The 72,089-nt window shown below is 38.6% G+C and overlaps 1 protein-coding gene across 1 annotated transcript; it reads left to right on the top strand.

The window, feature by feature from the left end:
* Positions 1-12,640: 12,640 nt before the first annotated feature.
* On the top strand, positions 12,641-71,387 carry CFAP97D2 (CFAP97 domain containing 2). Its single transcript, XM_053705453.1, has 5 exons — positions 12,641-12,776; positions 58,553-58,633; positions 58,730-58,848; positions 59,805-59,997; positions 70,959-71,387. Exons 1-5 carry the CDS (start codon positions 12,684-12,686, stop codon positions 71,385-71,387), a joined length of 915 nt encoding a protein of 304 aa, XP_053561428.1. The 5' UTR covers positions 12,641-12,683.
* Positions 71,388-72,089: the final 702 nt, after the last annotated feature.

The raw sequence follows: 72,089 nt of genomic DNA, 5'->3' as shown, positions 1-72,089 counted from the left end.
TTTTATGGGAACAACAAATATTGTAAATGTTGTATCAGTGTGTCTGCAAAGTGGTGTTCTGTAAAGCTGAAACTAGAAATGTACCTGTTAGTGCTTTTTAATTGTTTACAATACTTCTACCTGAGACGATTTGATGCATATTATGTAATATTAATGTACTAATGAAAAATACCTCACCTTCTGTCTGTTTGACTGTTGGACAAATGTGCATACTCTGTACTTTTGTTTATTAGTTTGAAAAATCAATAAAACATTTAATTTAAAAAAAAAAAAAAAGATGGCAGATCAGGGGAAACTCTGACAGCGTGAGCGTTCCAGAGGCTAAGTGCCAAATAAGAGAAGTCCTGCAGTCTAACATGTGAAGAGGTTATAATTGAAGATGCAAGGAGCAGGTCATTGTTGAATCTTAGTGGGCAGGCTAAAGTATATTTGTTGATTAGTGAGGATAGGTAATGGGGAGTAGGGTTGGTAAGGGCTTTGTAGGTCAGGGTGAGAATTTTGAATTTAATTCTGTTGTGAATGGGGAGCCAGTGAAGGGACTCGCAGAGAGGTGCAGCAAATACAGACCAACGGGAAAGGTGGATTAGCCTGACCAAGGCATTTAGGGTGGATTGAAGGGGGAGAGGTGGGAGATAGGAAGAATAGTGAGTAGGTTATTGCAGTAGACAAGTTGAGAGTGCCAGGGCTGTAACTGACGTTGTGGGATTTTTCACAGTTGGGATGGAGCAAGAGTGTCTAGGGCATATCATTTTGTTATAGTGGGCTGTAGCGAGATCAGAGCAGGTTATAGTGGAAGTGTGAGGGAGGATGTAACAAATACCCCATGATTGAGATGCCAAGGAGTTAATTCTCTTTAGCCTGTGAGCTAAAAAAAAAATTGTTTTTTCAAGAAGAGCTGTGTTTATGTTGTTTGTTTTTTGTGATAAAACCAGACCCCATTATAAATTGTTTCAGAGTTCCACTTGAATAACTGTTATTGCATAGTCATTAAGGCAGCAAGCCCATAAAAGTGTTGGTTCCAGAGACAATAAGCAGTGCCCTCTCCCCAGATCCTGATGAGGTCAATAAAAGGACATTGGTATAATGTAGATATGTGTTTAAAACATGTTATGACATTAGATGAAGGTAAATATGACAACCATGTCATATTTGGTATCAAATTGATTCCCACAGTGTAAATAAGAGATTGTCTTTCTGTCCATATGAAAATGGATGTATCTAGCAGAAATTATGATGTGTTCTATAATTTCAGGCAAACACTTAGAGTTTATTGACGGTCGTAAAAGATAAGGGGCTTCTCAGCCCCTGCAAAGAGGATGAGGTCAGGCAACCTGATCTATTGAAAAAAAGGTATAAGGGTCTTGTGTTTTAACACTGAAATTGTCATTCTTACAAGGGAAGCTGTCACTAAACGGAGTAAGGACCCATTGCTTCATGCCATCTCCCTGGCACAGATCTTGAGACGAGTAAAGTATTAAATCTGTTTTTTCTCCTTTTTTATTTTAAAAACTGTTTGCTGTGTGTAATTTTACTTGTAACAACTTTTTTTATTAATAATGCATTGTGCATAATTATTTTTGGCATAATCAATAATTCATTTATTAAGTTTTGGCCTTTGTCTAATAATTGAACCACGTTACTGAAAGAGACTGGAGTATTAGAACTGTATATTTTAGGTTATTTTCTGCTAAATTGTATTCTGAGAGTTAATGTGTAAGTCTGGGTTTTCCCTTTAATAAATCATAAGTTGTGGCAGCATAGTTAGTTTAGTGTGGGTGGCATTAAAGGGGAGTTTTGGGCATTTCTTTTATGTCTAGTACAAACTAAAGAGTGTTGTTAACCCTTGCACCCACTGAACTAAATCACAAGCTTGCCTGGCGTGGCTAGATTGTGACATATTAGTGACAGTAGAAGGGGTCTGATAACCTTTTCTGTGCCAAACAAGTCACTGGAGCAGGATTGGATAACCCTGGTAGTCACAAATTGGTGGGCAGCGGTGTAGATACATTTTTTTAGATTTTAGTGCTTGTGGATTTGCTAGTGTGAAAATCCCGGTACAAAAAATAAATTGTGACTCACAATTTCCAAAGGCTAAAACTCAGTGCATTATATAGTCACACATTGCAAACAGTCCCCTTCCCTATTCTGTTTTTCTTTTCTATTTTCTTTTTACTATGGAGACATAGCAGCAAACCAAGGAAATGCTGACACTGTTATACCAGCAGCGAGATATCCCATCTCGTGGAAAGAACAAAGAGGGACTAATACAACTTCTTACCGAATATGATAACAGCCAGGCCACACCAGCTGAAGCCTCAGGAGAGGTGTCTGCAGCTGTGGGCAGCGATTCATCAGGATCTGGGGATTCATTGGACTGTTATTTGCAAACTTTTCTGAAACATATGGGCTCAGCAGATGCAAGTTTGTGCATGAAGCTGATTTCAAAATTTTATGAGAGACAGGCTGCTGCAGCTGAGAGACAGGCTGCTGTGGAAGCAGCTGAGAGACAGGCTGCTGTGGAAGCAGCTGAGAGAAAGGCTGCTAGAGAAGCTGAAAGACAGGCTGCTGAATGACAGGCTGAGAGAGAGTATCAGCTACAGCTTGTACGGTTGGAGAGAGGGATTGTCTCACCTGTTGTTAGTAAACCTAAAGTCCCACCTGTTCCCAGAGTGCGTGCAGAGAATTTTCCCACTCTGGAGAAAGATGGAGATGTGGATGTATTCCTGCATAGCTTTGAGAAAGTTTGCAGGCAGTTCCAGCTGCCAAGGGAGCAGTGGGCTAAGTATCTTACCCCTGTTCTGAAAGGTCCTGCACTGGAGGCTTTTGCTGAACTACCCCCAGAGTTTGATCAGGACTATGATGCTATCAAAGCTGCACTGCAGAGGAGGTATAATCTTACTCCTGAGGTGTACATTGGAAGCGGGTGAGCTTGCCGATTTTTACACAGCCAACAGGTCACCAGGGAATGGGAGAAAACCCTTTGTTAAGGGGCATCCACCTGGAAAGGAGCTGCTCCACGACCCCCCTTCACAAAAACCTGTTGTGCCTTTGTTTAATGTTACTGCTCCCTCTGGGAAAGGAGGGGCAAGTGCTGCACCTGGGCAGGGGGATACCCGCAGGTGTTTTGCTTGCAAAAAAGTGGACCACATCAGCTCCACTTGCCCAGAGAAGATTAACTTGGTGCAATCAGCTGGAGGGGCTAATCCATCAGAAGTACCAGCATCTGTTTTGTTCGTTACATGTCCAGAGGAAAGCAACCAGGAGAACTTGCAACCTGTGCTTGTCGGAACTAAGGAACCATGCGTGAGAGCAGCAATGGAAACCTAGCCTCCAATTGAAGGAGGACAGGGGACAAAGACTCCTTCAATTGGATGCTAGGTGGACCTATGAATTGGGTACCTTATCACCACAGGGACTAAACACTCATTTGGACTGGTGTTGCTACTTATAAAACCTGGGTCCTTTACATTAGTGAAGTATACAAAACATCCCTATAGATTTAGACTCTATAATTCTTTGGGGATAGTCTATACTGACCCCCAGTATTGTTCCATCTCCCTTTCCTTTACTTTTCACTCTACATTATTAGTCCTTTTGCTATCCCTAATATTGTATATATGTCTTAAACTTATCCCTGTTCTAGTAAATGCCCCCAGATATTATCATTCCCACTGTATTCTTTTAACTTTTTAGACACATTTGCTAATTATAAGTCACTTAGCAACATACACCATAATCCCATATAATAAGTTCACTGACACGTATAACAGATCACTGCTCACAATTAATTAAGACACATAGGCCTAGATTTGGAGTTCGGCGGTAGCCGTCAAAACCAGCGTTAGAGGCTCCTAACGCTGGTTTTGGCCGCCCGCTGGTATTTGGAGTCAGTGATTAAAGGGTCTAACGCTCACTTTTCAGCCGCGACTTTTCCATACCGCAGATCCCCCTACGCCATTTGCGTAGCCTATCTTTTCAATGGGATCTTTCTAACTCCTGTATTTAGAGTCGTTTCTGAAGTGAGCGTTAGAGCTCTAACGACAAGATTCCAGCCGCCTGAAAATAGCAGGAGTTAAGAGCTTTCTGGCTAACGCCGGTTCATAAAACTCTTAACTACTGTACCCTAAAGTACACTAACACCCATAAACTACCTATGTACCCCTAAACCGAGGTCCCCCCACACCGCCGCCACTCGATTAAAATTTTTAACCCCTAATCTGCCGACCGCCACCTACGTTATATTTATGTACCCCTAATCTGCTGCCCCTAACCCCGCCGACCCCTGTATTATATTTATTAACCCCTAACTTGTCCCCCACAACGTCGCCGCCAGCTACTTACAATAATTAACCCCTAATCTTCCGACCGCAAATCGCCGCCACCTACGTTATCCCTATGTACCCCTAATCTGCTGCCCCTAACATCGCCGACCCCTATATTATATTTATTAACCCCTAATCTGCCCCCCTCAACGTCGCGGACACCTGCCTACACTTATTAACCCCTAATCTGCCGAGCGGACCTGAGCGCTACTATAATAAAGTTATTAACCCCTAATCCGCCTCACTAACCCTATCATAAATAGTATTAACCCCTAATCTGCCCTCCCTAACATCGCCGACACCTAACTTCAATTATTAACCCCTAATCTGCCGACCGGAGCTCACCGCTATTCTAATAAATGTATTAACCCCTAAAGCTAAGTCTAACCCTAACACTAACACCCCCCTAAGTTAAATATAATTTTTATCTAACGAAATAAATTAACTCTTATTAAATAAATTATTCCTATTTAAAGCTAAATACTTACCTGTAAAATAAATCCTAATATAGCTACAATATAAATTATAATTATATTATAGCTATTTTAGGATTAATATTTATTTTACAGGCAACTTTGTAATTATTTTAACCAGGTACAATAGCTATTAAATAGTTAAGAACTATTTAATAGTTACCTAGTTAAAATAATAACAAATTTACCTGTAAAATAAATCCTAACCTAAGTTATAATTAAACCTAACACTACCCTATCAATAAAATAATTAAATAAACTACCTACAATTACCTACAATTAACCTAACACTACACTATCAATAAATTAATTAAACACAATTGCTACAAATAAATACAATTAAATAAACTAGCTAATGTACAAAAAATAAAAAAGAACTAAGTTACAGAAAATAAAAAAATATTTACAAACATAAGAAAAATATTACAACAATTTTAAACTAATTACACCTACTCTAAGCCCCCTAATAAAATAACAAAGCCCCCCAAAATAAAAAATTCCCTACCCTATTCTAAATTAAAACAGTTACAAGCTCTTTTACCTTACCAGCCCTGAACAGGGCCCTTTGCGGGGCATGCCCCAAGAATTTCAGCTCTTTTGCCTGTAAAAAAAAACATACAATACCCCCCCCCCAACATTACAACCCACCACCCACATACCCCTAATCTAACCCAAACCCCCCTTAAATAAACCTAACACTAATCCCCTGAAGATCTTCCTACCTTGTCTTCACCATCCAGGTATCACCGATCCGTCCTGGCTCCAAGATCTTCATCCAACCCAAGCGGGGGTTGGCGATCCATAATCCGGTGCTCCAAAGTCTTCCTCCTATCCGGCAAGAAGAGGACATCCGGACCGGCAAACATCTTCTCCAAGCGGCATCTTCGATCTTCTTCCATCCGGTGCGGAGCGGGTCCATCTTGAAGCAGGCGACGCGGATCCATCCTCTTCTTCCGATGTCTCCCGACTAATGACGGTTCCTTTAAGGGACGTCATCCAAGATGGCGTCCCTCGAATTCCGATTGGCTGATAGGATTCTATCAGCCAATCGGAATTAAGGTAGGAATTTTCTGATTGGCTGATGGAATCAGCCAATCAGAATCAAGTTCAATCCGATTGGCTGATCCAATCAGCCAATCAGATTGAGCTCGCATTCTATTGGCTGTTCCGATCAGCCAATAGAATGCGAGCTCAATCTGATTGGCTGATTGGATCAGCCAATCGGATTGAACTTGATTCTGATTGGCTGATTCCATCAGCCAATCAGAAAATTCCTACCTTAATTCCGATTGGCTGATAGAATCCTATCAGCCAATCGGAATTCGAGGGACGCCATCTTGGATGACGTCCCTTAAAGGAACCGTCATTAGTCGGGAGACATCGGAAGAAGAGGATGGATCCGCGTCGCCTGCTTCAAGATGGACCCGCTCCGCACCGGATGGAAGAAGATCGAAGATGCCGCTTGGAGAAGATGTTTGCCGGTCCGGATGTCCTCTTCTTGCCGGATAGGAGGAAGACTTTGGAGCACCGGATTATGGATCGCCAACACCCGCTTGGGTTGGATGAAGATCTTGGAGCCAGGACGGATCGGTGATACCTGGATGGTGAAGACAAGGTAGGAAGATCTTCAGGGGATTAGTGTTAGGTTTATTTAAGGGGGGTTTGGGTTAGATTAGGGGTATGTGGGTGGTGGGTTGTAATGTTGGGGGGGGGTATTGTATGTTTTTTTTTACAGGCAAAAGAGCTGAAATTCTTGGGGCATGCCCCGCAAAGGGCCCTGTTCAGGGCTGGTAAGGTAAAAGAGCTTGTAACTTTTTTAATTTAGAATAGGGTAGGGAATTTTTTATTTTGGGGGGCTTTGTTATTTTATTAGGGGGCTTAGAGTAGGTGTAATTAGTTTAAAATTGTTGTAATATTTTTCTTATGTTTGTAAATATTTTTTTATTTTCTGTAACTTAGTTCTTTTTTATTTTTTGTACTTTAGCTAGTTTATTTAATTGTATTTATTTGTAGCAATTGTGTTTAATTAATTTATTGATAGTGTAGTGTTAGGTTAATTGTAGGTAATTGTAGGTAGTTTATTTAATTATTTTATTGATAGGGTAGTGTTAGGTTTAATTATAACTTAGGTTAGGATTTATTTTACAGGTAAATTTGTTATTATTTTAACTAGGTAACTATTAAATAGTTCTTAACTATTTAATAGCTATTGTACCTGGTTAAAATAATTACAAAGTTGCCTGTAAAATAAATATTAATCCTAAAATAGCTATAATATAATTATAATTTATATTGTAGCTATATTAGGATTTATTTTACAGGTAAGTATTTAGCTTTAAATAGGAATAATTTATTTAATAAGAGTTAATTTATTTAGTTAGATAAAAATTATATTTAACTTAGGGGGGTGTTAGTGTTAGGGTTAGACTTAGCTTTAGGGGTTAATACATTTATTAGAATAGCGGTGAGCTCCGGTCGGCAGATTAGGGGTTAATAATTGAAGTTAGGTGTCGGCGATGTTAGGGAGGGCAGATTAGGGGTTAATACTATTTATGATAGGGTTAGTGAGGCGGATTAGGGGTTAATAACTTTATTATAGTAGCGCTCAGGTCCGCTCGGCAGATTAGGGGTTAATAAGTGTAGGTAGGTGTCGGCGACGTTGTGGGGGGCAGATTAGGGGTTAATAAATATAACATAGGGGTCGGCGATGTTAGGGCAGCAGATTAGGGGTACATAGGGATAACGTAGGTGGCGGCGTTTTACGGAGCGGCAGATTAGGGGTTAAAAGTGTAATGCAGGGGTCAGCGATAGCGGGGGCGGCAGATTAGGGGTTAATTAGTGTAAGGTTAGGGGTGTTTAGACTCGGGGTTCATGTTAGGGTGTTAGGTGCAGACGTAGGAAGTGTTTCCCCATAGGAAACAATGGGGCTGCGTTAGGAGCTGAACGCTGCTTTTTTGCAGGTGTTAGGTTTTTTTTCAGCTCAAACAGTCCCATTGTTTCCTATGGGAGAATCGTGCACGAGCACGTTTTTGAGGCCGGCCGCGTCCGTAAGCAACTCTGGTATCGAGAGTTGCATTTGCGGTAAAAATGCTCTACGCTCCTTTTTTGGAGCCTAACGCAGCATTTGTTTTAACTCTCGATACCAGAGTTAAATTTATGGTGCGGCCAGAAAAAAGCCCGCGGAGCGTTAACAGCCCTTTTACCGCCGAACTCCAAATCTAGGCCTAAAAGTATTTTTATGCATTATGCCTTATGCACTGTTTCATATTTTCATATGTTCACAATGTTTGCTTCTTTGCCACACAGGGGCGGTTCCAGCGCTACCGACGCCAGCGTGATAACGTAATGATGCTTAGGCATCATTTCCGGTTTGTATCCGGTGCGACAGCGGGGGGGGGGGCGGTGGCGTTGAGATGGCTCATTGGCTATTTAGCCACTGTGTGGTAAGTATAGATGTACACACTGTTTGCTTTTTTCAGGAGTCTGAGGACGGGGTTCATACCCTGAAAACGTTCACTCTTAATAAATTACTTGGTTGTATCACGGCGAGTGCCTCTTCTGGATTACTTCTCTCTCTCTCTCTCTCTCTCTCTCTCTCTCTCTCTCTCTCTATATATATATATATATATATATATATATATATATATATATGTACAATATAGCCCTTTCCAGTCATATACCATATACCTTTTAACACTTATAAAAAAATAATATTTATATGAATACATTGTATTAGATAAGGTAAATATGAGTGTAGCACTTTATTTTATTATATGTTTGATGCACATTTTCTTACCCGTTTCTCTCAACGCTAGTTCTTCAATTACATAAACCCGAAGTGCGATAAAAAAAATTGTACTTGAGTGAACGTGTTTTCTTTCAACTTGTAATACAAGAAAAAATTAAGACACCAATGCAAAATTATAAGCTTCTCTGGTTTTACTATTTATAGGGATGTGTTTGAGTAAAATTAACATTTTCGTTTCATTATGTAAACTACTGACAACATACTCTACAATTGGAAAAACCACATTACACTAAAATGGAAAAACTAGATTTTTTTCCTTAATGTAGGATTCTTCTGGAATGACACCACTTAAAGCATCATGGTTTTGTTGGTCGCGATCTCACCTGAGGTTACTTTCATATTTCCAGTACAGTTTAATCTCTCCTTTGTTCCATTACACATTAATAGGCACTTGCCTCACCTTCATTCTTGATATTATTAAGATTTCTCTCTTTGATGTGAAGGTTGTAAATGATAATGTTATTGACCGGTAAGGATCATATATTTCTTATGGAATCCTCGATCCCTTTATGTAATTTTTTTCTCTCATTTTGCTAAATCATATGGCTAATGTTTATATGTATGTCAAGGTAGTGGGGCGACACCTTTTTCAAGAATGTAATAAAAATATTCCTATAAAATTTTTTTACTGGCAACATTTCTCCCATATTTCAAATAAAAATAGTCATTTAGAGAATGTATTATATTATGTATACCAGTGCTGTGGTCATCACTATCCTCTTGCATTGAAACCAGCTGAATTTCCAAAACAGTGCTAGTAGTACCTCAAAAGTAATTGGAATAAATAACTAACTATTTGCCATGGCAAAAGAGTTGAAAAGAAATGTTTTGAGTGAGGAAAAGAAAGGTTTAATTCTGGCAGAGGGATACAGTGAGCGTCAAGTAGTTTCCAACCTTAAAATTTCAAAGACGACGGTTCATAAGAACAAGGTCAAGAAGTATTGGGGACAGAAAAGCTAAAGAACAGCAGAGGGTGAAAACGTCTCTCTACTGCCTGGGATGACCGTCAACTCACCCACTGTGAAATTTGGTGGAGGATCAGTGATGATCTGGGGGTGCTTCAGAAAGGCTGGAATTGGGCAGATTTAGCTTTGTGAATGATACATAAATCAAGCCCATATACAAGCTTATCCTGGAAGAAAACTTGCTTCCTTCTGCTCTGACAATGTTCCCCAACTCTGTTGAGTGTTTTTTTCCAACAGGGCAATGTTTCATGCCACACAGCCAGTTCAATCAAGGTGTGGATGGAGAACTACCAGATCAAGACCCTATTATGATCAACCCAATCTCCAGAGCTGAACCCCATTGAAAACCTCTGGAATGTGATAAAAAGGAAGGTGGATGGTCACAAGCCATCAAACAAGACTGAGCTGCTTGAATTTTTGCATCAGGAGTGGCATAAAGTCACCAAACAGCAATGTGAAAGACTGGAGTAGAGCAAGCCAAAAATGCATACAAGCAGTGATTTAAAATCAGGGATATTCCACCAAATATTGATTTCTGTACGCTTGCTAAGTAAAACATTAGTATTGTGTTGCTTCTAAAATGAATATGAACTTATGTTTTTTGCATTATTGTCAGTAGTTTATAGAATAAAACAAAAACCTAATGATAATGTTGCTCTCTCTCTCTCTCTCTCTCTCTCTCTCTATATATATATATATATATATATCTCTATCTCTCTCTCTCTCTCTCTCTCTCTCTATATATATATATATATATATATACACACACACACATATACAGTATATATATATATATATATATATATATATATATATATATATATATATATATATATATATATATATATATATATACATATATAGTATACAGTATCTCACATTTTTGTAAATATTTTATTATATCTTTTCATGTAACAACACTGAAGAAATGACACTTTGCTACAATGTAAAGTAGTCAGTGTACAGCCTGTATAACAGTGTAAATTTGCTGTCCCCTCAAAATAACTCAACACACAGCCATTAATGTCTAAACCGTTGGCAACAAAAGTGAGTACACCCCTAAGTGGAAATGTCCAAATTGGGCCCAAAGTGTCAATATTTTGTGTGGCCACCATTATTTTCCAGCACTGCCTTAACCCTCTTGGGCATGGAGTTCACCAGAGTTTCACAGGTTCACACTGGAATCCTCTTTCACTCCTCCATGATCACATCAGGGAGCTGGTGGATGTTAGAGATCTTGCGCTCCCTCACCTTCCGTTTGAGGATGCCCCACAGATGCTCAATAGGGTTTAGGTCTGGAGACATGCTTGGCCAGTCCATCACCTTTACCCTCAGCTTCTTTAGCAAGACAGTGGTCGTCTTGGAGGTGTGTTTGGGGTCGTTATCATGTTGGAATACAGCCCTGCAGCCCAGTCTCTGAAGGGAGGGGATCATGCTCTGCTTCAGTATGTCACAGTACATGTTAGCATTCATGGTTCCATCAATGAACTGTAGCTCCCCAGTGCCGATAGCACTCATGCAGGCCCAGACCATGACTCTCCCACCACCATGCTTGACTGTAGGCAAGAGACCAAGATAAACTTATTTGGTTCAGATGGTGTCAAGCGTGTGTGGCAACAACCAGGTGAGGACTACCTGGTTGTCGCCACACACGCTTGACACCATCTGAACCAAATAAGTTTATCTTGGTCTCATCGGACCACAGGACATGGTTCCAGTAAATCATGTCCTTATTCTGCTTGTCTTCAGCAAACTGTTTGCAGGCTTTCTTGTGCATCATCTTTAGAAGAGGCTTCCTTCTGGGACGACAGCCATGCAAACCAATTTGATGCAGCGAGTGGCGTATGGTCTGAGCACTGATAGGTTAACCCCCACCCCTTCAACCTCTGCAGCAATGCTGGCAGCACTCATACATCTATTTCCCAAAGACAACCTCTGGATATGACTCTGAGCATGTGCACTCAACTTCTTTGGTCGACTATGGCGAGGACTGTTCTGAGTGGAACCTGTCCTGTGAAACCACTGTATGGTCTTGTCCACCGTGCTGCAGCTCAGCTTCAGGGTCTTGGCAATCTTTTTAGAACCTAGGTCATCTTTATATAGAGCAACAATTCTTTTTTTCAGATCCTCAGAGAGTTCTTTGCCATGAGGTGCAATGTTGAACTTCCAGTGACCAGTATGAGAGAGTGTGAGAGGGAAAACACCAAATTTAACACATCTGCTCCCCATTCACACCTGAGACCTTGTAACACTAACAAGTCACATGACACCGGGGAGGGAAAATGGCTAATTGGGCCCAATTTGGAAATTTCCATTTAGGGGTGTACTCACTTTTGTTTCCAACGGTTTAGATATTAATGGCTGTGTGTTATTTTGAGTAGACAGCAAATTTACACGGTTATACAGGATGAACACTCACTACTTGTAGCAAAGTGTAATTTCTTCAGTCTTGTCACATGAAAAGATATAATAAAATATTTACAAAAATGTGAGGGGTGTACTCACTTTTGTGAGATACTGTATATATATATATATATATATATATATATATATATATATATATATATATATATATATATATAATGTAATATTTAAACTACAGCAGGCACTCACTGGGCTTCAGGCAATCAAATCTTTATTCTATATAATCCATAGTAAAGCAGTGACATTTTGGGGCAGTTAACCCCTATATGTGGTAGTGCTGCAGGATACCAATGGGACTGGAAGGTGATAATAACTTAATCCATCACTTTAATGTTAAGCCTCTTATTTCCTCTTCTCACAAGACAATTAAAGTACCACTTGAAATGTTTGTATTAATGACACCTTTCTCTAGTAATTTTATACTTACATAGCACCTTTACTAATACCTTATTATAAAGATACTTATTAAATATTACTGTCTCACTTACTGAGCAAGTGTTTACTATTCTGCTATGGTATTGTTTGAATAGTTACCACCAGCTATTCATTTTTCTCCCTAACACTAATGTCATGACAACCAGCACATGACCTGTTTCAAACACACCACTGTTTCCACGGCTTTCCTCCACAAGTCCAGTATCCTCTCACTCTTGTCAAAGGTTGCTAGACTAGTAAGCATTTCTTATTCAGGATGCATCGATCTTATCAGCCAATCTTACCATGTGGTAATAAGTATTTGCAGCAGAAATGGGACAAAACCTACTATGATGAGCATAAGAAAAAGGTATGTGTAGAGATTGTGTCAATATAATTTTTTTAGTGTATAGAACATTTAGCAATTAAAGATGAAGAGTTGTACATTATCAAATATTTTGTGATGATCTGCATAATATTAACCCCTTAATGACCGGACCATTTTTCAATTTTCTTACCCTTAATGACAATGGCTATTTTTACATTTCTGCAGTGTTTGTGTTTAGCTGTAATTTCCCTCTTACTCATTTACTGTACCCACACATATTATATACCGTTTTTCTCGCCATTAAATGGACTTTCTAAGGATACCATTATTTTCATCATATCTTATAATTTCCTATAAAAAAAATATAAAATATGAGGAAAAAATTGAAAAAAACACACTTTTTCTAACTTTGACCCCCAAAATCTGTTACACATCTACAATCACCAAAAAACACCTATGCTAAATAGTTTCTAAATTTTGTCCTGAGTTTAGAAATACCCAATGTTTACATGTTCTTTACTTTTTTTGCAAGTTATAGGGCCATAAATACAAGTAGCACTTTGCTATTTCCAAACAACTTTTTTTCAAAATTAGCGCTAGTTACATTGGAACCCTGATATCTGTCAGGAATACCTGAATATCCCTTGACATGTATATATTTTTTTTTAGAAGACAACCCAAAGTATTGATCTAGGCCCATTTTGGTATATTTCATGCCACCATTTCACCGCCAAATGTGATCAAATAAAAAAAAAAGTTCACTTTTTCACAAATTTTGTCACAAACTTTAGGTTTCCCACTGAAATTATTTACAAACAGCTTCTGCAATTAAGGCACAAATGGTTGTAAATGCTTCTTTGGGATCCCCTTTGTTCAGAAATAGCAGACTTATATGGCTTTGGGGTTGCTTTTTGGTAAGTAGAAGGCCGCTAAATGCTGCTGCGCACCACACGTAAATTATGCCCAGCAGTTAAGGGGTTAAATTAGGTAGCTTGTAGGGAGCTTGCAGGGTTAATTTTAGCTTTAGGGTAGAGATCAGCCTCCCACCTGACACATCCCACCCCCTGATCCCTCCCAAACAGTTCTCTTCCCTCCCCCACCCCACAATTGTCCCCGCCATCTTAAGTACTGGCAGAAAGTCTGCCAGTACTAAATAAAAGGAGTTTTTCTTTTTTTTAATAAAAAAAAATAAAATGTTTTAGCTGTGATGGACTCCTGCCTTAGCCCCAACCTCCATGATCCCCCCCCCCAGCTCTCTAACCCTCTCCCCTACCTAATTGCCGCCATCTTGGGTACTGGCAGCTGTCTGCCAGTACCCAATTTGCCCCCCAAAAAAGTGGTTTTTTTATTATTTTTTATTTCCATTTTAATTTTTTCTGTAGTGTAGCAGCCCCCCACAATACCCCAACCCCCTCCCCCTCCCAGATCCTCATATATTTATTATTATATTATTACTTTCCCCCCCTCTTCCCACTCATTGGTGTCAGTGTGGGTAGGTAATCGCGCGCATGCGCGCGCACCCGCGCGCGCACGCGCACGCGCATGCGCGCACCCGCACGCTCCCGGCACCCGGCGTGCACATTGCACTAACAGGAGCCGGATGCCGGGTAGCGATGGGCCGCCCACCCGCCTCCCTGTTGCGCTCCCACCCACCAACGAACCGGCCGCATCGCTACCGGTGCAGAGAGGGCCACAGAGTGGCTCTCTCTGCATCGGATGTTTCTAAAGGGTATTGCAGGATGCCTCAATATCGAGGCATCACTGCAATACCCTGAGAGCTGCTGGAAGCGATTGCGATCGCTTCCAGCACTCTCTTAGACAAGTGACGTACCAGGTACGTCCATTGTCACTAACTGCAAGTTTTTGCAGGACGTACCTGGTACGTCACTTGTCATTAAGGGGTTAAAGGGGCAATAAATAGTAAATAAATGCTATATATAATGTATTAAAATCAAAGATTAACTTGATAATAATATGAAAATGCTTTTTGTTTTAAATTATATTAGTTGTTTAAATGTTGAAGAAATAGGTGTAAAGTTTTAGTTTACTTTCTAAAAACCAATGGGTGGTGTCATAAGGAAACCTATGTTCCCTTATCTAACTAGGGACAGATACAGTGTGCAAGCAATGGCTGTGTGCAGTGTTAATGTAACTATTTAACATGGTTTTAAGTCCCTTTGACACTGCTATTTTACACACAGTCACTGTTTGGACAATATGGAGGCACCTATTACTGTATACAAACTCAGAGGAATTATGAAGCCCATTATCTTCAAAAGGAAAAGGAGGCAAATAAGGGAAGTGTATTGCAACATTTCTTTTTTTTTTTTTTTTTGCTACAAATTTAAATATTTAATATTACAACCTCAAGACTATTTAATATTTTTGTTACAATTACTCAGTCATCTGACAACCTTCTCTTTTCATCAACATTTTTATGTTAGAAATGTTAGATTTAGCAGTTTTATGCTTGCCAAAAAAGTTTTATTTTGTAGTAAATGCTGAAGGTACTAAGGTGAGTAGCATAAGGTCAAGGGAGCTAAATGGCTTTAGCTGCAGTTTCAGTTATTTTAATTAAACATCTAACACTGACAACTACACCACATACATAAAATATAGTAACACATTTAATTATTAAATATTAACCAAGGATGCCCATGTGTTACCTTACCTAGCTACTTTATTATACAGCATCAAATAACACTATTAAACAGCATGACACACTATTTGGGGTCTGTTTTCCTGACCACACTAGAAACCAATAAATTCACACTATGAAATAAAAAATACAAATGAGCAAATATTTTCCTTTATGATCACACAGGCTCTGAAATCTGCATCAAGTTTAGATTTATTTTATTTAAAATGTTTTATGGTTCTGTGATTTTTATTTATTTTTTATAATAATTTTTATTGAGGTATTAGAGAATAACAGAATTGCAGATCAAAATAGTAAATCTCTCAAATTTGTCACAAAAACAAACAAAAAACATACAGACATTATGAAATAACATTGGTGATACAGAATATAGCATTCCACATAAATTAATCCTGCATTAGAAATATAATGGTCTGCAATCCAAAACATATACGGCTAGATTTAGAGTTTTATCGGTAGCTAACGCAGCTTTTTTTCCTACCGCTGCTTCCAAACAACGCTGGTATTTAGAGTTGTCTGAAGGGCTGCATTAGGCTCCAAAAAGTGAGCGTTGAGCCGAATTTACCGCCACTTCAACCCTCAATACCAGCGTTGTTTACGGTAGCGGTAAGCTGGCAAAACGTGCTCGTGCACGATTCCCCCATAGGAAACAATGGGGCAGTTTGGGTTGAAAAAAAACTAACACCTGCAAAAAAGCAGCGTTAAGCTCCCAACGCAGCCCCATTGTTTCCTATGGGGAAACACTTTCTAAGTCTGCACCTAACACCCTAACATGAACCCCGAGTCTAAACACCCCTCCCTAACCTTACACTTATTAACCCCTAATCTGCTGACCCCGCTATCACTGACACCTGCATTACACAATTAACCCCTAATCTGCCGCTCCGGACACCGCCGCCACCTACATTATCCCTATGAACCCCTAATCTGCTGCCCCCAACATCGCCGACACCTACATAATATTTATTAACCCCTAATATAATAAATTTATTAACCCCTAAAGCTAAGTCTAACCCTAACACCCCCCTAAATTAAATATAATTTTAATCTAACGAAATAAATTAACTCTTATTAACTAAAGTATTCCTATTTAAAACTAAATACTTACCTATAAAATAAACCCTAATATAGCTACAATATAACAAATAATTATATTGTAGCTATTTTAGGATTTATATTTATTTTACAGGCAACTTTGTATTTATTTTAACTAGGTACAATAGCTATTAAATAGTTATTAACTATTTAATAGCTACATAGTTAAAATAATTACAAAATTACCTGTAAAATAAATCCTAACCTAAGTTACAATTAAACCTAACACTACACTATCATTAAATTAATTAAATAAATTAGCTACCAATACCTACAATTAAATACAATTAAATAAACTACACTAAATTACAAAAAATAAAAAAATATTACAAGAATTTTAAACTAATTACACCTAATCTAAGCCCCCTAATAAAAAAAAAATAAAAAAATAATAATAAAAGTCCATACCCTATTCTACATTACAAAGTAATCAGCTCTTTTGCGGGGCATGCCCCAAAGTAATCAGCTCTTTTGCCTGTAAAAAAAAATACAACCCCCCCAACATTAAAACCCACCACCCACATACCCCTACTCTACCCACCCAAACTCCCCTTAAATAAACCTAACACTACCCCCTGAAGATCTCCCTACCTTGAGTCGTCTTCACCCAGCCGGGCCGAAGTCTTCATCCGATGGGGCAGAAGAGGACATCCAGACCGGCAGACGTCTTCATCCTATCCGGACAGAAGAGGACATCCGGACCGGCAGACATCTTCATCCAAGCGGCATCTTCTATCTTCATCCATCTGGAGCGGAGCCATCTTCTTCCCAGCCAACGCGGATCCATCCTCTTCAACTGATGCCTACTCGCCGAATGAAGGTTCCTTTAAATGATGTCATCCAATCAGCCAATCAGATTGAGCTCACATTCTATTGGCTGATCAGAACAGACCCTCACTGTATAGCTCAATACCGCACACATAAGGTATCACAACATTCAAATATTTCTGTGGTAAGAGTGGAAAGTTGTTTAAAATTGTATTTTCTATCTGAATCATGAAATGTCCTCGAACTGCAAAACAATGCTAACAAAAAACAGTAATAGATGTTTTGTAACATAAATTTTCCTTGCAGATCTTTTGCCGTCTGTTGATCTATATTTCCAAAATCTTAAAATATTATTAATTAATATAAACTAATTTTGATTGTGGAAACAGATAATTTACTACATTGTAGGATATAGTAATGAGATTGTACCGTGTTTCAGCTCTTTGAATAAACACAGTGTCTCGAAGGCCGTGTTCAACGGTAACTTGGAAAACTCCGTTAACTCCCTAGTTCTGGATTTGAATTGGAGGTAGTGATACCAGAATTTTTTTCATTAGGGTCAAGGTCTCTGTATTGCTCGTAGGAAAGGAAGCTTCCATCTATGAATACATCAGCGATTCTGTAAAGCCCTTTGTTAGCCCACTTTTTTTGTACATTTGAGTCTATTGTGCTCTGTGGCAGAACTAAAGGTGTTAGTCTAGATTTGTCCTGGAGTAAGGGGTATTTGGTAATCAGTTTGTTCCATAGGAAAATCGTGTGAGAAATCGCTACATATTTATATAGTTGGGGATGATTGTTTGGGGTCCATAGTAAACTGGCTAAGTGATCTGTGTTTGCTATCTGCGACTCAATCTGTGTCCATAGAGGTTGTTGTGTTTTGTTAAACCAATATATCGTTTGGGCCATACGGGCCGAGTAATAGTAAGATGTCAAATGTGGAAGCCCCACCCCTCCATCCCTCCTGTGCATGCTCATAATCTTTTTATTTATTCTGGCTCTCTTTCCTTGCCAAATAAAACATAAAAAGTCTCTCTGCAGAGCATTAAGCTCGGCTATAGGAATAGAGATCGGTGAGGATCGGAATAAGTAAAGTAGTGTCGGCAGCAAGGTCATTTTTGTGGAGATAATCCTACCATAAAAGGAGATCTTAAGCTTAAGCCATTTTGTAATTAGATTCCTAATATGAGCAAACATTGGGAGGTAATTTGCTTGGTATAGAGAATAAATGTTGGCTGGGAGGTATACTCCTAGATATTTAAGTTTCTTGTGAGCCCAGGTAAAGGAGAAATTAAGTTCTAATAGTTTTTTGGTGTGTTGAGGTAAGTTAATGCTGAGCACTTCACATTTGTCCTTGTTTATTTTGTACCCAGATAACATTCCATAGTGGTGTAGAGTTGCATATAATGGTGGGAGAGAGAGAAGTGGTTTAGTTATTGATAATATGATATCGTCCGCGAATAGCAAAACTTTGTATTCAGTATCTCCTATTCAAAGCCCAGAAATGTTAGGGTCCTTTCTAATTTGAATAGCTAGTGGTTCAATACATAGTGCAAATAGAAGTGGGGACAAGGGACAACCCTGTCTTGTCCCGTTCCTAATTTGTATAGGCTTAGATTGATATCTTGAAAGTCTAACATAGGCTGAGGGGAAAGAGTAGAGCATGGAGAGGGCATCATGAAAAGCTCCCGTGATACCTGTCCTTTTCAGTACTCCGAACATATAATTCCAATTAATTCTGTCAAACGCCTTCTCTGCATCCAAAGAGAGGAACAGAGAAGGCGTTTTTTCGATTGTGGCCACATTAATCAGGTCTATGATTTTACGTGTATTATCTGGGGCTTCTCTATTTTTAATAAAGCCTACCTGGTCCGGATGGATAAGATTTTTGAGAATAGGGTTAAGTCTATTTGCCAAAATTTTTGTGAAGATTTTTACATCTTGGTTTATCAATGATATGGGTCTGTAATTTTGGCAGTGCTGCTTATTCTTTCCCGGTTTAGGGATGACTGCTATTCTAGCCATAAGCATTTCTTTGGGGATTTCCTTCTTTTGCATTATGGAATTGAACATCTGGGAGAGCAGGGGAACTATTGCATCTTGGAGTAATTTATAAAAGATACCAGAGTATCCATCCGGACCAGGCGCCTTGGAGCTTTTCATAGTTTTTATAACGTGTTTAATCTCTGCCTCGGATATGGGAGCATTTAAGTTGCCGCGTTCCTCTTCTGTAATTATAGGAAGTGTGCATGAACCCAGAAACCTGTTTAATGCTTCAGAACTGTCGTTATCTTTTTTGTGTGAGGGGAGATTATAGAGTTTGTGATAAAAGTCAGCAAATGTGTTGGCGATGTGGAGGGGATCATTAGTACTTTTGTTATCCGGTAATTGAAGTTGTGGGACTGTCGTGTTTCTAGTGATTTCCTTAAGTCTATTGGCTAACATCTTGTCGGGCTTGTTCCCATATATATAGTAGTGAGTATCTATTTGTTTTATAGATCTAGCTGCCTCCTTATTTAAGAGTTTATCAATTTCACCATTTATGGCTTTCAGTTGTTTCCTCATCTGTCTACAAGTATTAGCTGTGGTTTGAGAGCGTAATGCATTGGCCTCAAGTTGTAATTGTGCTAGTTTGGTTTTATTTTGTTTGTTTTGTTTGCTGGATTCTGCTATCAGACTACTTCTTATAAAGGCTTTTAGTGCTCCCCAGATAAAAATTGGATTGGAAGTGCTGCCTGAATTAAGTCTTATGAATTCTTCTATGTTTTCCCTAATCTTTGTTAAGACTAAAGTATCCTGTAACAGATTGGTCTTAAGGGATAATGACTTAGTTCTATTTGGGTTTAAAACTCCCGAGGTGGTTGCTTCCACATAGAGTGATCTGACCAGGGGCAATGCAAGATTTTAGCGGTGGTCAGAAGAGGGAGCAAGATCTGGCTAAGGAAAATATAGTCCAGTCTTGATTGAGTGTGATGCATTGGTGAAAAATAAGTATAATCCCTCACCCTCTCGTTTAAGGCTCTCCAGCTAATCAATCAAAGAGTCTTTTAGAGTATTCAAAGGGGAACCGGCGGATCTGGATCGTGGTGTTTTATTTGTTGTCCTGTCCAGAGTCTGGTCCAGTGATAAGTTAAAGTCACCCCCCATAATTATTTTGTGTCTTTTCCATTGTGTCAGCAATTTGCTAAGTTTTGTTAAGAAAGGTGTTTGATGTTCGTTAGGGGCGTAGACATTAACGATTAGTATTGGTGTATTTTGGATTAAACCTCTAACTACTAAAAACCTACCTTCTTTGTCTCTAATTATTTCCTCTTCTTTGAAATTTAAGGAGGAGTGTAACAGTATTGTGACCCCACATTTCTTTTTCCCACTAACAGTATTGGATACAATTTATCCCAGTATTTCGGAGTGTAGTTTCTAGTAAAGTGAGTCTCTTGTAGCAAGACTATATGGGCCTGTAGCGATTTATAAGTGGTGATTTCCTTTTTCCTTTTTATATCTGAATTAAGACCCCTTACATTATGGGAGATAATTTTTATAGACATTTAAAAGTGTCGGTAAAATCTGCATCAATTGATCCCCTAAGGGATGTAAAGTGGTTGGAGAGCCTAAGGCTCCAGTGGTAATGTGTGTTAATAGTGACCCTAAATGTAACCATACTCAGATTATAGTTTTGTTTGTGGGAGCCAGGACTTACCTTAACCAGAGGAAAAACCAGAATTAGTTTGCAAGGATTAAAAAGCATGAGCCCCAATATGGCGAGAAGATCAAATGCATCTATATAATAAGAAAAAAATTGTATCACAGAATGCAAATTCATTGGATAAACCATATTGAACTGATGATATACCTGGATTAAAAGTACATGAATAATAATGAACAAAATAACATTCAAATTTATATTAATATCCCTGTCCAGGGAGATAATCTACTGTGTGGAAGGCGGTGAGCTCTATGAGAACAAAAATAGCAATTTCTCCAAATCAGCAATCTAAGACAAAAAAAAACAAAAAAAGTGGGTAAGGGGGGAGGAAGGTTGGGAAGGATAGAGGGGGAGAGGGGGGGGAGGGATAGGGGGGTGAGGAGGAAAGGGTAGTAACTGCAAATCTACAGTAGCATCAACTTTCACAACAATTTCAACATCAACAGTATCAACAACAACAACAACATTAGCCCCTGAGCGAGGCAAAAATATAGCCTAATATGTATGCATACTAGGTTTGGTAATTAGCTAGTAACAACTTGTAACCTTGAACCAGGAACATATAATCAGAGTAGGCAATTGTGATAAGTCAAAGCTTTTTCTCATCAAGCCTTCTTGTGTGTGGACTGAAGCAATTCTAAATGTTATACTTAGCTAGTCCTCTTAATTGGTCAAGTCGGTGGGAACTCTTCTTCTAATGAAGATCCTAAATCTGAGAGAGTGTGCGGGTTATTCTTTGATTTTCTCAGTTTTTTAGCATGAGTCACCGGCGTCCACTCTCTTCGAATGGTCTTATTTTGAGAGGTTGTGATCGGAGGAGTGTGAGGCTGTTCAAATGGAATTTCAAGCCGATGTAGAATGGATGATCCTTCAGCCAAGGTGGAGCAGGTGTATGTCACATTGTTGTGCGTGAAGGCCAATTTGAAAGGAAAGTTCCATCTATATTTTATCTGAGCTTTTGTGAGGGCCAACGTGATGGGTCTGAGGTCTCTTCTCTTCCTCAGCGTGATTGGGGCAATGTCCGCATATATTTGAATTTTATTACCCTCAAATTCAATTGCTTGTTGCTGTCTAGCCGCTTTAAGGATGAGTTCTTTTACATGGTAATAATGGAGTTTAAGAACTATATCTCTTGAGGATGATTGTTGAGGTTTGGTTAGGGCTCTGTGTACCCTGTCCATCAGGAGCTTGTCTGGTTCTATATTGGGGATCAATTGATGGAAAATTGTCGTCATGGTCTCATCTAGATTTGTGTAAGACTCAGGCAGGTTTCTGATGCGAAGATTGGATCTACGAGATCTATTTTCAAGATCCTCAATTTGCCCTTCAAGTTTGTGTATATAGTCTTCATGCTCCGTCATGGTTTTCTGTATACGTGGAATTTCTTCAGCAATTATATCTGTCCGCTCTTCTAGTTCCGCCGTGCGGGTTCCAATTTCTTTAATGTCTTGATGGAGGTCTGACAGAGCAGATTTCAGTTCTTCCTGAAATAAAGATTTTATCTGAGACAAAAGTTCTTTATTCTGAGTATCTGAAGGGAGAGATGTATTTAATTCTGTCAAGCTTGTGTCAGCCTGTGCACCTTTCGTAGGCGAACCTTTGTCTTGTTGTTTTTGTTTAAGTTGGGACTTAGTAAGGCATTCCTTGACTGTTTGGGTTTTATTCTTCATTTTGTGGCCTTTTCACTGATGGTATTTAAGAGTCTTAAGATATTTGCGTGACAGAAGGTTGTAATTAAATATGGAGCTCAGGGGTTGTGAAGTGAAAGAGATGCTACTGGATCCTAGATATCATCTAGCTTGACAGCATGGTGTCTTATTTGTGATTAGGAGTAAGTGTTTAGTGCCCACCTCTTCCTCCAGCACCTCTTTTATTATTCATCCATTCTGGATACTTTAGGAGGGATGTGTAAACAGCGAGGAAATCTGATTTATTTCTGGAAATAGGAGCAGTTCCTGTGTCTTAAGACTGAGGGCCCTTCTATTAGTCTCCTAAGATGTTTCCCAAATCACAGCCAGCCATGCTGCCTCTTTAGGCCTATAAGAGTTATCTGATATTTCTAGAAAGGGCCGTATTAGTAAGGAACTGAGCGTCCTGTTATTATTATTCAGCCATCAGTGGCTTTCCTGTGAAGTGTGTGTGTCTTATTTTGTTGCCGTAGCTGTATCTGCAAATTTTGATAAGCGCTGTTTAAGAGGCTCAGTTTGACAGTGAAGGGCCTTATCTAGTAAGATGGCGTCTTTTCCCGCCCAACGGGGGGCAACTGTGATCTGAAGGCTACTGTCCAATTTTTCTTTATATCTGCTCGTTGGTCAGCTTATGTTTTAGCCTGCCAATGCTTATGTAAGTGTCCCCAAAAGGTTTCAGCTTACCTCCGTGCTGTGGTCGCTCTCTCCAAGTTTTTGCGCAGTTTGTATAGCAGCTACGGTGGGTTATGCTTACTATTGCAGGTCAATCTGCGGTGTTGCGGGGAGTCTACTTCCTACCGGACCACTGATTTTGATATCCCCCGATTTAGAAGGGTTGCCATCTATAGCCGTTGCCGGAGCGGAGCCCCGACCCTCCGGCGGCTATATGTGCGGCCTGTGATCTCCGGTTAAGTTGTCACGTTAGATCCGGGAATCCGAACTTCCCCAGTCCTGGCTGCTCAGCTCTAATGCCCCTGTCAGCTGTAGGGTGCTTTGAAATAAAAAATATATTTTTTTCTATGTAGATTAGGCTTAATAATTATAAGGATCACCGGAGCTCTTCTAACACACGTCTAGCTTCTCTCGCTGCTAACCGGTAGCTAATTTATTTAATTAATTTAATGATAGTGTAGTGTTCGGTTTAATTGTAACTTAGGTTAGGATTTATTTTATAGGTAATTTTGTAATTATTTTAACTAGGTAGCTATTAAATAGTTACTAACTATTTAATAGCTATTGTACCTAGTTAAAATAAATACAAAGTTGCCTGTAAAATAAATATAAATCCTAAAATAGCTACAATATAATTATTCGTTATATTGTAGCTATATTAGGGTTTATTTTACAGGTAAGTATTTAGTTTTAAATAGGAATACTTTAGTTAATAAGAGTTAATTTATTTTGTTAGATTAAAATTATATTTAATTTAGGGGGGTGTTAGGATTAGGGTTAGACTTAGCTTTAGGGGTTAATACATTTATTATAGTAGCGGCGAGGTCCGGTCGGCAGATTAGGGGTTAATACTTGAAGATAGGTGGCGGCGACGTTGGGGGGGGGCAGATTAGGGGTTAATAAATATTATGTAGGTGTCGGCGATGTTAGGGGCAGCAGATTAGGGGTTCATAGGGATAATGTAGGTGGCGGCGATGTGCGGTCGGCAGATTAGGGGTTAAAAATATTTATTATAGTGGCAGCGATGTGGGGGGACCTCGGTTTAGGGGTACATAGGTAGTTTATGGGTGTTAGTGTACTTTAGAGCACTGTAGTTAAGAGCCTTATATACCGGCGTTAGCCCATAAAGCTCTTAACTACAGCCTTTCCATGGGCGTTAGGAGTCTTGTCGGTAGAGGTGTAACGCTCACTTCAGCCAAGACTCTAAATACCTGCGTTAGGTAGATCCCATTGAAAAGATAGGATACGCAATTGGCGTAAGGGGATCTGCGGTATGGAAAAGTCACGGCTTGAAAGTGAGCGGTACACATTTACCTGGCCGACTCTAAATACCAGCTGGCGGCCAAAAGCAGCGTTAGGACCCCTTAACGCTGCTTTTGACAGCTAACGCAGAACTCTAAATCTAGGCGTAAGTAACTAGTATAGTATCTCTGTTACATTTTTTTTCTTTTCTGTGTATAAATAGTTATATATCCCCTTCAAAATTGTTACATAGTCAGATAAATATTATCCCCAAAATAATAAGCGAGGGGTTCTCATGGGCCCCTAATATATTGTCTATTATCTGAGGGGGATTTCAGGGGGGAAAATGGACAAATTAAATTTTCTTAGGATGCATTTTCCTATGCTTATATAATAAGCCATTGGTGGGGGGCGGAGTTAATTGCAAAAAATTGGAACTCTTTATAGGGTAAGGGCAATGAAGTAAATTAGGGTGCTAAATGACTAATGTCGGTTTACTAACTTACCAATCGTTTTACAGGTAAATATAATATAGCAAGGAAGAGGATATTATATAAAAAGTTGTCGCTCTCAGACAGGAAGTTTTGTAAGTTGGGTATGCTGAATATGATACATAATAACATAAAACAAGCATCATTACAATTCTCTAACTATAACCATAGCCAATTAAACAGAATACCTAAATAAAGTCCCTCTCCAACATTAGAAGTTCACAAAATAAAAACTATGGTGTATTGGGTGCGGAGATATGAGATTTATATTCTGCAAGAACTTTTTTTTTTTAATATATATTTTTTATTGAGGGAATAACAATAACAGACAAGAATCAGTTTGCTCAGACAAACATATGGCACATAGTATATGACAATATAGGTTTCATGAACATAAACAGATGCTAAATAACAAATTTGGGTATAGATCTCTTATCATAACAATCATAGAAGACTCGTAGATTGGGATATACATAAAATGGCAGAGCAAACCTCAAAGCACCCCCTTTTCCCCCCATGGTAGCCGAGGCCGCTTTTGGACCTCATTAAGATGAATGTACTACTCAGAGGGCTTTTAGTTAGTTCAGGCCTGGATGAGGCCTACACTTTATATCCTCCTTCCTATAGCTGCTGGGACCATGGTTAGGTCCAGAAAACTAACAATAAAATTGAAGGAGATGGAAGAAGAAAATGAAAATTAACAATATATACGCGAGTACCTCACACTACTTCAAGGAAATAAGCTACAGGGACTGGTTCATAATTAAACTTGAACCTTAATAGGTGCCAGCGTATAACTATTCGCATTAAAACAGCTACCAGGAGGTCAATAAGAATGTGAGTCTAAAAGCTGTAGGTTCAAAAGACTTATAATCAGGTGAGAAATATACAATCCCTAAACCCATTGCAACGCACCAGTAGTGTTATTACATGCATTAGGTACATAAGTGAGAAAACTCTTATACTAAAATGAGAGTGAAACAGTATCTAGAAGTATTGAACACAGAGTAATAAACATAGCCATTTTTTTAATCAAACCGGGACACACTCAAACAAGGCTCCACGGGCAGGGCAGAGACAACACAACTCTGCCAAATGGGAATGTGGAGGATAAGGTGTTTATCCCTTACCACATACTTGGAAGAGGGAGGAATAAGGAGGGAGAGGGGGGATAGGGTATGGGGAGGGGAGGGAGAGAGAGGAAGAGGGCGAAAGAGGGAGAGAGAGGGGAGGAAGAGGGAAAAAAGGGGGGGGAAGAGGGAAAAGGAGGGGGGAAGAGGGGAAAAAAAGGGGGGGAGGGAAAGGGGGGAGAGAGAGGGAAGGGGAGAGGGAGAGGGAGGGGTAAAGGGAAAGGGATAGGGGGGAGAAGAGGGGGAAAGAAGAGGGGGAGGAGGGGGGGGGAGGGGGGGAAATAAGAGGGGGGGGGAAAGGGGGAGGGGAGGAGAAGAGGGGAAGAGGGATAGAGGGGGGGCGGATTTAAAGCAGATAATTAACAAGTGATCCCTAATATAAGCCCCAAGGGTACTGGGAACAGTAGGTATCTATTCGGATATCAAGAGCAGCTAATGTGATTCTGTATACATGTTTTCCCAGTTATAGTCTCAAACAACATTTCCAAAACATTTACTCACATTTTTGTATTACATTAGCTAAATAGCTGCTTCTAAATAGCACGGACATAGAATAACCCCTTAAGAGCTATAAAAGTCAGGGCTTAGTACATAATGACACTTTAAGGGATCTACATACAAAGATATATACACTTAGATTTTTGGAGGAGCAGATAACTAGCGTAGATAGATATTCAAATATGCTCGGTAAATAATTAGCAGTGAACTAGCTTAAGCACATGTTGTACATACATATCGGCTTTTACAGCCTTCATACAGTATTATCTTGGATAGGTTGGGTAATGATACAAACGTACTAATAGGCAAGATCATGCAAATCATGTTGGTTGCAACACAGCGTTATAGCCCTAGACCCAAGACTCAACTTATCCCATGTCTAAGTCTCTTATATGTAGGAGAATAACAATGATGCAGGTCATGTATGTAGGGCTCTCTTATACTATTTCAAACTGTCAGATGGAAAAGGGCATCCCCGAGAGTGAAAAACAGATCCTTTGCTTAAGTCAATGAATATTGTCCACAGCGGTAGCCAAAGCTGTGTTGAGGTAGGCATATCTGAAAGGACCGGGTAATTGGATGTCCTGGGTCCCAGAGTAGTATCCTCAAACTAACCCACTCCTATTCGCCAGCTTTGGATTCTGATCCGAACAGCTGGGAGAGCGGGTGTGACCAGGGGAAGCTGATCGACATGTAATGCAGATGGGTCGGGAAGGTAAGTCCCCGCATCCAGCCAGATGATCTCCCCTCTGTGTAGGGACCGGGCAGCATTAGCATTAGGGGAGAAGTGTTGCAGCGGCAACAGATCGGGCTGAGCTTGCAGATACTCCCTAGTTACCATCTCCGTTCTCGAACTCCCTCCGTAATCCCAAGCATCAGCAGCAGCTCCCCGGATGAGGGCCAAGGGGAGCAGGGAAGGCTCACAGGTATCCGGTTGCACACAAACCACTCCCTGGGGCCCGGAAAACTCCATCTCTGGTGCATTGTAACTGGAGTCATTCTCACAGGTAGGACCCTCACAGATAATGGGAGCCACAGGAGGCCCATCCTCCTTCGAGTTCGGGTGTCTGCTAATCAATATTAGCCGATCCAGTCTGCAAAGCAGATTGCAGTGATGTTCCTCAAAAAGGGCCAATATAGCCACGCGAGTGACCTCCATGTTTACACCGCCTCGTGGTTAGGCCTCACCTTATGGAATCGACAAAGAGCTATGAGAGCGCTCCTTAAACTTGTTCTGTCTTGTGTAGCAGAGTCTCAGTTAGGGGTACAGCACATCCCCAGAATTTGTGAGCTCAAAGGGCAAAAATGACCCCAAAAAATATAAGGTGAAGACAGGAGCTATTGTCATGTGCGGCTAGTCTCCTCAGCGGTTAGCTCCGCCCCCCTCTGCAAGAACTTTAACCAGCTGGGTACCACAATTAGATTTATACATGCTAAGCAACAAAAATACAAGATGATCCAGTATAGGACTATAGCCACAACAGGTAATTGAGGACGTCAATATATAGCTCTATGACAATGGTTCTGTGATTTTAAAACTGCAAAAAAGGTTTGGATTGGTTTATAGTTCCATCTTAAAATACAAAATGTTAGCTTAGCAGTAAAATATCACAAGCTTATCAATGTGACAAAAACACTATTGTGAAAAAATCAATGATATATCATAAGTATTTTTTAAAGTTAAAGTTTCAACATTACATGCTCTAATTTGTTAGATCATATAATTGTGCACTACTCACCATAGATATCTATCGGCTAGATTTAGAGTTCTGCGGCCAAAGGGGTGCGCTAGCTACGCATGCTTTTTTTCCCCCGCACCTTTTAAATACCGCTGGTATTTAGAGTTCACAGAATGGCTGCGTTAGGCTCCAAAAAAGGGAGCGTAGAGCATATTTACCGCCACTGCAACTCTAAATACCAGCGGTGCTTACGGACGCGGCCAGCTTCAAAAACCGTACACCGCCGCAACCTACATTATACCTATGTACCCCTAATCTGCCCCTAACACCGCCGACCCCTATATTATATGTATTAACCCCTAATCTTCCGCCCCCGCTATCCCTGACCCCTGCATATTATTATTAACCCCTAATCTGCCGCTCCGTACACCGCCGCAACCTACGTTATCCCTATGTACCCCTAATCTGCTGCCCCTAACACCGCCAACCCCTATATTATATTTATTAACCCCTAATCTGCCGCCCCCAATGTCGCCTCCACCTACCTACAATAATTAACCCCTAATCTGCCGACCGGATCTCACCGCTACTCTAATAAATGTATTAACCCCTAAAGCTAAGTCTAACCCTAACACTAACACCCCCCTAAGTTAAATATAATTTACATCTAACGAAATAAATTAACTATTATTAAATAAATTATTCCTATTTAAAGCTAAATACTTACCTGTAAAATAAATCCTAACCTAAGTTACAATTAAACCTAACACTACACTATCAAAAAATTAATTAAATAAAATACCTACAATTATCTACAATTAAACCTAACACTACACTATCAATAAATTAATTAAATAAAATACCTACAATTATCTACAATTAAACCTAACACTACACTATCAATAAATTAATTAAATAAAATACCTACAATTATCTACAATTAAACCTAACACTACACTATCAATAAATTAATTAAATAAAATACCTACAATTATCTACAATTAAACCTAACACTACACTATCAATAAATTAATTAAATACAATACCTACAAATAAATACAATGAAATAAACTAACTAAAGTACAAAAAATAAAAAAGAACTAAGTTACAAAAAATAAAAAAATATTTACAAACATTAGAAAAATATTACAAAAATTTTAAACTAATTACACCTACTCTAATAGAAAAGCTCTTTTACCTTACCAACCCTGAAAAGGGCCCTTTGCGGGGCATGCCCCAAAGAATTCAGCTCTTTTGCCTGTAAAAAAAAAACATACAATACCCCCCCCAACATTACAACCCACCACCCACATACCACTAATCTAACCCAAACCCCCCTTAAATAAAGCTAACACTAAGCTCCTGAAGATCTTCCTACCTTATCTTCACCACACCAGGTATCAGCGATCCGTCCAGGCTCCGATGTCTTGATCCAAGCCCAAGCGGGGGGCTGAAGACATCCATCCTCCGACTGAAGTCTTGATCCAAGCGGGCAGAAGAGGGCAGCCAATAGAATGCGATCTCAATCTGATTGGCTGATTCCATCAGCCAATCGGATTGAACTTGAATCTGATTGGCTGATTCCATCAGCCAATCAGAATTTTCCTACCTTAATTCCGATTGGCTGATAGAATCCTATCAGCCAATCGGAATTCGAGGGACACCATCTTGGATGACGTCCCTTAAAGGAACCTTCATTCGTCGTCTAGTCGTCGGAAGAAGAGGATGGATCCGCGCTGGAGGTCTTGAAGATCAGCCGGTCGTCATCGGATGGAAGAACATAGAAGATGCGGCTTGGATGCAGATGTTTGCCGGTCCGGATGTCCTCTTCTGCCCGCTTGGATCAAGACTTCAGCCGGAGGATGGATATCTTCAGCCCCCCGCTTGGGCTTGGATCAAGACATGGGAGCCTGGACGGATCGCTGATACCCGGTGTGGTGAAGATAAGGTAGGAAGATCTTCAGGGGCTTAGTGTTAGGTTTATTTAAGGGGGGTTTGGGTTAGATTAGGGGTATGTGGGTGGTGGGTTGTAATGTTGGGGGGGGTATTGTATGTTTTTTTTCCAGGCAAAAGAGCTGAATTCTTTGGGGCATGCCCCGCAAAGGGCCTTTTTCAGGGCTGGTAAGGTAAAAGAGCTTTTCTATTTTAATTTTAGAATAGGCTAGGGCATTTTTTTATTTTGGGGGTCATTGTTATTTTATTAGGGGGCCTAGAGTAGGTGTAATTAGTTTAAAATTGTTGTAATATTTTTCTAATGTTTGTAAATATTTTTTTATTTTTTGTAACTTAGTTCTTTTTTATTTTTTGTACTTTAGTTAGTTTATTTCATTGTATTTATTTGTAGGTATTGTATTTAATTAATTTATTGATAGTGTAGTGTTAGGTTTAATTGTAGATAATTGTAGGTTTTTTATTTAATTAATTTATTGATAGTGTAGTGTTAGGTTTAATTGTAACTTAGGTTAGGATTTATTTTACAGTTAATTTTGTAATTATTTTAACTAGGTAGCTATTAAATAGTTATTAACTATTTAATAGCTATTGTACCTGGTTAAAATAATTACAAAGTTGCCTGTAAAATAAAAATAAATCCTAAAATAGCTACAATATAATTATAATTTATATTGTAGCTATATTAGGGTTTATTTTACAGGTAAGTATTTAGCTTTAAATAGGAATAATTTATTTAATAAGAGTTCATTTATTTCGTTAGATGTAAATTATATTTAACTTAGGGGGGTGTTAGTGTTAGGGTTAGACTTAGCTTTAGGGGTTAATACATTTATTAGAGTAGCGGTGAGCATCCCTAGCAGTACACCATGAGTAGTGCAATAATGTTATGCTCTAAAAAAAATATGGATGTATAATTCACATCCCTGTTACAGAATCATAGAGGTAAAAAGACAAATATAAAAAAAATTGTACAAACAAAAGTTCATAGTGTGGACAATTAGGGTAAAAATTGTTAAATGTGTGCAGTGCAATAAATAGACTATCTAAATTGTAATTGTTGCATACATGAATTATATCCATTAATGTTCATTTGTATTCAGCAGTAGCAATTCTGTGTTATCTTGTTTGTCTATTAATACAGCACTACGTCTTCCTGCGTACATACAAATTATTGCTTTCATTACTACACAGCTCAGACAGCTGAAATCGTCATCCTCGTACGTCACAATTCACCTTCACATATTATCATCGCTGAGTCACTGACTCAGGAATCATCACAGACCTGTTATTTTTTTATTATTACTCCAAAGGCATTGATAAACCTTTAACGTCAATTGTTGCATCAGCAGTATTGAATTTACCCTCTGGGAGATTAGCTTTCCATTCATTCCATGCTTTTCTATTAACTTATTCAATAGCGAAATATCTCATTTAAAATTCTGAGTTTTACAAGACTCCGCAAAGAACATAATGTTTAAAAATGATAATTTTATAGAAAAAGGCCTTTGTATTATTTTGTATGCAGTAGCTAATATTCACATTTCAATGTGTGTCACCTTAATATAGGTAGAGATCTTCATGTACTTATTTGTGCTGAATCAGGTGGCAATGTTTAATTTAATGGGCACGTCTTGTTGACCACTTGTCAAGATTTTACTAGACACTTAACACATGTAAACAGTGACATGACCTGTATTAAAATACCTGCTGAAATACAAGTGACTACATGTTGAATAGTCTTAACAAAAGCTTTGAGAAGGAAATATAAATGCATATATAGATATTTTTGTACCTGACAACTTCAAAGACTATACACTTTTTTTTTGCAATATTCACATGCATAATGTTGTCACAGAAAGTTAATTTATTTTAATTAATTTATTGTCTCCCTCTAGGTATATATTTATATAGACACAGATATAGGATCATCTCTTATACATTTGTTTTAAGGATATATATCCCATAACCCAGAGCTCAACAAACCCAGGAGCCCGGGAGCCACTGGCTCCTAGAATATTTACCCCTGGCTCCTAATATGGGTTATTCTCCATATATCGATATACAAATATCACTGTCTGGATCCTAAATATTCTTCCTAGCTCTTAAATTTAAAACAGATTTTTTGACCACTGCGGGCATAACCTGACAATGTGACTACAGAAAAATAAAGCATTTAGCAGGTTTTTCACAGTTGGTATGTTTGATTCACATTAAAGGGGCATGAAACACTTTGAGACTGTAAAATAATATCTTTAAAGGGAAAGTCAACAACAGAATTTTTGTTGTTTCAAAAGATAGATAACCCCCTAATTACCAATTTGCCAGTTTTGCATAACCAACACAGTTATAATTATACACGTTTTACCTCTGTAATTACCTTGTATCTAAGCCTCAGCAGACTGCCCCCTTATTTCAGTTCTTTTGACAGACTTGCATTTTAGCCAATCAGAGCTGTCTCCATGGTAAATTCATGTGCATGAGCTCAATGTTATCTATATAAAACACGTGAACTAATGACCTCTAGTGGTGAAAAACTATCAGAATGCATTTAGATTAGAGGCGGCCTTCAAGGTCTAAGAAATTAGCATATGAACCTCCTAGGTTTAGCTTTCAACTAAGAATACCAAGAGAACAAAGCAAAATTGGTGATAAAGGTAAATTGGAAAGTTGTTTAAAATGACATGCCCTATTTGAAACATGAAAGTTTTTTTTTGGCTTGGCTGCCCCTTTAATTAATAAAAAAAACCTATTCTCATTATTAGTGTTGCCTTTGAAAAACAGTTGCAGTAAACAAGTTATTAATGTATTCAGAAAGATTTTATATTTTTGCTGACATGTTAATTTATTGCAAAACTATAGAAAAGCCTTGCAATTACAATGTATATTATCTTTACGTTAAGGCCAGCATTTGGTTTTCAACTATTTACAGCACCTCCTCTAACATGACTCTTGTATGCCTCCCAGCTGAAATCACATTAAACGAGTCAAAAATCAACAGGTCTTCCTAAACTTTCTTGTGTTTTATATCTTCTAAGAAAGAGTTTTGTTAGGGAATCACTGACAACTAGTCTAATATGATAATGATACATACAGGCATGTGCTGTGTGCATGTGTAATACACTTGGTGGTCATTAAGAAAAAATAACCATGTGTTAACACACTCAATTTAATCAAGCATGGAGATTGCCCCTCATAATGCAAGGGAAATACACTGCTATTTTACCAACCACTCCCATGTGACCTTGCACATCACATGTGTCTCTACATTGGACTCACAAAGGGTTATGGCTTAAAGCAGTGCTTTCCAAACTGTGTGTCGGGACACACTAGTGTGTCGGCTGCAGTGTGTAGGTGTGTCCCTGCTTCAGCACAATTTTTTTTTAAATTGAATTCTTTTTTTTTAAATTGTTTTTTGGTTTCTCACTTTCTGCCTGCTTGCTACGCATATCACATGGTTGATACGTGATTGATACCTAGTGGTTCACAGATCATCTTAACCAATTGGCACAGCTAAGTGGGAACTGAAACTATTACCATTGGCGGATTTGGCTGCAAATTGGCTCCTGACTGCACATGTAGTCTCCTTAATTGGCTTGTGACTGCAAGTGTAGCCAGTGAGTGGGACAGCAGTGTGTTTGCAGCGTGGGCAGTAGTCAATCGGGCTCACCGAGCTCTGAGGGCGGCAGCTTTAATGCTGAGCTGAAGTCAGAAGTCAGTGGGATTTTTTTGCAACTAGCTCCCAGTAATGCATTGCTGCTCCTGCTCTTTATATATGGATAGGAAGTAGAAGCTTAAAAATGCTTGATGATGAAATGTGAGTGTCTTTATCTAATATTCCACCAAATATTCCGAAACCGTGTTCATTCCATCAACCTCATACATCCCATTAAAATAGTAAGTAGCTTTTAGTGTTAAACTTTTTTTTAATTCTTGCACATACTTACTGTTACTTGTAAATACATTTTGTTATTATATAATTTATGTATGTGTTTGTATCTCTTAAAACAAGTTAGTTTAACCTCCTTTTTGCTAGTACAACTGAATTACTGTGTCGCGAAATAATGTAGGTCTAAAAAGTGTGTCACCAACATAAAAAGTTTGGAAAGCTCTGGCTTAAAGGGACAGTCTAGTGAAAATTAAACTCTCATGATTCAGATAGGGCATGCAATTTTAAACAACTTTCCAATTTACTTTTATCATCAAATTTGCTTTGTTCCCTTGGTGGTATTTTTGAAAGCTAAACCTAGGTAGGCACAAACTGATTTCTAAACAGTTGAAAACCACCTCTTGGCTCAGAGCATTTTGAAGGTTTTTCACAGTTAGATAGTACTAGTTCATGTGTGTCATATAGATAACAATGTGCTCACTCCCGTGGAGTTATTTAGGAGTCTGCACTGATTGGCTAAACTGCATGTCTGTCAAAAGCACTGAGATAAGGGGGCAGTCTGCAGAGGCTTTGATACAAGGTAATCACAGAGGTAAAACATATATTAATATAACTGTGTTGGTTATGCAAAACTAGGGGAATGGGTAATAAAGGGATTATCTATCTTCTTAAACAATAACAATTCTGGTGTAGATTGTCCCTTTAAGATATGAACTTATATGAAATTTGAAAACTTTAGACTTACATATTAGTCTTGAACAGAAATTGAATTTTAAAGAGCTGTAGTTCTTTAAATCAGCTTAATATGATAACATATTAATCGAAGAGCTATTGTTATACTACCAATCTTTAAATACCTAGTAAATCTAGTCTGGTGAAGGTAAGAAGAGCTCATTATAATTTGGACTAACTGGACCATTAAAGTGTATTTAACCCTTTGGGGCCCATTTAATAAGCTCCGTAGGGAGCTTGTGGGCCCGTGTTTCTGGCGAGTCTTCAGACTCGCCAGAAACACAAGTTATGGAGCTGCGGTCTAAAGACCGCTGCTCCTTAACCCTATCCGCCTGCTCTGAGCAGACGGACAGGAATCGCCAGAAATCAACCCGATCGAGTACGATCGGGTTGATTGACACCCCCCTGCTGAGTCTGCAGGGGGTGGCATTGCACCAGCAGCTCTTGTGAGCTGCTGGTGCAATGCTGAATACGGAGAGCGTACTTTTTTTGTTTTTCAGATCCCCAGATTACCTTTCCAACGGTGGGTCATGGGGGTCTGTAGCTGCTTAGATGCCTGAGATATAGGTTTCTAAGCAGCATGCCCTCTTTCCCTATACTTGTCATTATCATTTTTAAATAAAGTTGCGTGGTGACGTTATCATCACACAAAACGTGAAGCCCGGGTGATGCCTGTCACTATACAGGCACGATTGCCAGGGTAGGAGCCCCCAGATCTCCCTCAGGCTAGCACCTGAGTGGGAAACTCTGCGACGGCTCAGAGCTGTCGTTAGCACTCAAGGAATTAAAAACGTTACTTAAAAAAATAGATACACACAAATCTCAGAATCTCACTTACAATATAGCTGAGGGGTCACTGTTAAACCACAGTGGGCTCCACCTGATGACAGAGGTCACACTCATATCCTTTCCCCTCCACTATTAATAAAAGTATGATAATTTTAATAGAATAAGAAGTACAAAATTATGTTTAGGAGGTCTATGCCTTAACTGTTATATCAGAAGTTATAACAGGAAAGATCTGCTATAAGGTTTAATTAGAAGCATTATATCAATATGCAGGCAAACAAAATCACAAAGTATATATATTATAATTATCCAGAATATGTTCTCTCTAGGTGCTTCACCAGTCAAATACTGTCTCATGGTCCCACCTAGTTGAATTATAGAGCAGGTCCTGCCTGTAAGCAATGGGGGTATAAGTACTCTGTAGCAATCTCCCCCATAAAGAAAGCAACTGGTGTGCAGAACAGCAGATGATCACCATTTCTATAGTGAACACTTGCATTCTATGTGTACATAGAAACCTGAGGTATTCTCTTTTTTTTAATGATGGTTTTCATGTCCCTCTAGGTTGAGATCTGAACCCCCAAGCTCTCATTTAGGCCCTGATATTCAAAATCTCTCCTCTCAGGTGAGACATTCTAAAATAATCCTCCAGCACTGCAAGATCCTTTAGTTAGTATATACTACTTTTCTGTTAGTTAAAGGGATAGTAAAGTCCAAATTAAACTTTCTTTACTCAGATAGGGCATGTCATTTTAAACAACTTTCTAGTTTACTTTTATCATCAAATTCACTTTGATCTCTTGGTATTCGTTGTTAAAAACTAAACCTAGGTAGTCTCATATTTTAATTTCTAAGCCCTTGAAGGCCACCTCATCTCAGGGGAATTTGACAGTTTATTACAGCTAGAGGGCATTAGTTAATGTGTGCCAAATAGATAACATTGTGCTCACGCCGTGCAGTTACCTAGGAGTCAGCACTGATTGGCTAAAATGCAAGTCTGTCAAAAGAACTGAAATAAGGGGCAGTCTGCAGAGGCTTAGATAAAAGGTAATCACAAAGTATATTAAGTATAATATATATATATAAGTATATTAGGCAAAAGGTATATTAATATAACTTTGTTGGTTATGCAAAACTGGGGAATGGGTAATAAAGGGAGTATCTATCTATTTAAACAATAGCATTTTTTGGTGTTTACTATCCCTTTAAAATAAGCGTATTGTGAATTTTGAGCAAACTTCACCTGCATACAGCAGGAGAGATAAATCAATGAGACCAGCTTGTTTAAACTGCTTACAAAATGTCACAAGACTACCGCAGCTTTTAAAAAGTCCTTTTTCAATGGGACTTCCATAGTGCCGGTATTACGAGTTTGCCTGTCCGGCCAAAAAGTGAGCGGTACAGCCTATACCGTCAAGATCCATACCGTAAACTGAAAGTCAGTAGTTATGAGTTTTACGTTACAGAGCTGTAGCATAAAACTCATAACTAAAGTGCTAAAAAGTACACTAACACCCATAAACTACCTATTAACCCCTAAACCAAGGCCCTCCTGCATCGCAAACACTAAAATAAAATTATTAACACCTAATCTGCCGCTCCGGACATTGCCGCCACCATAATAAACATATTAACAGCTATTCTTATTATAAGCCGTATCCCAACTACTCACAAATAAAAATGCAACAAAGAAAAGGGAATGCTACACAGCAGCTATAGAGACAGACAGCCAAACTGAAGGTCCTACAAGTGAGAAAGTAGCGGAGAAATCTTTAGACAATTGATTTCGGATTCCTGTGAGTCATTTTTGTTTCTGAAGACGTGGAAGTTTTGTGTATACATACGTGACTTAAAGGGACAGTTTACTCAAACATGTTCACCCCTTTAATTTATTCCCGATGATCCACTTTAAAAGCTGGAGTGTATCAAATTATTTACAAGTATTTCCTTTACCATTATATTGGCATTTGAAAAAGCTGATTTAGCCTGTGGTATCCCCACCTATTCTGAAGTTCTGGCCTTAGGTCCAAGATATAGATAAGCTGTGTAAACACAGCCACCAGAAGAAATTAAACTCCCAGTTAGGTATAGATAAGGTAATAAAATGTTAATTTTTCATTGTTCTCTCAAAGTATTTGTCTTTGGTTTACAGACAGATATAAGATAAAGAAGCAGGTATTGTACACAAGGTGATAAAGTAATGAGATCTGATTATACCTACAAGCGCAACCCATTTTTTTATTAGGTTGGGGCTTTAAAACACAAAATCAGCTATTTAATTTACACAAATTAACCTTAAAAGCAAATTCTCATACATTGTATACTCTAAAATTGCTAAAAAAGTAATTAGAAACACATTAAAGGAAAAATAATTCTACGGATTTTATTATGTCTATTTAGGCATTGTTTTTATACCACCGGAGGTTATTATGTTCTGTTTCAGTCGCATATACTAAAGTAATAATTTGTTATTATTTTATGTTTGTTCATACCATTTGTATCTGTCTGTCTATATAGCTGCTGTGTAGCGCTCCCTTTTCATTGTAGCAAATACAAGGTGCAATGTAATTTGTAAAAGCTACACAGAAATATACAAAGTATGATCCTAATTTGTTAAAGTAACACAGAAACGTTCAAAATATAATCATAATTTGTAAAATCATTACTAGAGCTAAATATATAAAAATATAAATTAGAAAGTGGAAAGCTTAAATGCAATAATACTGTGAGGATCCAATCTGAAATGTAAAGTGATATAAAATACAAAACACAAAGTGTAACAAAACTCTCATATCATGCAGTGCTATATTGCACTGGGTTTCTCTATGCTTCACATACAGAAATGAGTGAGATCTTGCAGTGCTGGAGAGTTCTTTTTCTTTTGAATATTCAGAAAGTTCAGCTCATGTGAAGTCCGAACTACAATTTATTTCCAAGCTGGAGAATCCTTTGGATATCAGGGTCTTAGTGCAGATGGTTGGCATTTTTAGGACACCTTAATTTAAAGAACAGAGTCTTCTCTTTGAAGCACTAACTCTTTAAGTACTGTGGGTAGAAATTAGGACTTCAGGGCCTCTATTCTCATAGCAAGTATGACAATGGTAATTGACTGCGCCTGGATAAAAGTAACCAAGCTCACTATAAAGAGACTTACTAACAAAAAGCCCAAAATATAAAGTGAATTTGAGGGACAAAATAGGAGCGCCAATAGGCTAAAGGTTACTGGTCAAGGGATGAGCTAATGGTATTAAATATGTTAAGGCAATTAAGACTTAAAATAAGCAGTGAAACCAATAATGTAAAAAATGAATCATGTAAGAAATGAATCATGTAAAAAATTATGGCATTAAGATATGGTTAAAACATTTAAAACAAAGAGTTATTCATAACAAATCTGACCACACATAGGCAGATCAGGCTAACCAATCAGTGGAATATTGTGAACAAGAGTGCATAAGAAATAAATACAAAAGAAAATGTACTGAATAATCACCTAACTACAAAGTGCTTATATCAGTGTACAATAACAATGACAAAGGTATGGGGTGACAGATATATCATATATGCAGGGATAAAGATAATACCCGGGTATAGACAAATGAGATGTACTCTCACAAAAAAGGTACCCCTCCTGGGGCAAATTGAACAAAAAATGAAAAATGGAAAAATAAAAATAGATGAATAAAAGAATAAAGATGAAAATAGGATTATACTTATAAAAAACGTACGGCTAGATTACGAGTTTTGTGGTAAGAGCGGCTCGGTACTAACTTGCAAGTTATTTCCACCGCTCACCTCCCTATAGCGCTGCTATTACAGGTTTGCAAAAACCCGGTGTTAGCAGGCAATATTGCAGCATTGAGCAAAATTGAGCTCCATACCGCACTCAAATACCAGCGCTGCTTTGAGCTGGTTTTACGTGCTCGTGCATGATTTCCCTATAGACATCAATGGGGAGAGCCGGCTAAAAAAAAGCCTAACACCTGCAATAAAGGAGAGTAAAGCTCTGTAACGGAGCCCCATTGATTCCTATGGGGAAAGAAAAGTTATGTTTACACCTAACACCCTAACATAAACCCGAGTCTAAACACCCCTAATCTGCCACCCCCGACATCGCCGCCACCTACATTACAGTTATTAATCCCTAATCTGCCGCCCCCAACATCGCCGCCACCTACATTATACTTATTAACCCCTAATCTGCCACCCCCAATGTTGCCGCCACCCACCTACACTTATTAAATCCTAATCTGCCGCCCCCAATGTCGTTGCTACCTACCTACACTTATTGACCCCTAATCTGCCACCCCCAATGTCATCGCTACCTACCTACACTTATTAACCCCTAATCTGCCGCCCCTAACGTCGCCGCCACTATATTAAAGTTATTAACCCCTAAACCTAACTCTTTTTTTGCCCAAACCCTAATCTAAAAATAAAACCCACCCAATAAACCCTTAAAAAAACCTAACACTAACCTCCGAAGATCCACTTACAGCTTTTGAAGACCAGTCATCCATCCTCAACGAAGCGGCAGAAGTCCTCAGTGAAGCCGGAAGAAGTCTTCATCCAAGCGGGCCGAATATTTAACTAGTGTTTGCGATGCGGGAGTACGGCGGTTTAGGGGTTAATATGTTTATTATAGTGGCGGCAATGTCCGGAGCGGCAGATTAGGTGTTAATAATTTTATTTTAGTGTTTGCGATGCAGGAGGGCCTTGGTTTAGGGGTTAATAGGTAGTTTATGGGGGTTAGTGTACTTTTTAGCACTTTAGTTATGAGTTTTATGCTACAGCTCTGTAACGTAAAACTCATAACTACTGACTTTCAGTTTACGGTATGGATCTTGACGGTATAGGCTGTACCGCTCACTTTTTGGCCGGACAGGCAAACTCGTAATACCGGCACTGTGGAAGTCCCATTGAAAAAGGACTTTTTAAAAGCTGTGGTAGTTACGTTGCGTTACGGCCAAAAAGTGTGCGGTGCACCTATACCTGCAAAACTCATAATAGCAGCGTTAGTGAAAAAGAGCCATAACAATGCTTTTTCACTCATACCGCAAAACTCATAATCTAGCCGTTAGTGCTCAAATGGCCAATAAAAAGTGATGGAAATGAAGTCCAGAATAGTGTTCATTAAAGTGGTAAAATCCTTAAAAGGTGTCCTAAGTGGTGCTGTACCAGCCTTAGAGATGTGGAACCTTGTGGGATCGATGAGCCTAACCGTGCTCTGCCTGTGAAGAATAAAATGAAAACATGCAAAAAACAGCTACATGAAGTGAGTCTAATTGAAAACTGACTCGCCAGGGTAGAATACAAGCCTCCTTATGTGCAATCTACGCATTTCAGCTCGTAGAAAGGCCTTTCTCAAGACATGTTTTCGATCCCATGAGGTTCCACATCTCTAAGGCTGGTACAGCACCACTTAGGACACCTTTTAAGGATTTTACCTCTTTAATGGACACTATTCAGGACTTCATTTCCATCACTTTTTATTGGCCATTTGAATACTAAGTTTTCTATACGTATAATCCTATCTTCATTTTTATTCTTTTATTCATCTATTTTTATTTTTCACTTTGCCCCAGGAGGGGTACCTTTTTTGAGAGAGTACATCTCATTTGTCTATACCCGGGTATTATCTTTATCCCTGCATATATTATATATCTGTCACCCCATACCTTTGTCATTGTTATTGTACACTGATATAAGCACTTTGTAGTTAGGTGATTATTCAGTACATTTTCTCCTGTATTTGTTTCTTATGCACTCTATTCTCATAGCAAGCATAGTAAATAAAAGACTCTGCCTTTCCCAAATGTGTTTGATGTCATTAGCTGCAGATCTCCAAAAAGGTACGAAATGAGGAACGCAGAGAACTTCTCTCAGTCCTGTATGGCACTAGAAAATTAGCACAGTGACCATATCTTTTATCAGGGTTGATTAGACTTGCACATGCTTGATGGGTTTTTTAATAGAGACATAAAAGTGTAAAGAGAAAATACTCTAACGCGTTAGAGCAGTGGTTCTCAAAGTTGGTGGCACTGCCCCCTGGGTGTCAGTGGAATTACAGAAGGGGACCCTAATAGGTACAAGTGGTGGAGGGGGCACTAGTATTACCATAGAGGGCTCTAGTAGGCAAGCTGAGGAAGAAGATACTAGAGGGCTCCTCCAAGGAAGATTAATTTGCTTTTTCCTAGGTGGTTAAATCAGCTTTATTGCTTTGTATTTAAAGGGATAGTAAAGTCCAAATTAAACTTTCATGATTCAGATAGGGCATGCAATTTTAAACAACTTTCTAATTTACTTTTATCATCAAATTTGCTTTGTTCTCTTGTTATTCTTAGTTGAACGCTAAACCTAGGTAGGTTTATATGCTAATTTCTAAGCCTTTGAAGGCCACCTCACATCTAAATGCATTTGACAGTTTTTTTTCACAGCTAGAGGGCGTTAGTTCATGTGTTTCATAAAAATAACGCTGTACTCATGCACATAAATTTATTTAAGAGTCAGCACTAATTGCTGATAAGGAGGCAGTCAGCAGAAGCTTAGATACAAGGTAATTACAGAGGTAAACGGTATATTTCTATAACAGTGTTGGTTATGCAAAACTGGGGTATGGTAAATAAAGGGATTAGCTTTCTTTTTAAACAATAACACTTTTGGTGTTTACTTTCCCTTTAAAGTTTTACTGCTCTTTGATCTCATGGATTTTGGTTTAATGGTGGTTCAGGTTTATCCGCAATTCGCACTTTCTCTTACTGCAATTGCAGCCACTTGTATAGAAGTCTTGCAATCTTCCAGCACTGTACATTAACCTGCATTGTTAACTTTCTTAGCACATTTCAGAAATACTGTGTAGAAGGGAACACAACTAAGGCCTGTTGTAGTTGTCAGTCACTTTGTATAGTTGGTGTCTGTTGTTGATTTTCCAGTCTTCTGTTATCAAAAATAACCTGTTTCTTGTGAACAACATAATACATTGGTAGCAGAATACAGTTTCCCTACATATTATATATTGGTGCCATTGTGCAATTATGATCTAAGCAAAGAAATTGACTCAAGATTTCTGAACATGACAATTTAAGACCTGCTAAATAATGAAACCAGACATTGCGAAACTGTTATCGATTCATCAAGCCTGTTTTGAACAGTAAAGTAATTACTGAGGCCTAGCTTACAAGTGGAGCACAAACATATTCACACTATTGGGCTAGATTAGTGCACAATCTGGTATTATAAGTGGCAGGCAGTGGCATAGCGTGGGGGGGGGGCACAGGGGCGGTTGCCCCGGGCTCATAATTCTGAGGGGCGCTTCCAGCCTCAACTTAGCAAAGGGAAGAAGGGAGGCTAAAAAATCTGACAGGTGCCCAACTCTGTTCGGCGACCCGTCAGGAATGTGGTGATGTCACGTCACGGTCGCACATTCAGTCGGGTTGTAGATTTTGATGTCTCGAGAGACTGAGGAATTTGAAGTGACTGTGAAGTGTGAACTGAAGTGTTATCCGGATCATTACCTGCTACGTCACTTTGTCCATCCCATTCCTAGCGCGCAGGTCAGGAGGGAAGAAGAAGAGCAGCAGAGTCAGACTGTCAAGCGCGTCGCGACTAAGGTAAGGTATCAGGACCAGACTTACTTATAGCTCTGCTTTTGCCTGATACTAGCAACGCGCAAAATGCAGCTTAATTATGGTTATATTATTACCCAACAAGTAAGTTCCCTTCCAACAAAGGACCCAGAGCGAGCTAGAATGCCATGCATTGCCCGGGGCACTTTTTAAGGATCTCTAAGCAGAGGGAGGGGGAGGAATCCTTAAAAATTGCAATAAATCTCTTTCAAATCCACCTACCCGTGGCACTGGTGGCAGCATGGCTGGGCTCTGCCTTTCTGTTAACCCCAGTTACCTAGTTAGTGGGAATGTGGGATGGTGGGGTGATCAGATACCATACTTTCATGTTTGACCGGTTTACAACTTACGCCATCTTGTCCTTGCACACAAAAAAAAGTATATTTGTGACAAAAATGAGACCTTGTTTCCTGTATTTGATTTTTCCCCTCCATGATCTTCCTAGGACAGAAGTAGATTTAGGGATTTGTGTGCTGTCTGGCACCAGGATTGTGCTGCTCACCAGGCATTTCACTGTGTTTGTCTCCTATCATAGGAGTCCTATGAATTCACCATCTTGAATCTATTTCTTGCTGGACTCCCGAGGTGTGGACTTTTACCGATTTTTAGGGTGTGGGTGCTCATTGCCTTTTTTATATACATTAAACCCACCCTTACTGCATTTAAAGTAAAAAAATAACTATAATTTGTGTTGGTAAATAAATTTAACAGCACCCCCTAAATACCATACACCCTCCCCCCATATATGTATGTAATGCTGGGTTGTCTGTCCCATGCCCCTTTTATATTGATTACTTAATTGTTATATTTATTAAGGTAAAATATATACCCCACTTTTATATGTCATTGGCACCCAAAAGACAGTCTGCCCAGCAGGGACAACCTTATGTAACAGCTGCCAACCTGTGTGTCCCCTTTTCCTCTTTTTAACGACTTACCAAAAACCTATTGCACCACATATACAATATGGGGTGCTGCAATGTGGGGGTGGGTGCACCCTGTGGTCTGCAGTATTTGTACCATGAAGTTTCACAGATCAGGGCGTCACCACCAGATGGGGGTTAAGGGGGGCTTTCCCCATGTGTAAAACTAGAATAAATCTTAAAATGTAATATTGTATATATTTGCCCAGCTCTGGAGAGCTGCAGGCTCCTAGATTCAAAGCAAATTTGCCAATCCCATTCCCTACTGTACTGGTGGAAGAGACTCCGTCAGTGCTAATGGGTTAGGGGGGGCGCAATACTTGCCTTGCCCTGGGCGCTGACAACCCACGCTACGCCACTGGTGGCAGGGACACCCTAAGCATTTGCGGGGCCCAGGGCAAGACAAATTTGCGGGGGCCACACAGCCTAGCACTCTTATTCCCCTATCCCTGTTTGCTCTGCCCCCTGTATGGCCCACCCCTGTCCCAACATTCAGTGTTACCTACATGAAGAATAACAGTATATATTACATCTCCTGATACCATAAACACTTCTCCATAAACTTAATACAGGATGTACATTGCACTTTTTATACCTTCTTCCCTGAAAGTGCAGGGGCCTCCCAAAGCCTGATAACTGGATGGTAAAAACAAGGTTTACGAGAGAATCTTAATACAGCCATCATTTTTTAATTTGCTCTATACTTTGAATGAATAGTGCAGGGTGCGCTATTATCTCAACAAGTGCAGTTAGATTGATGTTTACACACAGTAACATTAATATTTTTTGCTCCACTTGAAATATGGTCCATTGTGTATTAACATTTTTGAGCACTATCAATACCACTTATATTGAGCTCATGTTACAATTTGTTATCATTTTATAGTCTAGGGAGCGCTAACATCTACGTGTTGGATAGCACGGGTGTGCAAAATCCCTCACAAAATAGACTTCCATAGAGACACATGTCGGATATTTTTCGAGCACTAAGCCAAGGGTGTGAGTGTTGTTCTTTGCTATACTTTCATTAATAACAATGGTTTACTTCAGGTCTCAAACAGTGCTAAATTTTACAGTGGTATTTTGTTGATTGCAACCGAGTGCAACACTTAAAGGGACAGTTTACTCAAAAATGTTCTCCCCTTTAATTTGTTCCCAATGATCCACTTTACCAGCTGGAGTGTATTAAATTGTTTACAAGTAGCTCCTTTACCCTTATATTGGCATTTTAAATTGTTGATTTAGCATGTGGTATCCCCACCTATTCTGAAAGTTTGTGGCCGCAGGTCCCAGCTATAGATAAGCTTTGTAAACACAGCCAGCAGAAGAAATTACACTCCCAGTGGGATATAGCAGAGATAAGGTAATAAAATGTTGATTTTCCATTGTTCTCTCAAAGTACTGGTGATTGTTTTAAGGACAGATATAAGATAAAGAAGCAGGTATATGTACACAATGTGATACAGTAATGAGATCGGATTATACCTACAAGCCCAACCCATTTTATTAGGTTGTGGCTTCAAAACACAAAATCAGAGCTTTAATATACACAAATAAGCCTTAAAAGCTAATTTTCATACATTTTTTACTCTGCAGTTGATAAAAAAAGCAATGGTAAACACATTAAGGGAAAAACTATTTTACAGTATACTGTCCCTTTAACTCATCATTTGTAATACAAGCACAATGAGCTTGCTAATAACACTCCCAGCACTCGCCATTAAAGTGTAGGGCACGCTATAAAAGTTTAACTGCATTAAGATGCTCTGGTTAGAATTTGTAACCATCCACTTGAAATAATAGATTGTGCATTATTCTTAGTGCGTGACTTAGCATAATATAATGCACCCTCCACTATTGATCCAACCCTAAATGTGGTTTATAAGACACATGCACAGTGACTATCAACTATAAAAAGCTTTTAGAACAAAATCACGATAATACCTTTATAATTAAATAAAGAGTTTCATTCAAATGTTGAATAAACGTTTCATTAATTGCTACTCTTTTAAATGATATTGCATTGTTATCTTCATTAGAGGTCATGCACGGCTACTCTGAATAATATTTGTATTGCGTAAGGTAGGGGGCACTGATATGAGTTTATAGGACCCCTGCATTAGTGCATGTTATTATAGCATTTTTGCTTCCATATAACTACGTGTGTAACTCCTCCAAGGGGATAAAATGATAATAAAAGTAATTAATACTGCCACGTGTCCAGGTGTGACCTCAGACCACATGTGTTTTCATGCAACCGTTTTAACCCCTTGGCTACTGTTCTTTGCAGTATTTAGTTTTTTAATATATATATATTTAAGTGATCAGATGCACGTCTTTTAGCCTCCTGTGTCTGCCCAAAAACATGCCACACTGTATATAAAAAAGGAGACACACCTGGCTACTTTTTCATCTTCCAGGTGACACAAAGTATTTATATAATCAAGCTTCAGAGCAGTATTGCACTACTGGGAGCTAGCAGAACACATCCAGTCAGCAAATAACAGGCATATGTGTATAGCTACCACTCCCCAGTTAGCTCCCTGTAGTGCATTGCTGCTCCTGAGCCTACCTATATATGCTTTCACCAAAGGATACAAAGAAAACAAAGTAAATGTAAAAGACCCTAAAATACAGTAGAATTGCATAATTAACAAATACATAATTTAAAAAAAAGCAGTTAGTCTGAATTTGAAATGAGTAGTAGATGTTTTATTTATTTTTTTGACAAATTTCAGTTACTTCAATTTCTCTTCCCCCTGCTCATGTGATAGCCATCACATACAATGCATATTCATATATTCTGTGAATTCTTGCACATGCTCAGTAGGAGCTGATACCTCAAAAAGTGTGAATATATAAAGATTGTGCACATTTTGATAATGAGAATGAGTTAGAAAGTTGTTTAAAATTGCATGCTCTATCTGAATTATGAAAGTTTAATTTTGACTTTAGTGTTTCTTTAACAATGGAAGTAAATTGAAACATATGTGAAACCTGCCACGTCTAATCATTTTCTCTTTTGTGAAATGTATTTATAATTTTTGTCATCAAACTTTTTGGATACATTCAAAAATCTTAGCTAGTATTAATGGCCAATTGTGCTTTCCTTATCATTAACAAATATTTATAACCTATGATAACAAAAGTGCTAAAGTCATCAACCTTACTCTCCAAAACCACCCCCACCCCCCAGACAAGCTGGTCAAACAAGACAAGCGTCTCCTTATACTGCACTTCTAGTTAGCATGTGCATTCCATTCTAATGCTTTTACAATATTTTTTAAAGGTATCAACAGTTCTTTAAAGTGCAAGCACTGATATCCATAAAATATAGTTTACAATGCATCAATGTACTCATTTATCCCTAATTTTGTTATTAGCTGAATACTGTTGGTTTAAAGGGACAAAATTAAACTTTCATTATTCAGATAGAGCACACAATTTTAAAATAAAACAATTTTCCAATTCACTTCCATTATCTAAATGTGCACAATCTTTTGTATGCAAACTTTCTAAGCCACCAGCATCTACTGAGCATGTGCGAGATTCGCAGAATAAACATATATGCTTTTTGTGATTGGCTGATGCAGTGGCAGGGAAAATAGAACTAACTTTAAAAGTTGTCAGAAAGAAATCTACCTTAAAACTGTGTTTTTGCATTGTCTTTTTATTATGCATGTTATGCTTTTCTGCTGTGTTTAGTGGTCCTTCAAATAAGTGACTCAAGATCACATTATTCTGTTGCAGAATAACTACGCAGCTACATTGTGCATATAAAATCCTCATGTAAAACTGTTTAGACTGTCTCTTGTAAATTGATTGATAGGTTCCTAGGGGATTACTGTTAAAAAATAAATAAAAAAAAAAGGCAATAAAAGCAAACAATATGTGCAATGTGGATATGAAGTAGATTTAGTGTTCTGTATTTCTGACATCACTTAAAGGGACATAATACACCAATTTACATATAACTGCATGTAATAGAGCATATAAACAGATACTGATGTAAAAATCCAGTATAAAACCTTTTAAAAACATACTTAGAAGCTCACAATTTAGCACTGTTGATGAGTTTAAGCTGGGGCACCCACTGAAATGGTCTGGGAAAGCAGGAAGAGCAGACCCCCCCCCTTCCCTGCATATGAAAAGATCTTTTAGACAAACAAGAGCAAGCAGGAATCTGTAGACATCAGTATACATCTAAAACTTTGGGGCTTGTTTAGGAGTCTGAAAATCAGCACAATCGGCTAGATTTAGAGTTTGGCATTAGCCGTCAAAAGCAGCGTTAAGGGGTCCTAACACTGCTTTTGACCGCCCGCTGGTATTTAGAGTAAGGCAGGAAAGGGTCTACCGCTCACTTTCTTTCCGTGACTCGAGGCTACCGTAGATCCCCTTACGTCAATTGCGTATCCTATGTTTTCAATGGGATTTGCCTAACGCTGGTATTTAGAGTCTTGGAAGAAGTGAGCGGTAGAGCCTCGACTCCAACCGCAAAAAAAGTCAGTAGTTAAGAGCTTTATGGGCTAACGCCGGAACATAAAGCTCTTAACTACTGTGCTATAAAGTACACTAACACCCAAAAACTACCTATGAACTCCTAAACCGCCGACACCTATATTATATTTATTACCCCCTAATCTGCCCCCCCAACCGTCGCCGCCACCTACCTACACTTATTAACCCCTAATCTGCCGACCGTACATCGCCGCCACTATAATAAATGTATTAACCCCTAAACCGCCGCACTCCCGCCTCGCAAACACTATAATAAATAGTATTAACCCCTAATCTGCTCTCCCTAACATTGCCGCCACCTACCTACAAATATTAACCCCTAATCTCCCTCCCGCAACGTCGCCACTACTATAATTAATTTATTAACCCCTAAACCTAAGTCTAACCCTAACACCCCCTAAGTTAAATATAATTTTAATTAAACTAAATAAATTTACTATCATTAAATAAATTAATTCTATTTAAAACTAAATACTTACCTATAAAATAAACCCTAATATAGCTACAATATAACTAATAGTTACATTGTAGCTATTTTAGGATTTATATTTATTTTACAGGCAACTTTGTATTTATTTTAACTAGGTACAATAGCTATTAAATAGTTAATAACTATTTAATAGCTACCTAGTTAAAATAATTACAGAATTACCTGTAAAATAAATCCTAACCTAAGTTACAAATACACCTAACACTATACTATCAATAAATTAATTAAATAAATTACCTACAATTAGCTAAACTAAAATACAATTAAATTAAATAATCTATAATACAAAAAACAAAACAAACACTAAATTACAGAAAATAAATTTTTTTACAAGAAGTTTAAACTAATTACACCTAATCTAAGCCCCCTAATAAAATAAAAAAGCCCCCCAAAATAATAAAATGCCCTACCCTATTCTAAATTAAAAAGTAACCAGCTCTTTTACCAGCCCTTAAAAGGGCCTTTTGCGGGGCATTGCCCCAAAGTAATCAGCTCTTTTACCTGTAAATTAAAATACAATACCCCCCAACATTAAAACCCACCACCCACACACCCCTACCCTAAAACTTACCCAAACCCCCCTTAAATAAACCTAACACTAACCCCCTGATTGACCTCGCATTCTATTGGCTGTTCCGATCAGCCAATAGAATGCGAGGTCAATCCGATTGGCTGATTGGATCAGCCGATCGGATTGAACTTCAATCTGATTGGCTGATTCAATCAGCCAATCAGATTTTTCTTACCTTAATTCCAATTGGCTGATAGAATCCTATCAGCCAATCGGAATTCGAGGGACGCCATCTTGGATGATGTCCCTTAAAGGAACTGTCATTCGTCGTTAGTCCGTCGGTTGAAGAGGATGGCTCTGTGTCGGCTGGCTGGAAGATGGCTCCACTCCGCTCTGGATGGATGAAGATAGAAGACCCCACTTGGATGAAGACTTCTACCGGATGGAGGACCTCTAGAAGACCCCACTTGGATGAAGACTTCTACCGGATGGAGGACCTCTTCTTGCTCCGCTTGGATGAAGAATTCGGCTCGGCTGAGTGAAGACGACTCAAGGTAGGGAGATCTTCAGGGGGTTAGTGTTAGGTTTATTTAAGGGGGGTTTGGGTGGGTTTTAGAGTAGGGGTGTGTGGGTTTTAATGTTGAGGGGGGTATTGTATTTTTATTTACAGGTAAAAGAGCTGATTGCTTTGGGGCAATGCCCCACAAAAGGCCCTTTTAAGGGCTGGTAAAAGAGCTGGTTACTTTTTCATTTAGATTAGGGTAGGGCATTTTATTATTTTGGGGGGCTTTTTTATTTTATTAGGGGGCTTAGATTATGTGTAATTAGTTTAAACTTCTTGTAATTTTTTTTAATTTTCTGTAATTTAGTGTTTTTTTTTGCATTATAGATTATTTTATTTTATTGTATTTTAGTTTAGCTAATTGTAGGTAATTTATTTAATTAATTTATTGATAGTATAGTGTTAGGTGCATTTGTAACTTAGGTTAGGATTTATTTTACCGGTAATTTTGTAATTGTTTTAACTAGGTAGCTATTAAATAGTTATTAACTATTTAATAGCTATTGTACCTAGTTAAAATAAATTCAAAGTTGCCTGTAAAATAAATATAAATCCTAAAATAGCTACAATGTAACTATTAGTTATATTGTAGCTATATTAGGGTTTATTTTATAGGTAAGTATTTAGTTTTAAATAGAATTAATTTATTTAATGATAGTAAATTTATTTCGTTTAATTAAAATTATATTTAACTTAGGGGGGTGTTAGGGTTAGGGTTAGACTTAGGTTTAGGGGTTAATAAATTTATTATAGTAGCGGCGACGTTGCGGGTGGGAGATTAGGGGTTAATATTTGTAGGTAGGTGGTGGCGATGCTAGGGAGGGCAGATTAGAGGTTAATACTATTTATTATAGTGTTTGCGAGGTGGGAGTGCGGCAGTTTAGAGGTTAATACATTTATTATAGTGGCGGCGAGGTCCGGTCGGCAGATTAGGGGTTAATAAGTGTAGGTAGGTGGCGGCGACGGTTGGGGGGGCAGATTACGGGGTAATAAATATAAGATAGGTGTCGGCGATGTTAGGGGCAGTAGATTAGGGGTTCATAGCTATAATGTAGGTTGCGGCGGTGTCCGGAGCGGAAGATTAGGGGTTAATAGTATAATGCAGGTGTCAGCGATAGCAGGGGCGGCAGATTAGGGGTTAATAAGTGTAAGATTAGGGGTGTTTAGACTCGGGATTCATGTTAGGGTGTTAGGTACAGACTTAGAGAATGTTTCCCCATAGGAAACAATGGGGCTGCGTTAGGAGCTGAATGCTGCTTTTTTGCAGGTGTTAGGTTTTTTTTCAGCCAGCTCAGCCCCATTGTTTCCTATGGGGATATCATGCACGAGCACATTTTTCCAGCTTACTGATGACTTAAGCAACGCTGGTATTGAGAGTAGAAGTGGAGCTAAATTATGCTCAACGCTCCCTTTTCTGAGGCTAACGCAGCCATTCAGACAACTCTAAATATCAGCGTTGGCTTAAGGGTGCGCTGAAAAAAAAAGCCTCGTTAGCACCGCGGGTCTTTACAGACAAAACTCTAAATCTAGGCGAATGTTATTTAAAAGTAAGCAAAACTATACAAGAACACTCCCAGGTGGGATATATAAACGGATCATCTACAAAACAATTATGCAAAGAAAAATCTAGTGTTCAATGTTCCTTTTTTAATTTAGAATAGCTGGCACTTGTTGGTGTACGCATAACTCCACAGGGAAGGGACTATGTAATGAGATATATAAAGCAATACATACATTGCCAGTCTAATATTTTATGACATTTGGAACAAGATTATATTAGAAACTGCTGGTCAAGAAATCATTATTTTGCTTCATCTGACACAGCTAATAACTATCTAAATCTCTGTCTGTTTCTTATTCCCTGCAAGCCACCTTCTCAGTGTATTTTATTAGCTTTTTACAGCCAGACAGTGCTAGTTAATGTGTGCCATATATAAAGCACTGTGTTCACTTTCGTGGAGTTATGCAGGGACTGGCACTAATTGTCTAAAATGCAAGTTTGTAAAAAGCCCTGAGATAAGGGAGCAGCCTGCAGAGGCATAGATATAGGTAAAAAGTATATTAATATAACTGTGTTCGGTTATGCAAAACTGGGGAATGGGTAATAAAGGGATTATCTATCTTTTTAAACAATAAAAACATTCAAGTAGACTGTCCCTTTAATTACAGTGACATTCCAACATCAAGCCAGGTGGTATGCATGATCAATCAACCCTATGGAATGTTGCTGTAATATACGAATTCATGATAATAATATTAACATTATTATTATGATTATTATTATTATTAATAATAATAATTATTATAATAATAAAAAGAAGAATAAATGCCTACAACATGTTAGGGTGGGAGCTCATGCAACCCTTTTACCCCTTGGTTACTGTCAATTGAAGTATTTTGGTTTTAAAATATATTTATTTAAGAGATGAGATGTCTCCTGTGTCTACCCAAAAGCATGTTACACTTAATATAAAAAAGGAGACACACCTGGCCGCTTCCTCACCTTCCAGGTGACATGAAGTACCTATATAGGGCTAGATTACAAGTGGAGCATTATTTAGTGCTCCCGCTTGATTAACTGTGCTAGAAGTAAGCTGGTGGTGTTGTGCTTCTTTTATGAGTTGAAAGTAAACTGTTTTTGCTGGCATGCTAAACCAACACGCGTAAAAAGCCGAACTTAGGATATCGCTTGTGCAATAACGTATTCCCCTATAGAAGACAATGGAGCAAATAAAAAGTGGAGAAAAACCTAACACCCTACTTGTGAGCAAACCAAATCAGATATTCTCAAGTGCGCTAACCCAACATGAGAATATGAGTATATCACATTCCAATGTTCTTCACATAGCACAATATGATCTATTTGTTCTTAAAAACATATTTCTACATATATCTGATGGTATTTTGCTACAATATATATTTACACCTATATATATATATACACATGATTATATATACAGATATATATAGGAATATGTATTTACACCTATATATATATATATATATATATATATATATATATATATATATATATATATATATACACATGATTATATATACAGATATATATAGGAATATGTATTTACACCTATATATATATATATATATATATATATATATATATACACATGATTATATATACAGATATATATAGGAATATGTATTTACACCTATATATATATATATATATATATATATATATATATATATATATATATATATATATATACACATGATTATATATACAGACATATATAGGAATATGTATTTACACCTACATATGTGGGTGCATGGAAGGGTATAATCACTGTCTGGATAGACTTGGAACATGCCTGTTACTCATCTAGGACCCCGTTACATATGCGGCGTTGCCCGCAAAAGCCGGCGACGTGGGTTTTTACGCGGTTTTGGTATCCAATATACAGTGCCGCATATAAATGCAGCACGTATATTTCACCCTTCTCCCACAATTTTTACTCCCATAAGCTAACATGGGACCACGTTGCAAATCGGTATCCAATATTCAGCGCAAGGACTTACATGGCGAAAATGGAGAAATCTTTCTCCATTTTCACCTTGCCACACAAAGGCAGTTTCAGCAGGCCTTGCGCTGAGTATGGGAGCACCGTAACTCCCGAAACTGCCTGCAAAAAATTAACTAACACCTAACGCATGCGCAATATCTATCTACCTGTCAAACGCCAACCCCCACCGTAATAACTAATAAAGTGTATTAACCCCTATATCCACCATCAAACCCACACCGCAACGAAAAATAAAGTATTAACCCTTAAATCCGCCAACCCCAACATTGCAAACTACCTAATAAAACTATTAACCCCTAATCCGCCATTAACCCACTGAAATTCTATTGGCTGATTTGAATAGCTGTTAGGGGGGACTTTGTGTATTTTGAATGCAAAAGAGCGGTTTATCTTGGGGCAATGCCCTGCAAAAAGCCCTTTTAAGGACTACTGGCAGTTTATCATTAGATTAGGGGGTGTTTTTATTTTGGGGGGCTTTTTTATTTTCATAGGGATTAGGTATAATTTTTTAAATTTGATAATTTAGTTTTTTTATTTTCTGTAATCTTAGATTTTTGTATTTTCTGTTATTGTAGCTTAAAGGGCCAGTCTACACCAGAATTTTAATTTTGACTAGACTGTCCCTTTAATTCATACTTAGTTGTTTTTTTTTTTTTTAAAGTAATGTTAGTTTTTTTTATTTTAATAGTTAGTAACTTTAGTATTTTGTAATTTAGGTAATTTAGGTTCATTTAGGGGGTGTTAGGTTAGGGGGTGTTAGTTTAGGGGACTTAGTAATTTAATTATTTATTTGCATTGTGGGCTTTGGCGGTTTAGGGGTTAATACTTTAATAGGTAGTTTGCGTTATGGGTTAATGGCGGAATAGGGGTTAATAGTTTTATTCATAGTTTGCGATGTTGGGGTTGGCGGATTTAGGGGTTAATACTTTATTTTTAGTTGCGGTGTGGGTTTGATGGCAGATATAGGGGTTAATACACTTTATTAGTTTTGATTAGGTGGGGGTTGGCGTTTGACAGGTAGATAGATATTGCGCACACGTTAGGTGTTAGTTTATTTTTGCAGGCAGTTTCAGGAGTTACGGTGCTCCCATACTCAGCGCAACGCCTGCTGCGGCTGCCTTTGTGTGGCGAGGTGAAAATGGAGTAAGATTTCTCCATTTTCGTCATGTAAGTCCTTGCGCTGAATATTGGATACCGATTTGCAACGTGGTCCCATGTTAGCTTATGGGAGTAAAAATTGCGGGCGATAGGTGAAATATACTTGCCGAATTTTTATGCAGCGCTTTATATTGGATACTAAACCCGCGTAAAAACCGGCGTTGGTGACTTTTGCGGGCAACGCTGCATATGTAATTTGGCCCCTAGAGCTAAAGTGGCTGTATCAATGGGCGTTCACTTTTTGTGGACTATAAAAACTCTGGAGACAGTCATGTCTTTCCCTTAAAGGGACATGAAAGTCAAAAATGAAACTTTTTTGATTCCCATAGAGCAAACAATTTATAGAGCAAACAATTTAAAGTAAGTGTTATTTATTGTCATTTTCGTATGCATTTGTTAATTTTAAATGGCTACTTTAAAAAGAATCTACTCACTTTTTGAAAAATATGTATGAACCAACCTTAAAACGTAATAGAATTTGAATTATTTTACCAAACAATTTTCTAATTTACTTATATTATCAAATTTGCTTTTTTTGATCTCATTTAAAAGGAGCAGCAATGTACTGCTGGGAGCAGCTGAACACAGCAGATGAGCCAATAACATGAGGCATATATGTGCAGCCACCAATCAGGAGCTAGTTCTCAGTAGTGCATTACTGCTATTGAGCCTACCTACGTATGCTTTTCCACAAAGAGAATTAAGCAAATTAGATAATAGAAGTGCATTGGGAAGTTGTTGAAAATTGCATGTTCTATCTGACTCATTAAAATGTGACTTTACATTCCCTTTAATGTTGCTAAGCAGAGCTGCACCTTGATCATGCACATTTGTCATCTGAGCTATATTGTGCCAGCATTTTGGGGTTAGAGTTTGATGTGAATAATATTGTAAGAAGGATTATCTTTTGTTTAGTTACAGAATGCATATAATTAGAGGCTCAGCAGTACTCATGCAACAGCAATACAGTGTGAAAACAAAGGTATATGGGCAACCAGAGACTATAAACAACAACCCCTTTCATCTGCCTTCAATTACTTTACACCCAATTACTTTGTAGCTTTCCTGAAACATTTTAATTCCTTATACAGTAGGTCAGAAGTTTCCAGTTACTGGCAGGGCTTAATAGATATCTTGTCTAGCATACATGTAGCTTATTAAAAATATTATTACCACTGACTGCGTGAAATCCAGGCTGTTCTAGCATCTTAAAGGGCCAAGAAACACTTTGAGGAGAAAAAAAACACTTTGTAGAACAACAATTTCCATATATGTTCATGATTTATTTTGCATGCATTTGCTGTAAATACCTCACTTTTTATGTAAAAATTGTGCTTGTCCCAGACTCCCTAGAGAGGCTGAAAAGCAAATTCTGTAACCTAGGTTTCCTTTAATAAGCATACTAGATAGGGATTGCTTAGACACATTCACTTTAAGCTAACGTTATTTGTCTATAATTAATTGAGATGAGCCGTTTGGAAATTATTAAAAGGACACATTTCATGAACTTCCCTTAAAGGGACAGTCTAGTCCAAAAAAAACTTTCATGATTCCGATAGGGCATGTAATTTTAAACAATTTTCCAATTTACTTTTATCACCAATTTCTCTTTGTTCTCTTGGTATTCTTAGTTGAATGCTTAACCTAGGAGGTTCATATGCTAATTTCTTAGACCTTGAAGGTCGCCTCTTAAGAATGTATTTTAACAGGTTTTTCACCACTAGAGGGTGTTAGTTCATGTTTTTCATATAGATAACACTGTGCTCATGCACGTGAAGTTACCTGGGAGCCATCACTGATTGGCTAAACTGCAAGTCTGTCAAAAGAACTGAAATAAAGGGGCAGTCTGCAGAGGCTTAGATACAAGATAATCACAGAGGTAAAAAATATATAAATATAACTGTGTTGGTTATTCAAAACTGGGGAATGGGTAAAAAAAGGGATTATCTATCTTTTAAAACAATAACAATTCTGGTGTAGACTGTCCCTTTAAATTTAGAACTTAGGTTTAGCTGCAGGTATCTGAAGGAGAGTTGCTGCACATGTGCAAACATGTCAGCATCAGAATGCATTGGAAGCCAAATGTCAACATTGCTGTAGTAATGACTATGGAGAAGAAAAAAAGAGTTCACGGCAATGGTACTTTTTCATCTTTTAGAAGTATTTTGTGTATGTTACCTACAACACAGTGAAGAGGAGCAGACAGATACACCCTTTGTTACTAACGTGTAGTGGACGCTTTTTACATCATTTGGATAATATATTCTTTTGCTCATTGTTTTTTTTTCTAAGAATTATCTACTGTCACAAATATGTATGTACAATATGTCCATTTAAAGACAGCATAAGTAGAATTGCATAATATACACTTACATAAAAAACAATTTAATAGCAGTTAATCTGAATTTCAAGTGAGCTGTATTTTTTATCTGACATCATGTGACAGGCATCAGTGAATCACACTCATACATGTATACATTGAGAACTGTTGCACATGCTCAGTAGGATGCCTCAGAAAAATAATAGAAGTAATTTGGAAAGTTGCTTAAAATTGCATGCTCTATTTGAGTCATGACGGTGTCATTTTGTCTTTAGTGTCCCTTTAATAAAATGACAGTTTTAAATGTTTTTTAAACCATTTATTTTACCAGGCATTTTGTTGATATAAAGTATGCCTAAGTTCTCTGAAAATATGTAAATGCTTCCTTACTCATTTGCAAGGATTAAACATGGTTATATGCAAGCAATAGTACAAAATGAAAATGCTCTTACACATTATGTACGTATATCTTCTTAAAGGGACACTGAACCCAAATTTTTTTCTTTCGTGATTCAGATAGAGCATGAAATTTTAAGCAACTTTCTAATTTACTCCAATTATCACATTTTCTTCATTCTCTTGGTATCTTTATTTGAAATGCAAGAATGTAAGTTTAGATGCCGGCCCATTTTTGGTGAACAACCGTTGTCCTTGCTGATTGGTGGATAAATTCATCCACCAATAAAAAAATGCTGTCCATAGTACTGAACCAAAAAAAGCTTAGATGCCTTCCTTTTCAAATAAAGATAGCAAGAGAACGAAGAAAAATTGATAATAGGAGTAAATTAGAAAGTTGCTTTAAATTACATGCTCTATCTGAATCACAGAAGAAGAAATTTGGGTTCAGTGTCTTTTTAAGGGAACAGCTAAAAAAAAAAGACAGGTAGGAATGCAGCAGCAAAATAAATCATCTTGCTCCCAAGGGATTTGGTTTATAATGTCTGTAAGCTCTTAAATGAGTTAGAATGAGCAACCAATGTCTGTATAGAATATAGCAGTGTTTGGCATGTGAGGCCTGCAGAGTTCATTTACAGTAAAATTTAGCAAAATAAACAATGAAAGTATATTTCTTTCTTATATTTTGTATACTAATACTTGTGTTTGTTTATAAAATTTATTTTATTTTATAAAAAAAAATGATTTCTTGTTGCTGAATAACTGTTGCGTCAATTTATATTGTTTAGGTCCAGGAGGCCAGGCCTATGGTTGACACCAATAGCCCTCACACATACGCCCATCTTAATCTGAAACTGAAGAAACTAAAGGTGCAGTCACATAATCTGTCTCTATATGTTACTGATTATAGCTCTTTTGCATAGAATACTGAATGTCATGAATTGTCTTTGCTTTTATATATATAGCTAGAAGAAGAACGCTTGTCAGTTATAGAAAGAGATAATCGATTGCTTCTTGAGAAAATGTCAACAATCATGAGAACCAAAGGGATGGTTGATAACCACAATGATTATGAAGCCAAAAGGTAGGTACACAATAGGGGGCCGATTTACCAATGTCTGGTGAACATGATACGCTGTAGTGTATCATGTCCGCCAGACAACGCCAGACATCGCTGTCGGCATTTAACATTGCACAAGCAGTTCTGGTGAACTGCTTGTGCAATGCCGCCCCCTGCAGATTTGTGGCCGCTAGCAGGGGGTTTTAATCAACCCGATCGTATAGGATCGGGCGGATTAATGTCCGCTGTGTCAGAGGCAGCGGACCTGTTAAGGAGCGGCGGGCTGAAGGCTTGCACGGAAACAGGGGCACCAGGGGCCATTTGGCCCTTGATAAATCGGCCCCTAGGTCTTAATGGGTTATGGGGCCTTGTAGTTAACAGAGCTCACATTTTCAGACTATAAAACAAGTTAATATAAAGTAATTGTTTCCACTTTAAATTTCAAAGAGAGAATTTCTAAAATGTGGTTCAGTGTTTTGTTACTTGAGAATAATATTCTTGACCAAAATAAAACTACATTTTGTTTAAAGTCTTGTGGAGGTTTGTCCTGATTCAGCAATAGATACCTGTGCATAGTTCTTAACCTCTAGTGAGCAAAACAAAATGAACATGTTCAATTACTGCTCTTTCATATGCATGGCAGATTCCCCACCAGTTTCTTATGCGCTGGTAAACTGATACAATTAATTACTGACTGTACTAAAGGAACTTGGTGCAGATCATGAGTTAAAACGAGCAGTTCATTAATTATATAACTTCTTTCAAGTGACTCATTCTCCACAATGACAAATCTTCCTTTGGCTTAAAACAAAACACTTTATCATTTTGTGCCTTAGGAAAAAAACATCAAATAAATAATGTACTATGCCTGCAAAAATACAAAATGATTTATTGCAAACAAAATAAATAAAATAAGCAATCATATATCTACAATGCACTGTATTTTTAAAATGCTATTATTGTTTTAATTTATTAACCAGCTTAAACAAGGAAAAACGCGAACAAGAACTGTTGAAAATATCCAGGGAGAATCAATCCATCCTGGGTAGGATTTCAAAGAGTGAGCCTCAATATAAAGTTGAAAAATGGCAGGAAGACTGGTTAAAAGCAGAAAAATATATGGACAGCATTGCCAAATATCCACGGGGCTGGTATATTACACCGCAGGAGAAGGTAATATGAGATTCTAAAAACAATAATAAAGATAAAACCAAGTAAGATATATCATTTCACTAACAGGAAGAGTAAATTATGATTGACGTGCATTTAGAAGGACTGCTGATAAGAAACTAAATCATCTCTTCTTAAAGGGATAGAAAGGTCAAAATCGAAATGTGCATAAATGCATTTCAATTTGAAATACAAGCATTTTTGCCATATACTTCCACGAACTAGCAAAATGCTTCTAGTAAAGTTATTACTGTTTTTTTCTGCTACATACGTACATATCCTGTGAGGGCTTGTGCAACAGTATTCAAACAGTATTCAACCTGAGAGGGTGTGATGTTTGAATACTGGTGCATAGGCCCTCACAGGATATGTGCGTATGTTTTAGAACAATAGTAATAACTTTAGCTAAAAGCATCTTTGCTAATGAAAGTATAATGCAAAAATGCTTCTTTTCACATTGAAATGCACCCATGCACATTTCAATTTTTAACCTTTCTCCTTTAAATATACTGTATTACTATACTGATTATATAGCTCAGTGTAATTAAGATGTAAATGTATGCTATTGTTATATTGCATGTTGTATAAAAGTGCATTACAACCAACAAGAGGCATTAAAACCCTGATACTAGAATGTATGTAAATGAGATTAGTTGTGAGATATATAACTTTGGCTTGTGTTGCTCCATATTAGTGATGAGTGATGTCCAACTCTCCCAGTAGCCCAACAGTTAGTGGCATTGTCCTGAATTGGGAGTTCCTTCTTTTTTTTGCATTTTCAATAAAAAAATTTAAACCACAAACTTGTCCCTTTATTACAGAGAGTTTTCCAAGAAATTCTCAACAGGGTTCTACACAAATTTCTCAGAGCCATTCCTAAACCATGCAAATAAATAAAACCTTTCTTCTTTACCCCAGACTCGCATTTACACACCAACAATCTCCTATTTTCCCTTTCTTCCTGCTACATAATTTTTATTTAACCTGTCTGGAGGGAATGGACCATTCTCCAAGCCTTACCTGTACATGCCAATGTTACAAGGTAGACATGGCCTCTATCTCCTGCTGTACACCTCTTTCCTAGCCCACAGAGATTGGCGATAGCATGGACAATGTTTCAGCTTCCTATGACATATTCGGATGATGCTTGCTACAATTGTCCATGGGAATGTAATACTGTTGTAATCAATGTTTTTCTCTCCTGATTGTTATCAGTTAATGTTTTTTTTCTATTGATGCCTCAATAAAGAATATTTGTTAAAAAATAAATGCTCAATGGCTAAATCCACTGCTTCCATTTCTGGTAAGCCAAATGACAAAAAGAGGATATTCCAAAAATTTTAAAATGTAACAATATATTACATATAAAACATAACTTTTAATGGTTTCATTTAAAACAATAATTGTGGAGCACTAGAGATGTATGACAAACAATCTAATATGTTTCATGTAGCCAATAGCTCTGTACTTCATCATAGATATCTGGTAAGTCTGGATCAAGTTGGTTTTACGTTAAAAAACAAAGGACTAAATAACATGAGAAGTTGTCACCCTGCTCCTCTGCTCTGCTGTGGCTGTTGCCATGGACACAGGCACTCCTCCTGTTGCTAGGGATACGGCAGTGTAACTACAGCACAATGATGACATCATCACGGCCCGCCCTGTCTTCCCTATGTAAAGGCCTCAGTCTCTCTCACCTGTACCCAAGTATAGGTGTTACTTCTTTTGCTCCTGGGTGCTGTATATCTGTATGCTGGATTGCTTTACTGTTGGTGAACTCTGCCTGTTTTGACTACTCTGCTTGTCTTAACCCCTTAATTGCTGGACTGCTTAACTGTTGATGAACTCTGCCTGTTTGACTACGCTGCTTGCCTTAAACTCTGCATTGCTGGATTGCTTAACTGTTAATGAACTCTGCCTGTTTGACTATGCTGCTTGCCTTAACCCCTGAATTGCTGGATTGCTTTACCGTTGATGAACTCTGCCTGTTTTGACTACTCTGCTTGACTACTCTGCTTGCCTTAACCCCCTGAATTGCTGGACTGCTTTACTGTTGATGAACTCTGCCTGTTTTGACTTCTCTGCTTGCCTTAACCCTAAAATATTGGATTGCCATTCTGTTGCCGAACTCTGCCTGCCTAACCATTCTATTGATTTACCCTTGAACTGCCTTACTGTTGGATTCCCTACTTATTGCCATCAGAGACTACCCTGTCTGTTTCCAGTCCTTAAAGTGGTTTACCCTTGAACTGCCTAACTGCTGATTCCTACCTACTGCCGCCAAAGACTACCCTGCATAAGAAGACTACTGGCCAAGTTTGGTCTGATAGAGAAATATCCCACAAGCATTACAATATACTTGGGACATGGACCCAAATGAGATAGCAAATGCAGTTGCTCGTCAGGGTCTGATGCTGGGATCACATACCGCACAATTGCAGAGTGTGGATTCAAAACTACAGGCTATAACCGCTTTGCTCTCCTCATTGGTTGCTGAAAACAATGCTGCTCCTGTTGTTTCACAGCCACTACCTGCTGCTAGTGCCGCACCTCCTTCCCCTGCTTCTGGAAGTATACCCTGGATACCATTGCCTGACAAGTATGATGGTACTACCGACTGTAGGGGTTTCCTGAACCAGTGCAGGCTGGACTTTTGCAACGAACCCCAATGCTTCCAGTCTCATCAGTCAAAGCTCACTTTTATTATTTCCTTACTGAAAGACAAGGCCCTAGCCTGGGTCTCTCCTCTTCTGGAACTGAGCGCTCAACTCCTGAATGATGCTGATGCCTTCACTTCTGCATCTTCTGTATTCGGGACCTCTGGCTGCACTGCTGCTGCAGAGTACTCACTCTTGGACCTCTGCTAGAGTAAATGAACTGTGGAAAAATACGCCATCGAGTTTCGCACTTTGGCACTCAAAACCAGTTGGAATGGCAATGCTCTCAAGATGGCCTTTAGGAGAGGTTTTCATGAACTCATCAAGGACGAGCTTACCTATCGTGATGTCCCTACTTCCCTGGATGAATTCATTGCACTTTGTATTACTCTGGACTCTTGCTTTCAGGAAATACAAGCTGAGAGAGACAGAACTTGTAGAATCCTTCTTCCCGTCCTCCTACTCGTCAGGTCTCTGGACCATCCTCTACCCCTTCAGCACCTCCAGTTACCTCAGTAGAGGAACCCATGGATCTCTCCTCCCTCAAACCCACAGAATCTGAAAGACAGAGAAGAAGGAGATTGTGCCAATGCTTAGGGGATAAAACTGGGGTACCTCTAAGCGTGGTCACTACTAAATCCCCTCAATCTTCTTGAATACTGGTACCTGTTGCCCTCTCCTTTCTTCAGAATTCTGTCCATACTTAAGCCTTTATTGATTCATGGACAGCTGGAATTTTTTTGGATCACCGTTTCATGATTCAGGCAGGGTTACCTCTTCTGCAGAAAAAACGCTGTCTTAAAAAAACTGCTCTGGGTGGCACTCCCCTTGGATCAGGTTTAATCCATTTTGAATCAGCACCCCTAACCATGACTGTGGGAGTCCTTCATACCAAACAGTTGCAGTTCAATATCATTCATTCTCCACCACAACCAGTAATCATTGGTCTTCCTTGGCTCCATATACACAATCCACAGTTCGACTGGACTGAAGGATAGTTGGCCTTCTGGGGTACATCTTGCTTCCACTCCTCTCTGGCTAAAGTTACTGCATTACGCCACATCCCTATTGCCAGCCTACAGACCCCTTCAAGCCTTCCCTCAATTTACACAGACTTTACTGATGGGTTTGAAAAGAAAGCAGCTGATGTGCTACCACCCCACCGTCCTTACGACTGCAAGATTGACCTCTTTCCTGGAGCCCTACTTCCTAAAGGGAGGACTTATCCACTCTCAAAAGCTGAAACCAAGGCCATGGAGGAGTATATTGAAGAGAACCTAACTAAAGGTTTTATTCGCCCTTCCTCTTCTCCTGCCGGGGCTGGCTTCGTTTTTTGTCAGTAAGAAGGATGGTGGGCTCAGACCCTGTATCGACTACAGAGCCCTTAAAAACATCACTATCAAGAATCACTATCCTATTCCATTAATCACTGAACTTTATGATTTGCTCCAGAATGCTCGCTACTTCACGAAGTTGGATCTATGTGGGGCATATAATCTTGTTCGTATATGAATGGAATACTGCCTTCAACACAAGATCAGGGCATTACGAATACCTTACAATGCCTTTCAGGCTGTGTAATGCCCCTGCTGTCTTTCAGGCATTTGCCAACAATGTCTTCTGTGACCTCCTCAATCGCACTGTCATTGTCTATCTGGATGACATCCTTATTTTCTCCTCCACCCTTGAGGAGCATCATGAACATGTGAGACAGGTACTTCTTTGCTTCAGAGACAAAACCCTGGTAGCCAAACTGGAGAAATGTGAATTTGAGCAAGTTCAGATCCAGTTCCTTGGCTATGTTATCTTGAAGGAGGGTTTTGCCATGGATCCTTCTAAGCTCACCGCAGTCCTGGAATGGCCTCAACCCACCTCATTAAAGGAACTACAGAGATTCTTGGGGTTCTCTAATTATTACCGCAAGTTTATAGAAAACTACTCCCAAATAGTTGCTCCCCTCACTGAGTTAACTAAACGGAACAGAGACTGCAAAAACTGGCCTCCCAAAGCCGTGGATGCCTTCTCTCACCTGAAAAAGGTCTTTTGTTCTGCTCCGGTGCTCTGCCATCCTGATCCTGACCTGGAGTTCACTTTAGAGGTTGACGCCTCTGATCTTGGAGCTGGAGCAATCCTAACCCAAAGGGATCCTTTATCCTCCAAGTTGCACCCTGTAGCCTTTTTCTCCAAGCGCTTTACTCCTGCAGAGAAGAACTATGACGTGGGTAATCTTGAACTTTTAGCCATTAAGATGGCTCTGACTGAATGGCGTCATTGGCTACAGGGTGCCGCCAATCCCATTAAGATTCTCACTGACCACAAGAATCTGACATACCTTGAGACTGCTCATAGACTCAATCCTCGACAGGCCAGATGGGCCTTGTTTTTTCCCGTTTTAACTTTGTAGTCTCTTATCTTCCTTGGACCAAGAATAAAAAGGCTGACAACCTTTCCCGTCAGTTTCCACAGTTAAGTGATTCATCTGACGCTCCTATTGAACACATCATAGCCCCTCCTGTGTGGTTGCTCAACTTAACACCTCTCTTCTTCAAAGACTGCAAAGTGCCCAGTCTAGAAAGCCTCCTGAAGCCCCCGCGGCTCCCGATATCTTCTTTGTACCTCTGAACCTATGCACCCCTGTGCTATCCTGGGCTCATGATAGTAAAGTTTCAGGACATCTTGGTTTAACAAGAACTTTTAAGCTTCTTTCCAAGCATGTATGGTGGCCTACCATGAAGACCGATGCTTAGGATTATGTGAGAGCCTTCACGACTGTGCTGTCAATAAGACTTCTCAATCCTTACCTCCTGGCTTACTCCAACTATTGTCCATTCCCAAACAACCTTGGACACACATAACAATGGATTTCATTGTGGACCTCCCTCCTTCTGATCATCATATGGTTATCTGGGTTGTGGTAGATCGATTTTCCAGACTGGCTCATTTTGTACCCTTAAAGAAACTACCAACTGACCAAGCGTTATCATATCTTTTTCTGTTATATGTGGTACGACTTCATGGCATTACTGTAAATATTGTTTCCGACAGAGGTCCTGTCAGGGTTTTTTCTCTGATCTGTTTGCCATGTGCTGCTGGCAGCCATTTTACTCACCTCTCTTCCTGACTCTGGTGCATACTAGGTGATGCTGCTAATTTCCTGCACTTCCTTTTATGGCCAGACTGGTGTACATCATCCGTGTGACACAGGATGCAGTCTCAGAATTGTGATGTCATCACTTATTATTTAAAGGGCCTCTGTTCAGTATGCTTTGCCCTTGCGTTGTCTCAGACCTGTTTAAGAGAGCTCCTGTGTATTACCTGGCTGTCTAACGTCCCTCCTGTCTCCTGATCCCTGGCTTGTTCCTGACTCTGCAGTTCTCCTTGTTCCTGATTCCAGCTCGTCTGACTATTCGTTTTTGCTCCTGACTCGGCTCGTCTGACTACCAGTTCTGGTTTTGATTCCTGGCTTGTTATTTGACTTGTGGACTTTTTATTATTTTTTGCTATTAATAAAGGTGTGATTATTTTTGCACTTCTTGTCTCAGTCTGATTCCTGGCACCCTGACAGGTCCACAATTTATCTCTTTTAGAGAGCCTTTTGCAAGTTGATTGGAACCACCATTTCCTTGTCGTCTGGCTACCATCCTCAGACCAATGGGCTGACTGAGAGAGTGAATCAAGATCTCAAAGCCTATCTCAGAACTTATGTTAATTCTCTTTATACCAACTGGTCTGAGTTGTTGCCCCTAGCTGAGGTGGCAAAGAATACTTATTGGCACTCTTCTCTACGATGTTCTCCATTTCAAGCAGCAGCAGGTTACCAACCTCGTGTCTTTCCTCTTTCTGCTCAGTCCACAGGGGTTCCTGCTGCAGACCGACACTTTACTTACCTCACTACTCATTGGCAATGTATTCGCTCTCAGTTACGTTCAGCTGTCTCCAGATACAAGAGGTTTGCTGATCATCATAGAGCTTGTCTTTGTGCCTTTTCAGTAGGTGACCGTGTTTGGGTCTTTACTCAACATATTTGTCTACGTCAACCCAGTTACGAATTAGGGCCTAGATTTATCGGCCCCTACAAGATCCTTAAAAGACTGTCATCTGTTGCCTACAAAGCGGCCTTGCCCAGAAGCCTGTGCATACACCCTGTCTTCCATATCTCGTTACTTACATCTCGTTAGCCTTACATCAAGAACAGATATACTCAGCTCCGACCACCTCCTCCCCCGCTCCTGATACATGGTGACCCTGAGTATGAGCAACTACAGTACCTCATACACTGGAAGGGCTACTCCGTGGCAGATCATTCCTGGGTTCCTGCCCGTGATGTGCATGCTCCATCTTTGGTCTCCAGATTTCATGCTGCACATCCCAACAAACCTATGTAGGGTCCTCTGCTCTACTGTGTAGCCGTTGCCATGGACACAGACACTCCTCCTGTTGCTAGTGATACGGCAGTGTAACTGCAGCACAGTGATTACATCATCACCGCCTGCCCTGCCTGCCCTATGTAAAGACCTCAGTTTCTCTCACCTGTGCCCAAGTGTAGGTGTTACTTCTTGTGCTCCTGGGTGCTGTATTTCTGTATGCTGAATTGCTGGACTGCTTTACTGTTGATGAGCTCTGCCTGTGTGACTACTCTGCTAGCCTTAACCCCGGAATTGCTGGACTGCTTAACTGTTGATGAACTCTGCCTGTTTTGACTACTCTGCTTGCCTTAAACTCTTCATTGCTGGATTGCTTAACTGTTGATGAACTCTGCCTGTTTAAAAACGCTGCTTGCCTTAACCCCTGAATTGCTGGATTGCTTTACTATTGATTAACTCTGCCTATTTTGACTACTCTGCTTGCCTTAACCCCCTGAATTGCTGGACTGCTTTACTGTTGATGAACTCTGCCTGTTTTGACTTCTCTGCTTGCCTTAACCCTAAAATATTGGATTGCCATTCTGTTGCCAAACTCTGTCTGCCTGACCATTCTATTGATTTACTCTTGAACTGCCTTACTGCTGGATTCCCTACCTATTGCCATCAGACTACCCTGGTAGTTTCCAGTCCTTCAAGTGTTTTACCCTTGAACTGCCTAACCGCTGAATCCTACCTGCATAGTGTGAGTACTGCTTACCTCATTTTGCGAACTTTCTCTGCTCTGGGATATTCCCTATCACTCCAGCTTGACACAGGGATAAGAAGACCACTGGCCAAGTTTGGTCTGATAGAGGAATATCCCACGAGCATTACAGAAGTCTTCCTAGTATTTTGTTGAAGGCGGAAAGATTACAAATAGCTGTGTGAAATTCTCCTTAGAGGGAGAAAAAAGGCCTTTGATAGAGTGAATTTGCTTTACTTGCAGGAGATATTAAGATAATTTGGCTTTTCTCTAGCATTTTATAAATCTATTATATCTCTTATATGCCTTTCATAGTCTGAGGCTTGGGTTTTTGCTCCCCTTCATTTCTAATAAATAATGGAATTCGGCAGTGGCATTTAATCAATCTGATAATTTTTGTGCTCTTTATGTAGACTCTAGCTGAGGCTACCAACAAAACTCCAACAAGACCCCAATATTAAAGGATAATTTTTACACAGCACTAAACCAGTAGTGGCACTTTATGCGGATGGCATTACGGTTATTACAATTTTATCAAAACACTCCCTTCCTCTTCATGCCTTTTTTAGGCTCCTCGTGTTTTGGCTCACCAAACTGTTTTACAGAACATTTCACCACACCAGAGGCATTGGGGTCTATTTATCAAATGTAAACCGAAAATACGCTTGAATTCTGCATCGTATGTGTCGCGAGATTGATCCGCCATAGTTATCAAAGCGTCAAGATCGGCAAATGTTGAAATTTGTGATGTAATGTACGATCCCATGATCTCGATCTGACTCAGATCGATGCTTGCGTCATTACAGATATTTCGAATTCAGATTCGACTCTATTTGAACCTTTTCCAAATTCCTAGTTTTCAATCCACCACCCTTCAGGTTGCGGATGCCATAGAAGTCAATGGGAGTCTGAAAACCCAATGTTTGCAGCCTCTGATGAAGAAAGTATCATTGCTTAAACCTTCAAAACGCGTCAGGTGTTTGATTTCAAGTGAATTATCGATTTCCTAACCACAGATCACTTTATACACATTTTTAAATATTTTATATATCGTATGTTGGCCATCTGGAAGCAATTTCTGGTAAAATTCCTGGAAGTGTTGCTGTCCGTGGAGTGGTTTTAATATTGCCTGCTCGATACCTCATATCATTGAGGGTTTTTATGTGAGTGCAAATTTCTGTGGATGGTTTGCAGTGATTTTATATAGATCAATAAATTGTGTCATACTTTATTGCACTATAATCACATTTGTTTTTTATTTCCACATACTGCCTGAGACAGCAAAGTGGTTTGTCTTGAGATCTCTCCAGGGAATGTACCTATACAGCTATAAGTGAGATGTATGCCTTATCCTTACCTCATGAACTGTGAATCTGATTGGCTGATTCAATCAGCCAATCAGATTTTTCCTACCTTAATTCCGATTGGCTGATAGAATCCTATCAGCCAATTCCTTCACTATCTGAAGATATTTGAATATTTGGGACTTTCTTCTTCTTTTTCCACATCACGCATTCAAAAAAACATTTTTTGACATCATCATATTGGACTGTGCCTGTGCCACAATTTGTGTGTACATATGCAACTGTATTCATGATACTTTATGACTTTTGTTGCTCTTTCTTTTGGTGTTAGTGGGTTACCACCTCTAGCGCTTTTTCATAGACCCCACTCTCCTCCATTGTATTTTAAGATTTCTGATTAGGAGTATCTGGAAAAGGATATTCCACCTTGTGGGGGTCTGTGTTTAGCGGCTTTTGTGGGGACAGATCATTTGTAGATATTAGGGACATTGATTTTATAGGGTGTTTGGTGTAAGCTGTGGGATCCCTTGTGATTGCGCTCGTTTGGCTCCAAAACTTATATCTAAAGACCACTGCTCCATAACTTGTCCGCCTGCTCTGAGGCCACGGACAGAAATCAACCTGATGGAATACGATCGGGTTGATTTATACCCCCTGCTAGCGGCCGACTGGTGAACTGCTGGTGCAATGATAAATGACGACAGTGTATGCAGCAGACATGATACATGTCAGCTCGCACTTTCATATATATGCCCCTATAATTTTTTTGTACAATATTTTTTAAAATCCTTTTTATTAGTGTTATTATGAGTGTAACTGTACTTTGTAATGTATTTTTAGTTTTGAGAAACTTTTTTGTTTTGCGAAACAATTAACCAGAGCTCTGAGGTTGGGCTAACCTGATGCTCGTTAACTTCAATTGCGCTCAAGTGATCACATTTACTTTTAACTTGTAATACGAGAGAAAAACCCAACGTCTGCAAACATAATATGAGTATAAAGTAGAAATTATCTAGAAATAGGGTTGCTGCTCAGATGATGTTTTACTGATAAAAAATAAATGTGGAAATAAATATTCTGTTAAAGTGAAACCTCTATGTGTGTAGAAATCTAATTGAATTGATTATTTAAAATTAATTATTTAAATTTTGACCTGAATGTCCTTATTCCGGTCAAAATTTAAATGCACATAGATGATTTACATCTTTGAATAGAAACACATTTGCAACAGGGGCGTATTACTGCAAAAGCTAACAAGGCTGGTGCCTATGGCGACAAATTTTGGGGGCGGCACTTTTGAGTTGGCACTGAATATGTTGGCATTATTTAAAAAAAATTGTAAGTGCCTAGGGCAGCACAAAACCTAAATACGCCTCTAAATTGTAATATACATGTATTGGCAGAAATGCTTCTAATAAAAGTTATAACTGTTTTAGTGTTAACACTTTTCTCTGCACGTGCATGTGAAGCATAACTAGATATTGTCATTTTTGCAGATGTATGCATATTAGCATGAAAGGAAGGTTATTGATTTATTTTGTTTTAAAGAAAGGTGGAAACCCAGTCATAATTTATATTTTATTCCTTTGTATTGTTTAAAAGATTAAAGTTATAATGTTTTTGATATAAAACTATACTTAAAATTATGTCACATTTCTGAGCTAATGATGTATCAAATATTGATGCAGCTTATCCTTGTAGATTGATGCAGTTCATATTATATCAATACAAATGTATACAATTTGCACACAAATAAAGAGTTGCACATTATGAAAGAACTAGAATTTCTGAGCCTCCAGCATAGTACAAACCAAATATTAGAGAAAAAAACATAAAAAATAAACACTTAGCTACACTGTATAATGTACGTTTGTAAATATTTTTGCTTTCCTTTCAGATGTCTAAAGGAAAAAAGAAAAAATTACCAAAAGAAAGTATTACTAAAAAAGACAAAAGCTCTAAAGAAGCAAAAGAGACAAGAGACAAGGGGGAAATAGATGATAAATCTAAAAATAAAACAGAAGACGCAAACAAAACTCAAACTGAGGATATTAAGGCAGACAAAGTTCAAGAGACACATAGCAAGAATGAGAACAAGGTCACAAATACAAGTCAATCCCAGGCAGTAAGCAGCAAAAAGGAAGAAAAGGCTAAAGATGATGACAATGATGGTGAACTTGAGTGGATTGAAGCTCAGGAAGATGAAAATCCAGGAAATGATTCTGACAAGGATTACAGCTCTGACACCTCAGGAGGTCCAGACAGTGAAGAGGAAACAGAGGAACTGGAAGCTCACGAAGATGCAGAGACAGCAAATATAGAATAGCACGTTAAAGACAAAATGGCAATATATGAATGTAGTTTATGGGTCAGGATTTATTAGAATTGAAGTTACTCCCTAGTAAAAGAAACATTTTTTCAATATTTGCCCTTAAAGGATGGAACCCTTTGAAAAATATGCACAAACAACAGTAATGTATTTTTAGAAGCTTCCCTACTAGAAAATTTACTATGGGCTAAATATTACTTTTAAATGGACACTAAAATGACATAAAAGTGCAATACGAAATCTCTATTTTGATGGAACATTTATACACCATGTATTTAACTGCTTTGCAGAGGTTAAACACATAGCTAACTGCCCTCAATAGTGCAATAAGTCAACTCCAGAGCCGCAATGCACTACTGAAACATAGCTAAGCACAGTGGACCAATAAGAAGAGGCATATGTGCATAGCCTTCAATCACCTGCCACGTTTAGCTCTAAGAGAAAGTGCATTGATTTAGAATTGACTTTAATTATGTGATGAACTTCTTTCAAGGGGTTATAAGCATGTAACTGCAATAATAAAATTATTTAAAGGGACAGTCTACAATAGAATTTTTATTGTTTTAAAAGATAGATAATTCCTTTATTACCCATTCCCCAGATTTGCATAACCAAAACATTTTAACAGTCTAGTCAAAATTAAACTTTCATGATTCAGATAGGGCATGCAATTTTAAACAACTTTCCAATTTACTTCTA

The sequence above is a fragment of the Bombina bombina genome, chromosome 3 (genome assembly GCF_027579735.1).
Source record: "Bombina bombina isolate aBomBom1 chromosome 3, aBomBom1.pri, whole genome shotgun sequence".
NCBI classification, from domain to species: Eukaryota; Metazoa; Chordata; class Amphibia; order Anura; family Bombinatoridae; genus Bombina; species Bombina bombina.
The sequence above is the reverse complement of the archived record's forward strand: the minus strand, read 5'-3'. Positions and strand labels throughout refer to the sequence as shown.

What these genes read in the sequence shown, in the direction of transcription:
- CFAP97D2 (XM_053705453.1), top strand. Translation starts at nt 12,684, where the DNA reads ATGCATCGATCTTATCAGCCAATCTTACCATGTGGTAATAAGTATTTG. An exon ending in ATGATGAGCATAAGAAAAAG is followed by an intron (nt 12,777 to 58,552) that starts GTATGTGTAGAG and finishes TATATTGTTTAG; the next exon opens with GTCCAGGAGGCCAGGCCTAT. An exon ending in ATATTACACCGCAGGAGAAG is followed by an intron (nt 59,998 to 70,958) that starts GTAATATGAGAT and finishes CTTTCCTTTCAG; the next exon opens with ATGTCTAAAGGAAAAAAGAA.